Source organism: Nicotiana sylvestris, chromosome 7 (genome assembly GCF_000393655.2).
Source record: "Nicotiana sylvestris chromosome 7, ASM39365v2, whole genome shotgun sequence".
In the NCBI taxonomy this organism is placed as follows: domain Eukaryota; kingdom Viridiplantae; phylum Streptophyta; class Magnoliopsida; order Solanales; family Solanaceae; genus Nicotiana; species Nicotiana sylvestris.
The window spans coordinates 19,059,874-19,131,962 of NC_091063.1; the positions used below are offsets into that span (position 1 = coordinate 19,059,874).

The following is a 72,089-nucleotide window of genomic DNA, read 5'->3' on the forward strand; positions in this document are numbered from 1 at the left end:
AGAAGCAGATGCTTCAGCACTTCTCTAAATTCAATTTTCGTTTCGTAAACCACCCGGAATCCACCCGAGGCCCCCGGGACCCCAACTAATCATACCAACCAGTGCCAAAACACATTACAGGCTTGCTCGAGGCCTCAAATCATATCAAACCACGCTAAAACCACGAATCGACCCCCAATCCAAACTTTATGAACTTTAGAATTTCAAACTTCTACTTTCGATGTTTAAACCTATCAGATCACGTCCGATTGACTTCAAATTTTGCACACAAGTCGTATTTGCCATTACGGACCTACCCCAAGTTTCAGAATCGGAATCCGACCCCGATATCAAAAAGTCCACTTCCGGTCAAACTTGTCAAAAACCTTCAAATTTCTATCTTTAGTCAAATGACTCCAAATGACCCACAGACCTCCAAATTCACTTTCGATCGCGCTCCCAATACCAGAATCACCATACGGAGCTACTCCTAGACTCAGAATCCCAAACGGACATCGATAACATTGAAATGCACTTCAACCCAAACTTATGAAATTTCTTCCAAAATGCTAACTTCCACAATAGGCGCCAAAACACTCCCGGGTCATCCAAAACCCTATCCGGGCATACGCCCAAGTTTGAAATCATCGTACAAACCTACTGGAACCCTTAGATCCTGATTCCGAGGTTGTTTACTCTGAAATCCAATCTTAGTCAATTCTTTCAACTTAAACCTTCCGAAATGAGAATTCCCTTTCCAAATCAACTCCGATTTCCTCGGAATTCAATTCCAACCATGCCTACAAGCCATAATACTTGAAGTGAAGCTGCTCATGGCCCCCAAACTATTAAACGACGCGCTAGAGCTAAAAACGAGCGGTCGGGTCGTTACACGCACTTTGCATCTTTCTCTGCTGAACTTTCCCTCATACTTTGTGGCCATAGATGATATCCTACGGTCCACATTTCTGATCTTTTATGCCTTTTATGTCCTTGAGTTCAGATTACTCCTTCTTGAGTTGGATTTTATCTCGAGAGTTCATCTTCTAATATTCCTGCAATTAAGCACATTTTATCAGTTTTCAGGAACACAATTAAATATTTTTAGACTAAAAAAAGAGTAAAAGGTGCTAATAAGTAGTCAAAATCCTCACTTATCAACTCCCCAAACTTAAGTCTTTACTTGTCCTCAAGCAAATAAAATAGTTCCCACCTCCAAAAGTTAAAGGACATTATAGCCAACCACGGGTGAATCATTCACACCTCAGTTGGGACCAACAATTACCCACACCACCCATGCATTATTGAAAAGGCAACAAGTTAAACATTATGCACATATATAGTTCTAATGTGACATTCGAGCATCAAAGGTTGACTTAGCTCATCAAGAACTTTCGCTCTATCTTGTAGGTAATGGTGGATCCCAAATTCCTTTTCCTCTACTCTCAATTTTCTAAGCTCACTTAAGGATTTAGCACTCAATTCAAACATTTACGAAAGGTTCACTCATCTCTCTCAAGAGAATGTCACAAATACGACTTCCGGTACCATAAGCTTGCCCCTCATATAAATCACTATTAATGTAGCTCGCTCGGCTGGAAATCAAGTAGGAATTCTTTCGGGATGTAATGAAGGCTTTTGGATTAGGGATTGATACAATATGGGTAAGTGGTTACACCTTCCTTAATCACCCTGGTTACACCTTCCTTAAGCACTCCATCTTTCAATTCTCGGCTCACACTTTACCGATTCCTTGAGGCATTTTCTTTTCTTCGGGGACCAGAGAGACTTAACATCACTCTTTATTGATCATTTCATTCATATTTATCCATGTTTGGGATCATTGCCTTATTTGAATCCCTTCAACTCTTACATTTATTCACTTTTTGCATTCTTCTTTTTGTTCTTTTCTTTTCTTTGCCTTTCCTTCTCGTTATTTCTTTTTCTCTTTTTTGTGCCTTAATACCTTCTTTCAATTTCCTCGTATCTCCCCCAAACTTGTGTTTTTAGCCAATTGTTTCACTTGAGTGTTAAGGAGAGCTCGGGTTCCAAGAGAGGGTCACTATAGAACGGGTAAAGACTTGTAACATAGTTTTCAAATGAGAAAGGCTAAAGGCTCGACGGGGTTGACTAGGGATGAAATCGTTGGTAGACAATAGAAAACTCAAACGGGTCGAGGAAATCCTACAACCACTTCTCAATCCAAGCAAAACTTATGATTTCGACTTAAAATACATTCGAAGCAAGTTCTAGACCTTCCGCACAAGTACTTGGACTAGCAACAGAGCATCTGGACCCTCATGCAAGTTGATTGTTAAAAAGGATAGAGTTGAGGGCCCACAACGACCACATTCAAAATTGAAGATCACTATGATCCAATTAGACCACTCGATGGTATCAAATTCAACACAAGAGTCGCAAAGTCACCAACTAGAGCTATTTCCTTTTAAAAATCCCTGTCTCTAACCATAAGCATATAGTTAAATGTGTTGGTGCCAACTGAAGCATGTTTGACTCTTCGAGTTTGACTCAATTAGGTCTTCTTATTCATTATTATTACTATTACTACCTAGACACCAAAGACGGACTCAATCCCTTAAGAAGGTTTTCATGCCATCCACCGTTGGGAAGAGTCACCCGGTTCACACAGAAACTACCTTTAGAAAGAACCATACATTAAGAAAATCAAAGGCTTATTCTCCACTAAAACATAAAATGAAACTACTAAATAAAAAAGAAGCTATTAAATTAAACACTAACTAATAAGAAAATAAAATAAAGAAGCTACAAAGCAAACTACTGAAAGTGTAACGAATATACATAATGAGAGAGTAAAAGAGAGAATATATACATCATGAGAGAAAGGAGAGGATATATACAGAATAAGGAGAAAGAGAAAAATATTGTCAGTTATTACATTCTCAAAATCATCATCCAAATAGATCAAATAAACTCCCCCCCCCTAATAAAAATAAGCAATGTCTCCAACACTTAACAAAATATGAGTAAGGAAGGGTAAGAGTGAAGAAGATTCCATATGTCACCTTGGACACCTGTGTGTCCACAGTGATGCCATCGCCCTCAGTCTTCTCTAGCTGAATCTCATCATCCTCGAATCTGGGAGTAGCTAGGTTGGTGAACATCCGGTGCACCACCTTGACAATGTTGGCAGTTAGGTCTGGCTACTTAGACTGGCTAGCTGGTGTCACTGGATTTGATGGTGCTGCTGGATCTGACTCTATCAGCATGTCAAATGGAAGATCTTCATATGTTGCGATCTTAGTCACCTCTCTCCTTAGCATGTCAACTGAACGCCTGTGATTTCCTCATTTTCCTAACTTGCTTTCCCAGCTCCTCAGTCACCGATCCATGCTTTTCCAAGGTGATCATCATGGTGGTGTGGTTCTCCAAGAGCTTCTTCAATGTCTCCTCCACTATCCGAGGAATCTGGGGTGCCAGAATGGATGAATGCAATGCAACAATACTGGACAACTTTGTAGTGGATGTCTACATCTTGTTGTTGAGGCTCGCCAGTATCTGGGAGGCTCACAGCACAGATAGTGGAGCAGTAGGCATAGGCACCGGCTTCAAAGCCGAGGTGGAAGGCACTTAGGCTGAAGGTAGGGGTAGGGTAGCTGCACTGGCTAAAGGCTTTACTGAAGTGGATGACATATCAGCTATCTGTGCAGGTACTACCGATGGCTCCTTATACTGGCCAATGGTGGTAGTAGGCTGACCCTTCCTTTTATGGTTGTGTGTATCCATCAAAGAATACCATGAGAAGGGCTTCTTCGCCCGCACCTTCGTATCAAAAGCTTTCAGCTCCACCCGTGCATCTATAAGGTACTTAGTAATGGTGTTGGGATACGGGTAGGAGGTGTTAACTTGCTTGGAGACCATAGACATGTTGGCCGACATCACGACACCCACATTGATCGGGTACCCGACCATAATAGAAGCGATTAGAACTGCTCGTTGAATAGGAAGGTTTGTTTCATTCTGGCACGGGTCTAGTCCAATGCATACAAAAGTCTACCATCCCCTTACCTTGAAATTTAGGGTGTTCCAGTGAATAGGAATCCCTACTATGATCCATGGTGGTGGCGGCTCTCCCATTGCCAACTTTTCCAAGTACTACACAAGCTCAACATCCTCAAACCCTAAGTATATGTTCAGTGTGTTTTGGTCAAATCTCACCTTCAAATTCCTTACTTTGGTCACTTTTTCCCCTTCCTTTATGTGCGCCACATTAGCGTAGAATTCACGGACCAGATACTCCTTTGTATCCACTACACTCTAGGTGGACCAGATCCACTCCTTTTGCTCTCGGAGCTGTCTCACGATTGCTGGATTGTACTTGTCAAGGTCCTTCAGTTAGAACTATTGCTCAAGCGTGAGCGATATTACTGACCACCACTCACGGAAGCTAGTGAAGGCAGCTAGACTGACGTACCGATCCACCAGACCTCGTTCTTCTTCAACCTCTAAAGGACAACAACTATAGTATCTCCCCCTCGGCCATCATCCAAAATATCATCAACTACTGATGCCTCAGGGTCAGGTGTAGAGGAAGGCTTCGAAGCCTGACTGACACTCTCTGAACCCTCGGAGGTGCTCTGAGATATGGAAGGCTCGTCCCTAAGTAGATACCTTCCTGAGGGCTTTAATTGGATAGATGGCTGCTCTTCAACCGAGTTACCCTCCGATGCTTCCCTATATGTGACATAAGAACTGGATTCAGCGGGCTCTACATTCCTTCCTCAGCCGGCTGTTGCATTTTTTGATATAATATTTTGTAGGGCGAGGGGTAATGCACTTTTTGCCTCGGCCTTTGGAAGGTTCACCCCTCCCCTTTGAAGTATCTTCGCAGCCTCGAGATCTAACCATGTTCTGCAACAAGCAGCAGAAAGAGTTAGTTGTAATTCAAATTCAAACAGACATGGCCTCGAGTTCTAACCATGCTTGTAGGGTGAGGAAGTGTGGTCCGCACAATTATATGTATGGCCTGATCTTGCCCAAACTCACACCATAATTATAGGTAGTGAGGCAGTCGAAGCAATAATAAAACCCAACGTAAGTCGGGGTCGATTCCTTAGAGAGTTAGTACTAGGATTAGGTATACACCTAGTGTAATTGTATAAAGTGCCTCAATTTGCACTTCCACATTCTCGTTGGTTGTTTCTATTTCTACTTTAATCTATTGATTGCAACTAATAAAGTAGAAGATAATGTTTTTGGTTTTGATTGTTTTTCAAATAATAAAGGATCTATGGTCATGACTTCCACCTATGTGGTTACCTAATGGGTTATAAACTCTAGGGCAAGTTTGATTAATCGGGATCGTAATATAGCAATCACACGCAATTGCTCATTCTATACCTCTCGGTAGTTTGAGTGCTTTTGCTCAATTTGGCTTTCTAAAGGCCAAATGGGTATTCCTCAAATCAAGTGATATATGCTCAAGTCGGGTCATACTATCTCTAGATTTGACCCTTTAATTGGGGCTATCAATTTCTTGAGTTTACCCCAATTCCTTCTTAGCCAAATTTTCCTAGACTTAATCTCTCTTTCTCAAGTAGAGACTAAGTCAAATATGCATGAATCAATGTTTGCAACTATTAATTCTAGAATTCAAGCATAAACAAGGCTAAATATCCCTAACCCAATCACAAACAAGCCCTAAAATTAAATAACCATTAAGTACTCATACTAGGATTGAGCCACAACCCTAGCTAAAGATTTAGCTACTCATGAAAAATAAAGAAATACAAGATAAAATTAAGATAGAATGCATAATAATTGATTAATAAAGAAAATCTAATGCTTAGAAGTTAGTCTAGTACAAAATTACTCAAAGAAGTAAAGAAAACAGCTCAGGTGCACCTCTACAAACTAAACTTAATCTAAAAATGACAAAAAGTTTTACTTATACTGAGCTAAAAATATCTGACAAAAATGCCCTTAAGAAGGTTGTGCGGCCGCATAATTCTAGTGCGGCGCGCATAATGGGCTTCTGCAGCCGCACAATTATTGCGCAGTCCGCATGAAAATGAGTGCAACCACACTTCTGATTATGTGGCCGCACAAAAGTGATGTGGTCCGCACTCTCTGCTTTTGGACTTGAAATAGCTATTTGATTCTTTAAACCTGCGGACCTCATTACAATGATTGCGGCTGCACTTGACCTCCTGCGGCCGCACAATTTCGATGTGGTCCGTATTCCATTAGTTGGCCCAAACATTACTCTTTAAATATCCCCTTTGCGGCCGCACCAGAATTGTGCGGTCTGCACTGCTGGCCTTTTTGCATTGTTTTGGTTTATGAGTTGATTTTGACTTCTTTGGCTCATTTCTCAATATTCCTACATACAAGCACATTTCATTAGTTTTCGAAAATACCTTTAAGTATTTTTGAGCTAAAGTGCAAGTAAAAGAGAGCAAATAAACGGTCAAAGTCCCTATCTATCATGGCTGCAGGTTGGGATGTGCGGGCCGCACAATTTGATCTTGCATCCGTAGAACTGGAATAGCGGTCTGCACAATTTCAAGTGCAATCGCAGAACTGGAGTGTGGTCTGCACATTTTCTATCGCGGCCGCAAATCAGAGTCCCAAAAGTTCCAACTCTCTAAAGACAGAGATTGGGCTGGTTTGCGGTCGCACTCACTTTTTTGCGGTCACGATGGGGTTTCTGCAGCGTGCATAATTTTAAGTGCGGTCCGCAGATTTATGTTTGACCAATTCCTCTCATCTTAACTTCTGTGGACCGCTCAATTTTTTGTGCGGCCGCAAAATACAAAACATTTATGCACAAATGTCTAGGGTTTTCAATTTTTGCATAAAATTTGACATGGTTTTAATGATTAAGCATGAAAATCAAGTTACCCATTCCCTATAATGCAATTAACAGTCTACCCAGAACATATTCATCCCACAACATTGTTCAATTAGATTCATAGACAAATGGTCCAAATTTTACTAAAAATCTAAATTTTAAAGAAGTTAATCAAGATGATGATGCATACCGAAGATGAATGAATTCAAGAGATGAGTGATCAATAGATGGTAGGCTTGTGAGCAACTACTTTAACAAGAAATTTCAATTTTTAGAACTTTCTGAGCTTAGAGAGGGAAAAAGGAGAACAATAGCCTAAGTCTACTATTTATACTTGACGGTCTGACTTGAGGGACAAGAAGACGAGCGCGGCCGCAAAATTCCTCATGCGGTTCACACTCTGTTACCTGGGGCTCAAAAGCCCTTGCCAATTTACGGTTCACACAATTTGTGGTGCGGCCGCTGATTTCTGATGCGGACCGCAGATTTTGATGTGCGGCCGCACTTTGGTCATTTCTCTAACAAACCAAACTTCAGAGAGTTTGCAATTTCCTTTCTCAATTTGTGTTGTCCGCACTGCAATTGTGAAGCTGCAGTTCCCTTTTGTTGTAGCAATCACAATTGTGCAGACCGCACAATATACATATGGTCCGCACTTCTTTCCACTTTTAGCCAATTTTCTAAGCACAATTCATGCAAAACACACTCATCCCTACAACACACTTCAAATCTAGTTAGCACAAAAATAACACCTATCTACAAAAGAAGAAAAGAAAAAGAAAAAGAAACATGAGTTGCCTCCCAAGAAGCACCTTATTTAATGTCGTGGCATGACACAGATTACCATCACTTGAAATGAATCACCTCCATAACGTCGCCATCACCAACTTTTCCCAAATAATGCTTCACCCGGTGACCATTAACTCGAAATACCTTATCATTTTTATTCTTCAAGTCCAATGTGCCAAAGAGTGTCACGCCCACAACATCAAATGGGCCACTCCATTTAAACTTTAATTTCCCGAGAAACATCCTCAACCGTGAATTGAACAACAACACATGATCACCCTCTATGAACTCTTTGTTCCAAATGTACTTGTCATGAAGATAATTTATCTTCTCTTTGATAAGGACGAACTTGTGTATGCATGGTACTGGAACTCATCCAACTCATTCAAATGTGCCACACTCAAGTTGATGGCAAATCTCACTCAAGATTTAACTTCTTTAAAGCCCACATGGTTTGTGCTCAAGTTCCACCGGAAGATGACAAGCTTTTCCGAACACTAACCGATATGGAGACATTTCGATGGGCGTTTTATAAGCCGCTCTATAAGCCCATAAAGCATCATCAAGTTTCTTGAACCAATCCGTTTGGTTAGCATTCACTGTTTTGGACAAAATACTCTTTATTTCCCGGTTGGAGACTTCCACTTGATCGCTTGCTTGTGAATGATAGGGAGTCATGACTTTATGAGTGACACCATACTTGGTGAGTAAGGTGTTGAAGGATTTCTTGCAAAAATGCGACCCACCATCACTTATGATAGCCCGCGGAGTACCAAACCTTGTGAAAATATTCTTCTTCAAGAACGTTACCACACTTCTCGCTTCATTGTTGGGTAGAGAAACGACCTCAATCCATTTGGACACATAATAAACCACAACCAAAATGTAGGTGTTTCCACAAAAACTCACAAAAGGACCCATGAAGTCAATACCCCATACATCAAAAATATCAATCTCCAAAATGGTGGTGAGGGGCATTTCATTTTTCTTTGAGATTCCACCGTCCCTTTGACATTCATCACATCGCTTCACTAGATCACTTGCATCCTTGTAAAGAGTGGGCCAATAGAAACCGTAACTTAGCACTTTGGCCACCGTTCTCGCTTCACCGTGGTGACCACCATATGGCGAAGAATGACAAGCCTCAAGAATTTTACATTGTTCCTCCTTCGATACACATATTCTAATCACTCCAGCCGTACAAATCCGGACATGTATTATTCATCCCAATAATAGTCTTGACAATCTCGTTTGAGCTTCTTCCTTTGGTTTGAAGATAACTCATCTGGGATGATACCACTCACAAGAAAATTTGCTAGATCCGCGAACCGTCGCACCTCTTTCATTGAAATAGCCAAAAGTTGCTCATTGGGGAAGGAGTCATTGATTTCAAGACCATCATGCGGCCTCCCCTCCTCCTCCAAACGAGACAAGTGGTCCGCCATATGGTTTTCACTTCCTTTTCAATCTTGGATGTCAATATCAAACTCTTAAAACAAAATCACCCATCTTATTAACTTGGATTTGGAATCTTTCTTTCTCATAAGATAACAAAGTGTCGCATGATCCGTGTGGACAATCACTTTTGCACCCATCAAGTACCAGTGAAATTTCTCAATAGCAAACACAATGAAAAGGAGATTTTTCTCCGTAACAGTATAGTTGACTTAGGCATTATTCATAGTTTTACTAGCATAGTAGATCGGATAAAAAACCTTGTTGATGCATTGCCCCAAAACATCCCCAACCGCTACATCATTTGCATCGCGCATGAACTCAAACAGAACACTCCAATTTGGAGCAGTGATAATGGAAGTAGTAGTCAACTTGAACTTTAACAATTCAAAGGCTCTCATGCAATCATCATTGAAGTGGAACTTAGCATCTTTCTCCAAAATCTTGCACAACGAGTTTACCATTTTAGATAAATCCTTGATGAAACGACGGTAAAATCACGCATGTCCTAAGATACTCCGCACGCCTTTCACCGAAGTTGGAGGTGGAAGTTTAGACATTACCTCAATATTTGCCTTGTCGAGTTAAATGCCGTTCTTTGAGATCTTGTGGCCAAGGACAATATCTCCCTCGACCGTGAAATGACATTTCTCCCAATTGATCACCGAATGTTTTTCTTCACATCTTGCCAACACTTTATCCAAGTTTGCGAGACAATCATAAAAAGAATTCCCGACCACCAAGAAGTCATCCATGAAGACTTCAAGGTAATCCTCCACCATGTTCGTGAGGATAACCATCATACACCTTTAAAAAGCCATTAGTGCATTGCACAACCCAAATGGCATCCGCTTGAAAGCGAAAGTACCATAAAGATATGTAAAAGTAGTTTTCTGTTGATCCTCCGGAACAATAAGAATTTGGTTATAGCCGGAATACCCATCAAGGAAACAATAGAAAATACATCTGGCCAATCAATCAAGCATTTGATCTAGGAAGGGAAGTGGAAAATGGTCCTTCCTTGTGACTTTGTTGAGCTTAAGATAGTCCATACACACTCTCCGACTAGTCACCGTTCTTGTAGGAATCGAATCATTCTTGTCATTGGTGACCACCATCATGCCCCTTTCTTTTGTACACATTGAATCGGGGAAGTCCATGAACTAACAGAAATAGGGTAGACGAACCCGACATTCAACCAATTGATGATCTCCTTTTTGACAACATCTCGCATGGCTTCATTGAGTCTCCTTTTGATATTCAATAGATGGTTTGGCACCTTCCTCCAAGTTAATCATGTGCATGCAAAATGCGGGGCTTATCCCCTAAATATCTGCCAATGTCTAACCAATAGCCTTTTTCCTCTTTTGTAGCACCGCCAATGTAGAGTCTACCTGCACGTTAGTCAAATAAGAAAAAAAAATAACTGGTAAAGTAAAAGAAGGGTCAAGAAATTCATACCGAAGATGTGGAGGCAATGGCTTCAACTCCAAGAAAAGAGGCTCTTCAATTGAAGGCTTTCTAGGAGGAGTTGTACTATTTTCAAGATCCAAGGACAATTTGCGAGGTTGAAAAGTGTACGACCCCATTCCTTGTAAAGAGTTCACACATTCTACGAAGCCATACATCTCGTCATCATCAAAGTTGAGCAAGATGGCCTCAAATGTATCACCAACATTCATCATAGTACTTGTTTCATCCACAATCACATCGGTCACCAGATCCACGAAAGAGAACACCTTATTGCTATTGGGTTGCCTCATGGAATTACACATGTGGAAAACCACTTTTTCATCACCAACCTGGAAGATAAGTTCTCCGGCTTCTACATCAACAAGAGCATTCCTTGTAGCAAGGAAAGGTCTACCAAGAATAATTGGCACCTCATAGCCAACCTCACAATCAAGAATGACAAAATCCGCCGGAAGAATGAATTTATCAACACGAACTAATACATCTTCAATTACTCCCAATGGTCTCTTCATGGTACGATCAGCCATTTATAATCTCATAGGTGGGTCTTGGCTGCCCAATTTTGAAAGTCTTGAAAACCGAATATGGCATCAAATTGATACTTGCCCTGAGATCACAAAAAGCTTTAGCAAACTCGGGACTTCCAATGGTTCAAGGGATTGTGAAAGCATCGAGATCTTCCAATTTAGGAGCCATTAAATGCACAATTGCAATCACTTTATAAGTGACTTTGATAGTTTCAAAACTCATCGACCTCTTCTTTGTCACCAAATCCTCCATGAACTTTGTATAACCGGGCATTTGCTCCAAAGCTTCAACCAATGGCACATTGATCGATAAACTCTTCATCATGTCAATGAACTTTTTGAATTGATTCTCGCCATTTTTCTTGGCAAGCCTTTGAGGATATAGAGAAGGAGGCTTAGGAAATGGTGTCTTAGCCTTTTTCACTACCGGTACCGGTATACCAATACGTGATCCCTAGACGGGTTCACTTCCTCTTGAGTTTCTTCCACATTGTCATCAATATCAATCCACACTTCATTATTTGCTTGTACCACATTGTTCGGGGTTTCATATTCTTGTACCACTTGTTCATCATCTACAAGTTTCCTTTGACTTGAGGTGGGTGCATTCCCACCTTTTCTACTCCTTGTAGTAACATCCATGACATGTCCCGTATTGTTCTCACCCATTCGGTTCACCACGACATCACTTGGTGAGTATTTAAAGCTTGAGAGATTTGCCCCATTTGATCTTCCAAATTGCGAATTGATGTGGTGTGTGAGGTGAGTGGGGCATCAGAATCGGCATCCTTCTCCATTATTTGTTTGAACATATTCTCAGGTCACCCCATTTCATTGTTGAAAGAACTTGGACCTTGGTAAGGATAAAGAGGTGGGTTGCTTGGTTGTTGATACATCGGGGGCCTTTGAAAATCCGACCCCCGATTGACTTGATTATTGTTCCATCCCTCTTGATTATTGCGTCCCCAATATCCTTGATTGTAGCCACTCCAATTACCTTAGTTGTTTTCACTACTCCAATTTCCTTGATTGTTGTTATTATGCCAATTCCCTTGATTGTTGCCACCACTCCAATTACCTTGGTTGCTATAATTCCAATTACCTTGGTTGCTAGAATTCCAATTACCTTGATTACCTTGAGGTCGCCATTGTTGTTGATTCGGGTCTTCAGAGTTGTTTCTTTTCCCTTGAAAGTTGTTTACTTATTGCATTTCCTCCTTTTTCTCATTGTAAGATTCATCTTGATCAAACCTACTATCTTCTTACACATAATTCTCCATTCGGTTTTGCATATGTGGACCCTTGGTCCTTCTTTGGTTCACCATCATGCTTACTCCCTCGATGGCATTGACTTGCTTAAGACCTTGCACTTGTTAAAGTTGAGCGTTTGCTAATTATTTCATTGTGGTGGTCAATTCGGCAATGGCTTGCCCATGATCAGGCAACTCTTTATGGAGGTAAATCACATTCGGATCACCTTGAGGAACATTAGCCCGACTTTGTCACATCGATAATGTGTCTGCCATTTTATTTAAAATCTCACAAGCTTCCACATACTGCGTTATCATAAAATTTTCACCGGAAAGTTGATTTACCACACACTAATTGGTCTTATTGATCCCTCGATAGAAAGTTTGTTGAATTATAGCTTCCATCATGTCGTTATTGGGGTACCCTTTGGCCATTGTTATGTACTGCTCCCATATCTCATGTAACGGCTCATTGAGATCTTGTTTGAATGCTAGAATCTTGTCTCTAAGAGTATCCATATGCCTGGGAGAAAAGAACTTGACAATAAATTTCTCTGCCAACACATCCTATGTATAGATGGTATGGTTTTGCAATCTCTCCAACCAATCTAAGGCTTTTCCCCATAGAGAGAAAGGAAATAGCCTCAACCTTAAAGCATCCTCGGAGACAATTGTCTGTTTACTTCCCCAAAAAATGTCCACGAACCCCTTCAAGTGTTTTTATGCATTTTGACTCGGAGCCCCAATGAAGAATCCTCGTTTCTCTAGTAGTGTAAGCATTACATTTGTAATTTGAAAGTTGCTCGCCCTAATACGAGGCAGGACTATGGCACTTGCATACCCTTTATTCAGCAACACCTGGTGTGGAGTCGCTCTTGGTGGAGGTGGAGTGGTGGTGGAATAGGGACGTTGTCTTGAGGCGCCCGACCTCATCTATTTGCTTAAGGTTCAAGAGGAACCTCATTAACTTGATCATCATCAACGTCCATATCCCCCAAAGGCATCTTTCTGAGTTCGTTAGATGCCATAATTGTACCTACAATTGATTCACAAGGAAAAGAAGACAATCCACACACAAAATCAAATATATAGCTAAATTCGTTTTTATCTCCCCGACAACGACGTCAAAAACTGATCTCGTCCAAGTCACACCTCAAATTAAGGTTATGAAATGGTTGATTGCAATAGCAATACTCAACAAGGAGTCGAGGTCGAATTCCACAGGGAGCTATGTGTGAGAGTTAGTAGTATATATTGTAGTGTATGAGTTTGAACAATCTCAATTTACACTTTTACAAAATGGTGTTTGTTCTATGTCTAATTTAAACTAAGATTTCAAAGTTAAGAAATGAAACTAAAAACTTTTTTTGTTGTTTTTCAAGTTTTGTAAAAAGCCTAGGGCTATGACCATCACCTAGGTGTTTGCCTAATGGGATATAAACCTTAATGCTTGTTCTGTTGGTCGGGGTGTATTATAGATATCAACACTCAATTACCCACTCAATACCTCTCGGTCAGAGAGTGATTTTGCCCAATTTGGCTTTCTTAAGTCCAAATGGGTATTGCACAAGACGGTTGATAAAAGCTCAAGTCGTGTTATTATTATCTCTAGGTTGAACCCTTTAATTGGGATTATTAATCTCTCGATTGACTCAATGTCTTGTTAGCCAAATTTTTCTAGACTGAGTCTCTCTTTCTCAAGTAGAGACTAAGTCAAATAGGCATAAACTAATATTTGTAACTATTAATTCCATAAATTAAAGCATAAACAAGGCTAAATAATAAACGCCCAATCATAAACAAGCACTAAATCCAATACCCATAAGGTTTACACACTGGGTTGGGTCACAACTCTAGTAAAATCTAGCTACTCATGCTTGAAATTGAAGAAATAGAAGAACATATGCTAATTAAACTCATATTGCAAAATCAAAATGACAAAATCTATGTTAAAATAACCCAAAAGATAAAAAACTACTAAAAGAAGTAAAGAGAAATGACTACTGTAGTTGTTGATGTCAAAAGTTAACCTAAAAATATGAAACTCGTCTATTTATACATGGCTGGAAATTTCGGACAAAAATGACCTTCGGGAGGTTCTTCGGCCGCACAATTTCATGTGCGGTCCACATAATTCTTCAACTTTGTCAGGACTAGAAGTTTGCAGCCGCATAATTCTGATCTGCGGCCGCATGGCACTCTTTTTGCGGTCCGCAAATTTGTAGTTGCGGCCGCATCTTGCTCTTATGTGGTCTGCACTTTTACATATGCGGCCGCATAGCACTTCTTCTACGGCCGCACAATTATTGTGTGGTCAGCACTCTTGGTTGTTTGGGAATGCATATTCTCTGAACTTTGCTCCTAGCCTAACTTTTGCAGACACACAATTCATATGCAGACTGCACTTTGCACCTTTTTCTATTGACCTTTCCTTCATATTTTGCGGCCGCAGATGATATTTGACCGCACTACTGAACTTCTGTGCCTTTCGTATCCTTGAGTTTAGATAACTCCTTCTTGAGTTGGATTTCATCTTGGGAGTTCATCTTTCAATATTCTTGCAATTAAGCACATTTTATCAGTTTTCGGGAAAACAATTAAATGTTTTTAGACTAAAACAAACGCTAAAAGGCGCTAATAAGTAGTCAAAATCTCCACTTATCAGGATGAAATGTTGTGCTCAACTCAACCTGCATGCCCAACTCACGATGTACTGCCCTTCAGAAGTGCAAGGTGAACTGCGTACCTCGATCAGAAATGGTACACGAGCTCATCGTGAAGACGGACTATCTCACGACTGTAGATCTAAGCCAACCGCTCTGAAGAATAGGTAACTGCCACATGAATGAAATGCACTGACTTGGTCAGCCTGTCTATAATAACCCATACCGCGTCGAACTTCCTTTGAGTCAGTGGGAGTCCAACAACAAAATCTGTAATGATACGCTCCCACTTCCACTCAGGAATCTCTAACTTCTGAAACAAACCACCAGGTCTCTGATGTTCGTACTTTACTTGCTGACAATTTAGACACTGAGCTACATATGCAAATATATCCTTCTTCGTTCCTCTCTACCAATAATGCTGCTAAAAATCCTGCTACATCTTAGTGGCACCCGAATGAATAGAATACCAGGAACTGTAGGCTTTCTCAAAACCAACTCACGAAGCCCATCTACACTGGTAACATAAATATGACCCTGCATCCTCAAAACTCCATTGTCTCCAACAGTAACTTGCTTGGCACCACCATTCCACATTGTGTCCCTAATGACAAGCAAATGAGGGTCATCATACTGTCACTCTCTGATGTGCTCATACAAGGAAGACCGAGCGACTGCACAATCCAGAACACGACTGGGATATGAAAAATCCAACCTCACGAACTGATTGGCCAAAGCCTGAACATCTGGTACAAACGGTTTCTCACCGACTGGAATGTACGTAAGGTTGCCATACTTGCTGCCTTTCTACTCGAGGCATCGGCCACCACATTGGCCTTCCCGGGGTGATACAAGATAGTGATATCATAGTCTTTCAATAGCTCCAACCACCTCATCTACCTCAAATTGATATCCTTTCGTTTGAACAAATACTGTAAGTTCCAATGATTCGTGAATATCTCGCACGACACGCCATTAAGATAGTGCCTCCAAATCTTCAGCGCATGAACAATGGTAGCCAACTCTAAGTCATGAACATGGTAATTCTTCTTATGCATCTTCAACTTTCGTGACGCATATGCAATCACCCTGCCATCCTGCATCAATATTGCACCAAGCCTAATACGAGATGCATCACAATACACCATGTAAGATCCTAAACCTATGGGAAACACCACTACTGGCGCCGTAGTCAAAGCAGTCTTGAGCTTCTGAAAGCTCACCTCATACTTGTCTGACCATCTGAACGGGGCACCCTTCTGGGTCAACCTGGTCAATGGGGCTTCTATAGATGAAAACCCCTCCACGAACCAACGGTAATAACCTGCCAAACCCAAGAAACTCCAAATCTCCGTAGCTAAAGTGGGTCTAGGCCAGTTCTAAATTGCCTCAATCTTCTTAGGATCCACATGTATGCCCTCTACCGATACGACGTGCCCCAAAAAGGCGGCTGAGTCCAACCAAAACTCGCACTTTGAAAACTTGGCATATAATTGGTTGTCTCTCAGAGTCTGAAGTATGATCCGAAGATGCTGCTAGTGCTCCTCCCGACTGCAGGAGTAAATCAAGATATCATCAATAAACACAATCATAAAGGAATTCAATAGGGTTTGAACACCCGACATCAAATCTATAAATGCTGCTAGGGCATTTGTCAAACCAAGTGACATTACTAGGATCTCATAATGCCCATACCGAGTTCGAAAAGCTATCTTAGGGACATCAGATGACCTATCTTCAACTGATGGTAGCCAGACCTCAAATCAATCTTCGAAAATACCTTGGTACCCTAAAGCTGATCAAATAAGTCATCAATCCTTGGCAATAGATACTTGTTCTTGATGATGACTTTGTTCAACTGCCGGTAATCTATCCACATCCTCATCGATCCATCTTTTTTCTTCACAAACAACACAGGCGCACCCCAGGGCGAGACACTAGGTCTAATGAAGCCCTTATCAAGTAAATCTTGCAACTGCTCCTTCAATTCTTTCAACTCTAGTGGGGCCATAAAAAATGGTAGAATAGAAATGGGGTGAGTGCCCCGAGCCAAATCAATACAGAAGTCAATATCTTTGTCGGGTGGCATCCCCGACAGATCTGCAGAAAACTGGAAACTCACAAACAACTGGTACTGAAACCATGAAAGGAACCTACGCACTAGAATTGCGAACATAAGCCAAATAAGCTAGACACCCCTTCTCGTCCATACACCGAGCCTTCACATAAGAGATAACCCTGCTGGTAGAATAGTTAAAAGTCCCTCTCCACTCTAATCGAGGCAACCCCGGCAAGACTAAGGTCACCGTCTTGGCGTGACAATCCAATATAGCATGATAAGGTGACAACTAGTCCATACCCAAAGATGACATACAAATCTACCATATCGAGAAGTAGGAGATCTACGCTGGTCTAGTGACTCCCAAATAGTAACCACACACGAACGATAGACATATCTACAACAATATAATCTCATACAGGTATGGACATGTGCACAACAGCACTCAAAGAATCATGAGGCATAACCAGATATGAAGAAAAATATGATAAAACATAGGAGTAAGTAGAGCCCGTATCAAATAAAATTGAAGCATATCTATGGCAAACTGGAAAAATACCTGTGATAACAGCGTTAGATGACTCAGCCTCAAGCTTGGCTGAGAAAGAATAACATCGGGGTTGGGCCCCACCACTCTGAACTACATCTTTAGGATGGGATCTAGCTGGCTGGCCTCCACCTCTAACTCCCTGACCTCTACCTCCAGCGGCCTCCTCCACCTCTTACGGTCTGACCTTCACCTATGGATGCCTGACCCCTACCTTTAGCTAGCTGAGCAGGCAGTGGTGTAACCGGTACCAGAATCATGGCACGGGAACTCTACTGTGGCATGTCGCCCAATAATCTTGGACAGGTCCTCCTGATATGCCCAAAACCACCACCCTTAAAATATCTATCCTGCTTTTGTGGCTGCTGAAACTGAGGCTGACCCGAACGGGCTAGATAACCACGGTGATAACTCTGAATCAGAGGCGCATTGATAGGATCTGATGGTGAACTGTAGGCTAGCTACCCGGGATAAGGCACATAAGGACCACGACTCCCTAAAGTACTGTGGGATACCTGAAGCACCGACTGGAATGGCCTGGGAGGGTGGCCCTTACCAAAAGTACCCCTGCCTCCAGATGAGGCACCACTAAAACCACTGGAATGATGAGGCCTCTTATCATACCCCTGCCCTCTCTCCTGTGCAAGAACCATCTCGATCTGACTAGCAACATTAGCATCCGTTTGAAAGGAAATCTCACCCCCAGTCTCCTAGGCCATTTGTAGATTGATAGGATGAATGAGTCCATTAATAAACCTCATCACTCTCTCCCTATCAGTAGGAACTAGGAAGCAAGATAAGGGCATGACGAGCTAGATCCACAAAATGAGACTCGTACTGAGTGACAGCCATACTGTCCTGCTGAAGACACTCAAACTGCCTGCGGTAATCCTCTCTCAGTATGATAGGAAGGAACTTCTCTAGAAATAGTTGAGAGAGTTGGTCCCAAGTAAGAGTAGGCAACCCGGCTAGTCTGGTAGATACATAATCCTTCCATCACCTCTTGGTGGAACCCGTCATCTAAAACACAACAAAATCAATCCTGTTGGTCTCTACTATACCCATGTTCTGCAGCACCTCATGACAACGGTCAAGATAGTCATGTGGGTCCTTAGAAGTTGCACCACTGAAGTGAACTAGAAAGAGCTTAGTAAAATTGTTCAATCTTAATAAACCCTCAGAAGACATGGCGAGCCTATCATCGGTTTATGCTGCAATAACCGGCTAAACTACCCCAGCTGGCGGGGCTGCTAGTGTCTGATACTAGGGAGCCATCTACTCCGGAGTGTTAGTAACGGGAGTCTATGCTCCTTCCTTAGTCTGAGAGATGGCTGGTTCCATGGGAAATGCACCGGCCTGGGCCGCACTCTCCATAAGGCCCACCAAACGGACTAGAGCGTCCTGAAGCACTAGGGTGTCGATGAACCCCTCCGAGACCTGAGCTGGTCCAACATGTACAGTCTGAGCTGGAACCTCCTCATCAAAATCTACCTGAGGCTCCAGTATTGCTACTGCTCGAGCTCTAGGTTGAGCTCTGCCTCTACCTCGGCCTTTGGCGTGACCTCGGCCTTGGCCTCGACCTTTGCCCCACGTAGGAGCTACCACTGGGGCCTCCGACTGCTGTCTAGTTGAGGATGCAGTATGTGTTCTCACCATCTGTGTGAGAACAAGAATAGAAGAGTTCAATTATTAATGATAGAATAAAATCACATGACAGAGAAGAATAAAAGTGAAATTGCTCCTAAACTCCATAGCCTTCGGAAGATAAGTACAGACACCTCTGTACCAATCCTCCAGACTCTACTAAGCTTGCTCGTGACTCGTGAGACCTAAGTAACATAGTGCTCTGATATCAACTTATCACGTCCCGGAATTCTCACCTTCGAGATCGTGATGGCATCTAACATTTCACTTTCTAGGCAAGCCAACATTAAAATAATTTATCCATTTTCAACAGTTAAAATTAAATGATAAGAAAGAAACTGAAATAACTGTAATAATCTAAAGCAAAGTGTGAAAGCCATAACAACTAAAATATCTGATACTACCATGGACCCGGTGTCACAAGTGCACGAGCTACTAGAGTAGTACAAGTAAAGATCTGAATAAAACATAAAATTGTCTGTGGGAATATACATATGTAATAAAAAGGAAAAGGGACTCTAGGGGTTGCGAACGCCGGACAGCTATACCTCAAGTCTCCACACTGCTAGCCAACCGCAGCACGCTAATAAGCACCATTGGGACTAACTCCAAAATCTGCATAAGAAGTGCAGAGTGCAGTATGAGTACAACCGACCCCATGTACTCTGTAAGTGTCAAGCCTAACTTCGATGAAGTAGTGACGAAGCTAAGACGGGTCACTTACACTATAACCTGTACGCAATATAAAATAAAAATAGGAAAGAAAAATACGTAACAAAATAAGGTAGTTAACTGAAGATAATAGCTAAATCCTCGAAGAAAACCAGTAACAACCAGACTTACCAATGCTTAGAGTTTTGTATGAAAACTTATCGAAAACCAACACAGCACAAGGAAATAAAAACATACAGGTTGCGGCATGCAACCTGATCCTACCGTACAATACAGTTCTCCCTTATTCCACCATAATAATATCAACAATTATAAATAAATATATGTTGCGGCACACAACCCGATCCCACCATATAACAAAATCAGTATCATAATTCACCCTTATTCTACCATATCAATCAACTCTTATTTTACCTGTTGCGGTGTGCAACCCGATCCAACCATATCAATATCAAATATTCAATGAGTACAATCAAATCAATAACTCAAATCATAAGAACCTCTACGATTGATGAATATGAAGCTGAATCAGAAAGGAAGCCTTGTACCAACTTGAGAACTCACATATGTAATATTACACGACAAGACAAGTCCAATAAATGATAATTAAAATGTGCAAGTAAGTCAATTAAGGCAAATAACAGCGAGTCATGGAAGCATGAAAAGGTCTAACATTTTTAACACGAGAAACAATGATTAACAAGTAGCAAATAAAGCATGGGAGCATTTAAAGCACATAGCAACTAAGGCATGGAATGAGATAATTAAGGAAAAACGAAAAATCAGGGAAACAAGTAGTTCATCGGCGTAGAAGCACTCGTCACCTTGCATATACACCATAACACATAAAATTCACATAGCACATAGTCCGAGGGTTCCTAGTTTCCTCAAATCAAGGTTAAACTCAACACTTACCTCGCTCCAAAATCGACTCAAAGCTCAACCACGATTTTGCCTTTTGAACAAGCCTCCGAACCAACCAAATCTAGCAAATTAACAATCAAATAATTCAAAATAAACCTTAGGAACTACCCACGAATGAAAGAGATTCAATTTAGGTCATTATTGAAAAAATCAACAAAAGTCAACTCCCGGGTCCGCTTGATCCAAACTCGAAATTTGAACCAAAACCCGATTACCCATTCACCCCCGAGCCCCGTTATGTAATGTATTTTGAAATTCGATCTCAATTTGAGGTTTAAATTTTAATTTTACAAAAATCCCTAATTCTACCCAAATTCTCAATTTCTATCATGGAAGAACAAAAATTAGAGCTAGAAATTAATGAGTGATGTTAGAAATGGAAGAAAATAAGTTAAAGTGCACAAACCTATAAATTGGTGTTGAGTTTTCTCTTCAAAATGCCCTAGGTCGAGCTCTAATGTAAAGTTTATGAAAAATGGGAGAAATCCCGTTTTTGAAACATTTAAGTCACTGGGCGTCAGGCCTTCTTCGCATTCATGAAGGGCCTGACGCGATTGCGAAGCAGCAACTCAATTAGCCTATGCGTTCGTGAAGGCTTACACCCACCTGCCTACGCGTTCGCGGACTTGTGTCGTGTTAGCGAAGAGTAACAGTCAGTTCCCCCCAGGTCCCAAGCCTACGCATTCGTGAGTAGCTGGTCGCGTTTGCAGAGAGTAAGGCCCCATTACTCCGCTTTCGCGACCTAGCTATCGCATTCGCAGTGAAGGAATTTCCACCCCAGCCCAGTTTATTCTTCGCGATCACGAGAGTACCTTCGCGATCAAATTGTATAAAATTACAAAGATTGCCTTAGTAAAGGATTTAGATCACTAGTGAGTAATGACCCATATAAGGGAAAAAAAGTTAGCCGCTTAAAGTAACTTCTGAAAATGTATATATATAGATGGTAGTAAAAATTTGATTGGGTCTGTTACAACATAATATAATGTAAATATAAAACACCATTTGTTAGGTCGTTCTATCGCTTTTGGTTAGGTTATATAGGTATGTGACATATGGTAAAATAATGTAAGATAAGAAGTGAGGATTACATCAAATAATATTTTGATAGTCATTTTGCATGTTTCTTTGGTCTGCACCTCTCGTTCACCATGTAGTGTTTATGTAAAAAGAACATTAGTGGTTGAACCTTGACGACAGGCTTGAGCATCGATGTCTCATATTGGAGAGCTATGTCGATACAACGGTCGCTTTTTAAAAATATAGACGCTAAATTGTTGACGTACAATATTGATGTTCAAACATCAACCCTTACTTATTTACTGGCCACAAAGTTAAGGCGATGAGCTTATCTTATTCGTATAACAACTACTCTAGGAGGAATGATTTTGTCCATCTTTTTTATTTATATCAGACATTGCATTTTTTAGATAATTCAAATCTAAGCAATTGAATCGAACCGTATATTTATAGTGACGAAAGTCGATTTCTCATTTTTTTTTTGTATATATGTGCTTACATAAAATAATGTTCAATAATTTTAGCCAATCAACAATAAAAGATACTTTTACAAGGGAACATCATATGTTATTACTCATAATGTTTATTTTTTTGGGGGGGGGGTCAATTTCAATGTTTTATGTCAAACTTACATACAATAGAGTGCAATCGAACTGAATCAATCAGCACCATTGATCAAACCATTATCTTGCGATCCTTTGAATTTGAAACAAGTTGCATAAAATCAATGGTTGATTTTATCTTATAAGATGAGATGTGGTGGGGCCAAAGCATAGGCGTGCATGCACACAACACAAACATTAGCAATCTGAACCATTTCTAAGGATTTTTCCAGCAAGTATATAAAGTATATATTTCACAAAGCAATCTCTTCCAAATTTATCAGATCAAATCACACCAAAATTTTCTTTTGTTTTCCTTTCTTCTTTACTACCACATATTCTTCTTACCAAAAAGATAAAAAAGATAAAAATTTATATATTAAAAAAAATTAAAGGCTAGAAACAATCTTTTTTCTTAGCTGAACATAATATTCAAAATTGTTACTACTACATATATTGATTGGAAAGATTGGAAAGAGAAGAGAAAAGAGTGGGGGACACAAAGTTGGAGGGGCAAAAAAAATTATAGAACAACGCCCTACTTTCCCCCTTCTCATCTCTTAGATCTTACTGTTTTCTCATCTGGGTCGTCTGATTCTTGATTTGGGTATTCATTTTTTCTCCTCAATTATATTTTTACAATTATATTGCTGTTGTTTTGATTAAATGAAACCAACCATTTTCATTGTTGGGTTGTTGTGTTTTGATTCTAAATTTTGATTGATCGTCTAAAGATCCGATTTTTATTTATTGAATCTGATAATGTCCGATTGGTTTAAGGTTCTTATAGTACTTTATTCATTGTAAAGGTGTGAGCTTTACTAGTTTTATCAATCTGCATTTCATCTAATCTAATGGGAATTGAAAAAGTGAATCTTGATGTGTGTATTAATATGAGAAAATGGAAGTTTTTTTATAGCTTTAATTGGAATATTGTAGTATGATGATTGTGCAATTTGGAGATGAGTTTTTCAGGAATTTGATTTCTGGTTTTGTTAGGACAATGCAATCTGATCTTGGCAAGTTATTCATTGGTGGAATTTCATGGGACACGAATGAAGAGCGTCTCAAGGAGTATTTTAGTACTTATGGGGAGGTTTTAGAGGCTGTAATTATGAAGGATAGGACTACTGGTCGTGCCCGTGGTTTTGGTTTTATTGTCTTTGCTGATCCTGCTGTTGCTGATCGGGTTATCAAGGAGAAACACAACATTGATGGCAGGATGGTAAATTCTTCTAGTTTGCAAATTTGGTTTTACTGTTAGTTCTTTTCCATTTATTCAACAAGGAGCGTAATGTTGTTGTTTGAACCTTCTGATAAGAATATACTTTTGTATGACACCTAAAATCAAGGGAAGCATATCATTGCAACGAGATTTAGGCATTTAGCATTGTATATCTTAGCCTTCTTGGAATCCATGTCGTTTTACGTTGCACTAAAACTGGCACATTGTACCCATTTTATGGCATATCACATCTGCAATCAACTTTGCTACCCTCTACTTTGATTTGAACTTAGACTTGAATAGCAGTTAAAGTTAACAGTCTAATTACTTTTTTCTACTCAAATTTCTCATGGTCCACTTATTTCAGGTTGAAGCGAAGAAAGCTGTTCCAAGGGATGACCAGAGCACAATAAGTAGAAGCAGTACTAGCATTCAGGGTTCTCCTGGTCCAGGACGTACAAGAAAAATCTTTGTCGGAGGTTTAGCATCCACTGTAACTGAGAGTGACTTCAAGACCTACTTTGAGCAATTCGGAACAATCACAGATGTAGTGGTTATGTACGACCATAACACTCAGAGACCAAGAGGCTTTGGGTTCATAACTTATGATTCGGAGGATGCAGTGGATAAAGTATTGCTTAAGACCTTCCATGAGCTGAATGGTAAAATGGTTGAGGTCAAGCGTGCTGTCCCCAAAGAGTTATCGCCAGGTCCAAGACTTGGTGGCTACAATAACTTTCCATTAAGTAGGATCAATAACTTCCTTAATGGTTATACACAAGGATACTCTCCGAATACAGTTGGAGGATATGGAGTCAGAATGGATGGTAGATTTAGCCCCATTGCTGCTGGAGGTAGGAGTGGTTTTGCTCAATTTGGTTCTGGTTATGGAATGGGTCTTAACTTTGAACCAGGGCTAAGCCCAGGATATGGGGGAAATGCAAACTTCAACAGCAGCTTGAGCTACGGGCGAGGACTGAGCCCTTATTACGTTAATAGTTCGAATAGATTTGGTGGTCCTATTGGTTTTGATGGAGGAAATGGAGGAAGTAGTTCATTCTTCAGCTCAGCAACTCGGAATTTGTGGGGAAATGGCGGACTGGGGTATGGAACTAATTCCACAAGCTCTAGCAACTTTGCGGTATCTGGCAGTGGGAACATGGGGGCTGGAAATTTTAGCAACACTGGAGTTTGGGGTTCATCTTCAATTTCCTCCCAAGGTGGAGGAAATGTTTCTAACCAAAGTGGTAATCTTGGTTATGGGGGTGATGATAGTTTATATGGTTTGTCTGGAGGCTATGGAAGAAATGTTACAACAAGCGTGGCTCCTGCATCATCATATCCTGCATCTAATGGTAGCTATGATGGGGCTCTTGCTGATCTTTACAGTGGTGGTTTGGGATATAGTGATTCCGCTTGGCGCTCTGCAAATTCTGAGCGAGATGGATCTGGTTCAATTGGTTATGGACTCGGTACTGCATCCTCGGATATGCCACCTAAAAGTTCAGCTAGTTATGTTAGCAGTTATGGTGTTGGTAAACGACAGACAAACAGAGGTAATCTTCTCAATAACCTTTTGTAGCTAGCAGTTGCTTCACCTTGCTCAATCTTCCTTTAATTTTCTGATGATCATCGATCCAGATGTTTTGATCGTAGGTTTTGTTGAATTGATTTTGTTGATACATGATTTGCCATTAGGAGCAGGTGATTTAATGTTTTCCCCCATCTTGACTTGCTATCTTGGTCCTTTACATTTTTCTGATCTAGTTGAGTTTGTTATCAAGGTTTTTCTTTTCGAAACTAACTGGGGAAGTCATTATAGGGATTCTCTCTCAGTAGAGAAGCATCTTTCATACTTGCAAATGCGGTGTGATATCTAGCTATTTTACCTCCGCATCAATCTTTAATCTAGACCTAGAGCATGCTTATGCTTCAGATTTTTGTTTACTCATTTTGAAACCTGCATTTTGAAGTAGAAGCAACATTGCGAGTCAATTTACATAATTCCATTTACCTAAAGGAAAGAGAGTCTTATTTCGCTTTCAAGTTATGGTCAATTAAAGCAAGAAAGGAACTCTGAGAATTAGTTCGACAATTGATAGAAGGAAGAGTAAAAGGAGCTACAAGTTGACCATTTCTGGTTTATTTTAGCTTTGGTTCGGTTGCTTATTTCTTTTTAATTTTAAAATTGTATCCAGGTATTACTAAAAGCGTTTGCTTCACTGATTAAAGTGACAAAGTAATCTAACGCGAGTTATGTGACTTTGAAGGAGCTTACCATTGAACTTTAGGCACAAAACAATCTTGAGTGAGAAACAATTGCTTCTTTCAACCTGGCTTTAAAAGATGAAAAAAAGAGAGAAAGACAGAACAAAAAATATGCCTCTATCCTCGTGGGTGCGCAAAAAAAGAAACTAAAAACACTAGGCTATTCCTCAGGTCTTGACATTTTTGGCCTCTTCTAACACTTTTCTATTCCTATATTTCCCAATCGCGTATATAAGGTCTAGAGGGGCAACATCCCATTCCTTGGGCCTTCTCTTCATTTTCCTGAAAGCCAACTATACAATGCTCCCTTTACTGTGCTTGACATCACCCATTGTACTCCGAACCAATTCAAGACCTTCCATTCCACCACAAAGTACACCACCTAACATGTGTAATCCTCCTTTTTCTCCGGTTATCGGCTATCAAGATGGCTTCCCTAGTTGCTAACCACTTAGAAAAACACTTTGTTTTAGGCGTCTTGGGTATCCATACTGACAAATGCGATAAAATTAATTCCTCCACACCAACAGTATCTGGTAGTAAGCTTTAACTGATAACATCCCGCATTTCCTTGTGCCCCATCCCATAAGTGTGAGATACGCTCTTCTTGTGAAGTAGTTCCACTGGACTTTGGATGCACCCATTTCCCAATCTTGTAAGTTCCGCTAAATGTTAGATCCTATAGAACTACTAGTTCTTGTAATTAGTGTAAGGTTCGTAGCATTGACAGATTGTGGTGAAATGAGTAAGTTTGGCAATCTTGTCTGGAAGCTATTTTTGAGTTCTACTGCCACAGAGATTTCTTTGCATTATGGTTCTTGGACATAGGTTTATTTATTTTTCGAAAAGAAAATTCACTTTTTTCGAATGTAGGTGGAAGTACTATAAATTGTGATGTTTTCCATGTCAAAATGGCAAAAGAATACATTTAAAAGTAATAGTCAAAGATTACTTTCTTAGCTCCACCGAAGCGAAATTTGCCACCATTTTCTCCTAAAGGAGTAGTGTCCTTGCGCATTTAAATCCTATGGACTCTAACCCAATGCTGTCTTTGAGTGGCTTGAGTTGAATTGCTCCTTTCATGCTGTTGGAAAAATCTTTGAGATACTGCATTGTCTTTTCAAGCAAGTTATGATCTTTATTAGGGTGAAGGTTAAATCTCTAGTGTGGGAGATGTTTCTTAAAAGGCTTTCTGAGGCCCATTGGTGATTGGGCCAAAGCCAGTAACAACACTTTTATGTTCATGTAGATTGAGCATAATCACTGATCGAGCACCCACCTTTTCAAGTTGTGGTCCGCTCTGAATTTTAAAAGTAGTTTTTCCTTAATGAAATTTAGTACGCAATTTCAAATGCCCATGTACTTAATTTATGTCAGAGACCTCTACTATTGATTTAACTTATGCTCCGTTAGAAACCTCTTTGGCTTCGCTTTTAAGTTATGATCTTTTGATGTCAATATATTTTATATGATTTTTGTTACATGATCTTCTGATCCTAGAAGCTGCAAATATTGGTATATTTTATCATGTGTGAGCTTTTGGAATTCTTCAAATTCTAATATAGCTTAATGTTAGTCTGCCAAATGTTTGTTTGTTGTGTTTGAAGATAACTGGTTGATGTTGTTGCATCGTACAAACCTTAACCCCAATAGGAAAGAAAAGAATAGAGGAAAAAAGCTGCCAAATCAATTTATATATACTCAAATTACTGACACATACTATTTCCTAATTTACTAAGCTAAAACTAGTAACATCGGTGTTACTTTGATGTACTAAACTTTGTGATGCTATGTGGTGAAGTGATATTCGTGGACAGAGCTTGTGATGCATTCATTACCTTTGTAATTGCAAAGGATTTTAGGTTGACAAATAAACCTTCATTTTGTCTCACTCAACATCACAGTCTTTCTAGTTACCTCCACCTTTGTCCTCTTCGTTGTGATCATCTTTTCTATAAGTTGATGAACAAATAGTTTTTATGAAGCCTAATTGCTCAGTGAAAGCTAGAAGCAATTTTTTTGAATTGTCGTGATCATCTTTTTTTAAAGCTAGAAGCATTTAGTTGATTTAATTTATATAGCGTAGAGATTTTTTTACACTATCAGTTTAGTTTAACATGTTATAGCGGGTTAGCTGCTATCTGTACCTGATGCTAGTTAATGCTTATCATAGAAATTTACATGTAGTTACCTTGTAAATGACCTAATTATGTAAATGTTCATAGAACTTAAAGTCTAGTGTTGTTAAAGGCTCGCTTAAAGCACATGTAAGCCCTGAAGCTCGGTGAAGCCCAGTGTGTGCGCTTTGCCTCACATAAGTGGCGCTCTAGTGTAGGCGTCAAGGTGCTAAGGTGTGTGCACCTTCCCCGATGGGTTATGTCTTTAAGGGAACAACAATATATACGTAGCTAAATTATAGTTTTATCATTTTTTTTGCCCAAATAATTATTGTTTGTGTTATAGTTACGTTTTCTTGCATTAACATTTCCATTTTATTTTTTCTTCGTTTGTCCTTTCTTCGCTAATGCCCACGCTTTAATTACGCTTTGCACTTAAAGCTCTAACATAGATGGCACTTTATTGAGCTCTTCGCTTTTGACTACTGTGACTTAAACTCTTATGTAATATGTTTTGTCTTCTACTCTCCTAAACTTGTCAAAATGAAAAATCCAATAGATTTCTTTTCTTCCTCACAGTAGTTAGTTCCCTCATGTGGTGTTGTATGATACTTCAAAGGTGGTGTTTTTGTCTCTTGACCAATAATCCTACTTCCTCTGTCCGGATTTATGTGATGTACTTACCTTTTTAGTCGAACAATACCTTTATGTATTTAGAAATAATTTTACTTTAAATTTCTCATTTTACACCTAATGAGATGATTTATAGCCACACAAATATTTATGGCTTGTTTTAGACCACAAGTTTCAAAGTTTTTTTTAAATTCTATGCCTAGTCAAAGAACATCACATCGAATGGGACGGAGGGACTGCTTATTTGTGGACATCTTCATGAATTAATAATGACCTGTGTATATATGGATATGGGAACAACTTGAAAGAATATTTGTTTGTGCCTTCCCTACCAAATAATTTTTTTGACTAGAGGAAAAGATTTTATTAGTAGCAAGAGCCAGCACTAAGTATTACTGGGTGGGTATAAAAATTATATAGTCCCTCCTGTAGTGATGTTAAGAATTCTATCAACATGACTGCTTCATATATATTCCTGAGGTTGTACCACCTAACTAACTAAACACTTGACTTCTCTCTTTCCATGTAACTCATAAAACATCGGCAGTACAGTGATCCATATCTTATTTCACATTCTGAAGATGTGTAGAAAAACCTTTATTTCTTATTGATTTCTTTTATAACTTAGAAATCCATTGTTTCTAGCTTTGAATGGGCTCCTTACTCTACACTTGTCCACTCAAATACCAGGGCTTGGTGCACTGGTCAATATTTAAGCTCGTGACATGCGCCTACCCCTCATCCTGCTCTATAATACCTTCGCTGTAACATAACCTTTATAACTGTGAGATGATAGGCGATGCAAAAATAGTTGATCAGGTGCTTCACTTAGATCTCGAATAGCGATCCTCCATCAAGCAAATCACTTTTTTGATAAATACGCTGTCAAAGCTTCTTTCACTCAGGTTGCATTTGCTGCAAAGTGCAATCTTTCTTCTCAGCAAATTCTTGTTTCAAAAGGCATCATGAGCAACCACCAATATGAAACAAGCAAGCAACCTTAGTTGGGGCTATAGTTTCCTGATCAACTTCCACGATTCTGTTTGGTACTTGGAGAGGTAATGAGGAACTTATAACATGACTTGACTGAGAGAATTCTATCCTTCTGCTCAGACCATACCAGTAGGCTGTCTATTTCCCAGTCTAAACAGTCTCCTAAACAGAGTTCCCAGCCATTAGCAGTAAAGCAATGAGCTACAGCTGTCTCTATGTTTGCGCCAAACGTGAATAAATCAGGGAATTCTTTTTCTATTTCCTACTCTGAAGCAAGTCTTTTCAGAGAATTTATATCCTCATAGATTTCTAAGAAACTTCCATATTCCAACCCGATAAGAGCCATTGTCAGTCACATCAAGCACAATGATTCTGAGAGCTAACCTTTGCTTGAATTGCTTCCCAGAATCATCTCTTCTTCTCTGCTGTATCCCAAAAACAAGTTGAATAACATGTTTTTATTGTGAGCCCTCAAAATTTTGACCCTGAGTCCTCCTTCCATCTTGCTTAATGTGATAGAATATCGTCAGATTAGCTCGAGAGATATGTTCTCCTCAATCTGTCCAGCCCTTTTCCACTGTTGCTGGAATGGCTACAGGGACATAATGTATGTGCGTAGGGAGTCTAGAACGCTGTTAGTAAGTGTCTGCCATCTAAAGATACATATTTCTTTTTCCAGTTTGAAAGATTCTTTCCACTTTCTCATACTTTTTTTTATTTTATGGCTTTCCCAGATAAGTATTTGTGTGGGTGGGGTGGGGGTGGGTGGGGGTGGGCTAACCTGAAGCCTGATATGGCTACCATCTCTAGCAGCTTCAACCTGTATGACTGGGCAATGTACTTAAGTGGGCTCTATTTTCTGTGACTACTGCTTTTTGTTTGTTGCGCACTCATCCGACTAGAAAAAACTAGTACTTGCGTCATGCTTTCTTTTCTCAAACTATATACCATGTTCGAGAGAAAGAGAATAAAGATACTGTCTGGAAGCAATAATGCTTCATGATACATGGCTGCAAGATCATTGGACATTCTATATTAGCGAACTATCACTTTTTAAAGATCTAGGGAAGTGTTAATACACAACAATTTAGAAGACATAATATAAATTCAAAAACTAACACTGGTTGCGGTGGAGCGGTAAATACTACTTCATCCTTAATCAGGTCTTTAGTTCAAGCCCCTGGGTATGAAATTGTCTTTGTCAGGGAGCGCTTTACCCTCCTAATGTGGGATTTCCTGGCATGAATCCGGATTTAGTCGGGGGCCCAATGGGTTACCAAACACCGAGTGGTAAACCAAAAAAAAATAAAAAATCAAAGAGTTGATTTGAATACTTCTAACCTTGTTGATAGTTACTGGAGTAAATAGAAGTTCTTTTGCTTAACATTGTTTGTTTTTCTACATTATTTAGATGCTAGTTCTTTCTTGATATTTTTCTCTGAATGAAATTATTCCGTGTGAATAGGTTAATGGTATATCCAACAAAGCTTTTCAAAGTAGAATTCTGGTAGTTATTTTCTCAATTTTTGGGTAGTACTTTTCTGCTTGGTGCCTAATACTGTTTGATCTAAAAGATTTCGTTAGTTCCCTCTCTCCGCTTGTTGCATATGTATCTCCCCCTCTTCTTTCTTGTATATACTTTCACTATTTGATACTTATGATGTCAAATCATGCTATTTTTAATCCGCTGATTTTGTATTGATGCAGGGATTGGTGGCTAGGAGAATATTGCCAAACAAGGGTGTTACATTAGGTGAAAAATTTGGTGTAGAATCTGAATCAATGAATTTTGCATACTTCTATAATTATATGAAGTTGAGAGAGGTTAAAGAATTGGATATCCTTTTGTAGGGCTAACTGGAGTGCCTGTTTTGAAGGTCTAGAGATAGAAGTTTACAAGATTTTGTGCTAAAGGTTTTTTTGTTTTTTGTTTTTTGTTTTGAGTTTATGTCTTTAGAAATTCCCTTTCTTTTTCCCTTGAGTGAGGTGTAAAATCAGATTGCGGCGTATAGTCAGAAATGTATCATGCATCTCTGGTGGGGCAGCGATACATACACAACAAAAATAGACAGAAAGTTTTGCGTAAAATGTTTAGATTTAATGTTTTTTTCCTGCAGTAATGTTGCTGCAAAGTTGCAGATTCTTGTCTGGTAATTTGTTTTGCTTTGTAGTTTTCCCTTAAATGGGATTTTTCCTTTATCATTTGAATGTAAGGGAGGTTGTTGATTTAGTGTGATACATTTTAGGGATACCCATCTAGGGTCCCCCTAATGAATAAATTACTATATACTTTGATGCTCATTTACTTATTATCATTTGAATTAATAATCTTGCACATATTGATGTACAATATATATCATTCTGCTACAAATGAACCAAAAAATGCAACTTCTTTCTTTGTATGAAAAAGTCAAGAAATTTAGGAAATGCCAAATTAATGTGTTAATACTTTAAAAGTTATTGATTTTCATTGCCTTTTTCACACTTTTGAAACATAATAATAACATCAAATTGAAATCAAGATCCATTTCGAGCACTTCAGTTTCAAGTCTGTCGTGGGCAGACATTAAATCCGTGTATATATATGGTTCACTCAAAAGTTCAAACTTCGACACGATGAGATTCGTCTAAGAACGGGCAGCCGATGCACGAAGCATCCTGCATTCACGCAGGGTCCAGGAAAGGGCTGCACCCCAAGAGGTGTGATTTAGGCAGCCTACCCTGATGCAAGCATCGATGGTTGGTTCCATAGCTCGAACCCGTAACGTATAGGTCAGAAGGTCACAGGGAGATAATTTTACTGTTCCTCCAAGGTTTCCCTTCTTGAATTAACAAAGTGAAAATGCAAAAAGTTGGAACTTCAAAGACGATAAGATTAAACAAAACATGAACACTTTAAGCAGGTAATGAAATTCTACCTTTTTAGTCATACAACAAAAAAACATGCACAATTTCAGTGTTATCACCAAGTCTTGAACTAAGTGTTAGGAAATGAAAGATTCATAACTTCTTGAAATCAGTGTTAGAAAATGAAAGATGTAAAGACAGTGGATTGTTAATTGACAGGAACCAAGGAGAGGGTCACATTAAGTAACACAATTCATAATACAGAAAAGGCAGAAGTTCAAGGAAACCTCTTCCTGATTATACTAATTAAACTGGAAATATTTCAGTCTATGCTCAACTACAAGCTAGTAAATTCAGGCAGATTAAAAATACAAGCAATTTCTTTTTGTGAACCATTTCAATTGGAACTACAGATCAGAAAAAGGCCCTGCTACCATAAAACACTCTTGGGCTTTGGCCGCTTGGGCGCGCCTGTGGTTTCTCACTTGATCCGGAACTCTCTGTGTTGTCATTTCCATTTTGGATTACTGATCCACTTTCCATGTCCAGAGGAAGTTTCATCTTTGCTAGAGCTTCTGTGAATTGCTGCATGCTTTTCATATACATATCGACTATCTCTTGCTGCACGACCTTTTGCTCTGGTACAATGCTCACGTTGACAACTGGCGGTGTGAACGTACTAGCAGCAACAGCAGGCGTGGTGCTATCGACCTCTTTGGCACTGTCCTTACTACCATCTTTCAGAGGCAACACAGACTCCTCGCTCGGAGAGTTTGATGTTTGTTTGGTGTCACAAACAGATGATGAGTTTATTGGGATTGAGTTTAATCTCTCTAACTTCTTGATTTCAATGGCAACTTGACCTTCACCAACCGCGCTTTCTGGTGTAAGCTCAACATTCTCGGGAGAGATGAGATCACCATTTTCCGTGGAGTCAATATGCTCAGAGCTTTGACTATCCAATTCAGTGCTGGGAATTGAATAATACTCAGTAACCATTCTTTCATTTTCATTCACAATTTTGGGGTCCGGGAACTCAATGTTAACCAATTCACAGGGAATACTGTCAGCTATTCCACGACCTTCGCCACAGTCATTTGCTGCAGCCAAAGAATGGCCTGGTGTGGAAATCTCTAAGACTTCTGGGGTTGCACCAGTATATGTTAGTGTCAATTGCACAAAACCAGATGGCGAATGGAAGAGATCACTGGACGACAAGGAGAATTCCTGTTCTAGCTTTCCATTCTCAGCAAGAACATCACAAAGAGGCACTAAGGTAAATCCCAACAACTGATCTTGCAAATAATTCTTAACCCTACTCATCATCCAAATCTCACATCTCACTGATGTTTCAACACTCTTAACATTGAGTCGAAGACTCTGATTAAAAACTGGATTCTTTCCCCCACCATTAATAGTATCGGTCGAAACAGCTTCTTCTGGATAACTAATTAAGTAAATCTGGGCATAAACATCTTGTTTATGATATATGCATATGTTATGAATATCTCTAGCTTGATGTACATAAACATCAAGAACCCCAATAAAATCAGATTTTGGTTTCAAAGGGTCATAAACAACAGGGAATTTTGCCATAGTAACTACTTTTTGAGGTTCCATTATAAAAAATGTTCACTTTTTTTGACCTCACAAAATCAAGGTGCCAACTACAATTGAAGGTGACCTCAAGTATTCAAAGTGAAATCAACAGAATACTATTCAAAGGTACAACAACAAACTGTTTCCTAAAAACCCCAGATGAAAAAGAGAATTTCAAGACATACAAAAAACAGAAACACAAACCTTAAAAAAAATCACCTCCCCTTATACCATAAGCTGAAATTGGAAATTGGAAATTGGCAGAGTTCGTTAGCACTTACCTACATAAGAGCCAGAGCTGAACTTTGTCCCAGCTTCCAACTTCAGATTCACTGTTAAAGTCAAAAATTAGACTGATTTTGTGCAACAATTGTAGCACAACTAGCAGACCAAATCAAGAATTAAATATTAGGTGACTGTTTCTAAACTTTCTCTAGAGCCCCTAAAAAAATCAAAGGCAGCATACCCAAGAAAGCAGCCAACTTTATAGTGGACACCAAAATTCAAGAATTCAAAGCAAAAATTCAAGAAAAAGGGAGAATAAAAAGGGACCAATAATCACAAGTATCTTGAAGATTACAGAAAAGGTGAGGACAGAGAGAGAAAAGGGTATTAGGTATTTTTCTGATTTAGTACACTCCTTAAGGAGTATAAAGACAAAAAACTTTTTTTCTTTTTTCTTGTTTTTTTGTGTACTTTTCTGCACAGAAGTCAATCTTTGAGTTTTGTGTGGAGCCTTGTGGCTGCTGCTACCTATAATTTAGGTGGAGAGTGATGGCTAATAAAATTCATAGAATTGTCTGACTTCTGAACTGAAACTGTAGAGAGAATCCAGTTCTTGAAATAAAAGTCATAGGTTTTGATTAATTATTAGTACTTGGAGCTGTTACTTTTATACTGCTTTTGCAATAATGTTATGTACTAGAATGTAGATTTTAATAATGGACCTTATTCTTTTTTTCTTTTTCTTTTTTTTATCTTTTTTTTTGTCAAAATAATAATGGACCTCTATTATTGAAATCGTTGAACTGTTACCTTACTTTGACCTGACTGTTAACAATTTGACTACTACTTCCAATGTGTGCGAAAATAACAACGTAATTTGCAAATTACTTCTCTTTTGTCTGGTTATAACTGTTAGGAATATTTGAAAAACATAATATATATATTAGCTTTAATATTACTAATATCTTGTTTGGCAGTATTTTTTAATCACTTTATTTAGTATTATTTTTATACATAGCATTAGCAATACAATGATTTTTAATACATAGATAAGCATGCAGGGACGAATCCAGGATTTAAACTTTATGGGTTCAACTTTAAATTTTTTAACATTGAACCCATTATATTTTTAAAGTTATATATTCATAGCTATTATTTTTATAATTTTAATAAATTTTTATTACGCGTCGAAATTTATGGTTCTATTGAACCCGTAACTGCCACATTGCATCCGCCCCTGTAAGCATGTATAAAGACAGAACTGTCATTTTAAAATCTATAACACAACAAAATAAATAATCGATAAGAAAATATTTCCAACATAACTAATCTCAGCATTACTAAGCTATATTACTAATACACAATATTTAGTGCAACAACAATAACATACCCAGTATATCTCATACCGTGAGGTCTGGGAAGGGTAGTGTGTACACATGTCTTACCCTTACCTTGTGAGTTGTGAGGATAGAGAGGTTGTTTCCAATGGACCCTCGGCTCAGAAAAGCATAAGCATCAAGAAAGCATAATACACAATATTTAGTACTATTCTTATACTATTACACCCCATATTTTCGTACGTGAGAATACATCGTAAGTCAATTAATGTAAGTTCCTAAAGGAGATTATATTTGAAAGTACATAAAGTAAGTTAATCATGTTACCTTAGAGGTTACAAATCTTTAAGATCACGGATAACAAGTACCAAGAGGGTTGAAAGGCTTAGAAGCTAAACAAATTCAAAAAAAATAAGTTTCGTCGAATGTCAACAAGTTGGGAATGTTATAACATATACTTTTGGGGTGAGAATAGGGTGCTTAACATTATAAGAAGATGAAGTTATGAGTTATTTTAGTCGTATGATAGTCGTGTGTTATGTTTTGAAGTCAAGCGAGATGTGGAACAAAAGTTGGAAAAGGTCATCACAAGTTACATTCATAAATGTGTTGAAACTTAGGTCAATTGTAGCTGAGCTTTTCTCCCAATATACTTGAAATTAGGGGATGATCTACCTATCAAATTGAAGATCTATGAGTCTAGTTTCTAATACATTAAACCGTTTATCAATACGATATTGGAGTAGAGAGATATGTGCATTTTTGCGAGACTGCGCAGACTGCTAGGTGACCAGTAAGTGTGTCACTTACTTGCTTAAATGAGAGTCCAAAAAAGGGCTATTTCGGGTCGGCCAAAGAGCCCATTTGAGTGCTTATCTTCTGAAATATAACACTCATTTTATAACAAAATAACCTGACCTAAAACCCTGCAAACATCCTCCGAAAAATTACCCACAAACCCTAATTGATTTTCTCTCCTTTTCAAGTTTTAGTTGGAGGTAAAACCTAGAGTTTGAATAACCAAGATAGGAGCTGAGTTATTCAAAAAATAAGGTAAGTTTACTGCTCTCTTTCATCCATTTTTTATGTTGGAGATGTATGGAAAGTTGTTCTATAATTGTAAGAATTTACGGGACGGTGATCAGAAACCGTGAGTTCGAGTTATTCACTTGTAGCGGACTATTTTGTGTTGGATTGCGTGCTTTACTACTATTTTATGGAGTTTTGGAGGAGGAAAGGTGTGGAGAAACACCACGTAAATGCAGGGTGGTGGGCTGATCGTTCGTCGTAACATTTTTGGACTGTTTGACACTATAATGATCGTTTTGTGTATGAAGAGATTGGGGTGTGTTGGGCTGTTTTGCAGTATATTGTGGTGTATATAAGGTTGAAAAATAATGTATATATGTTGATATTGTTGTGTTCTTATTGTTGTTGGTATATGATATTGGAGGAGGGCCTTATTACATGGGAGATGCTGCCCAAATTTATGTAAACGAGTTACTAGTTTAAGTTGCGGACTTAGCCTTTACTCAGCAGTGATTTTGAATCTCCTTATGCTTTGGTAGATTGAGCTGAGTTGTTTGAAGAATTGCTTGGAAGGTATTAAGGACTCAACAGAGTTAAGGTATGTTAAGGAAAAATCTTTCCTTCATTTTGGCATGATCCAGTAACTACATGTGTTTGATAACGAGGCATAAAGAGAAGTTCATATTCCTGAATTTATGTACATTGACCTAGTCTCATAAGTTACAACATTCTCCTTTATCGGGACTTCATATTTAGTTTAGTTTTGTCTTCTTTCAGCCAAGAGAGTAGAGAGTCCATATATATACAGTATTACAGTATTTTTACTACTATCGAGCTATAATCGATGGGCAGACCCCTATTGGACAACCTCTGCTCAAATGATAAGTTATATACCGAGCCTATTGTGGTCGAGCGCCTATGAGAGAGCCTAGAATGGCCGAGATACAGAGCCTAGTATGGCCGAGCGCCTATGAGCGAGCCTACTACGGCAGAGCAGTTACACATACCAAGCCTTATAGGGCCGGACAACTATTTTACTTACTATATTGAGAGAGATGGGTCAGTATCAGCAGGTAAGCATACTTTCAAATTATATTTGACTCCCAGGTAATTTCAGTTATTATATTATCAGTTCAGTTTCAGCTTTTAGTTATTCTGTTGCCTTACATACTCGGTACATTATTTCGTACTGACGTCCCTTTTGCTGGGGACACTGCATTTCATGCCTGCAAGTCCTGATAGGCAACTGGATAGACCTTCCTAGTAGACAAAGTCAAACATCAGCTTGGTTGGTAAGCTCCACTTCCTCGGAGTTACCAAGTCTATACCTTGGAGTCCTTTTTGTATATACAGGTTCGATTGATAGGTCGAGGCCCTGTCCTGACCATGATACAGTTAAGTTATCCTTAGAGGCTTGTAGACGAGTCCTGTACATTTTTTATATCAGTATTGTGGCTTTACCAACCATATGTAGATGTTTAGTTTGGTACTGCTGATTGTAGATGTTATTTTCAGATGATTCGGAATATGGCCTCATCAGCCTAAGTTGAGGGTTACCTCTCTAGAGTTCACAGTTACAGAGTTGTACGCTCGGGCCGAGTATGGCACCGGGTGACAACCATGCCTCTTCAGGTTTGGGGCATGACATATACACCCTACTAGACGATTCCTTAGAGGTTATACCTATCTATATTATATTAAAGTACGAAGGCCTTTAGCAAAATGTCGTTCGTCTTTTTTACCCTTTTAAAATAGAGTTCACATTGGACAAAATAATCATTTGAGTATTTTTCTAATATTTAGGATTTTAAAAATAGATAAAGTATTTTTCATGAATTATTCCTTATTTAAACTAGCTATAAAATCTCCTAATATTTAGGACTTTAAAATCACGTAAACTTTTACCTTATATAAATTATAAGATAGAAAGAAAAAACAATCAACAACCCAAAATGAGCAACTAAACCCCAAAATCTATACCACTTTAATTTTCCCCATTCTTTCATTAATCAAGATACTGTACTCATTATTTTTTTCAATTTTAACAGAATCCAATAGAATATTATTAATGAGTTAATGTTTTAGCTATAATTAATAGAAGACTAGAATAAACTTTGGAAAATATTATTTGAAAACAGAAATATATTCTAACAAAAGAAAATGCAAACTGAGACTTAACGTTCTGAATTCTAATATCTTACCCGTTAATCTATATCCCTATGCAAATCCCATTAAATTGTAAAATTAGAAATATATGCATTTGTTTTTAGATTCTTGTTTGCTTCTTTCGCGCATAGAAAATAATTCACAAGGAAGTTAATAGCAGATTATGATTGGCAGAACACTGTTTATGAATTGAAATTATGCAATTTTATACGTGAAAAAATAGGCAAAAAAGTCTAAGAGTATGATTGACAGAAATTTGTATATAATTATTTTATGAAAGTAATAAATAAATATGATAAATAAAAAAAATCATAAAATAATTTTAGAAAAATAAACAAGCAAAGTATTTTTGTAAATTTTGTTATCATAAAAATGTTTTAGAGAGTATAAATAATTAAAATATTATTTTTTTTATCAAACCAGATTTACTTTTAAAAAGTCCAAATTTAAATGAGAAGTGATTATATATGTTGAGAATTTTAAGATGGAAAAGTCTTAAAAAGAGGGTGAATGGGAATAGGAGGGAAAATGAAATTTTTGAGTAACATTTTAAGTTTCCCTCTCTTGAAACATTATCCCATATTGGAAGAGGAAAAGGATTTTGGTGGGTATATATACACTTGCTCTTCTTGTAGCTCTTAAAGAGTTAAGAACAAGGCAAGCCTCGCGCCGTCGTCGTTGTCGCTCGCACGACTATGGCTTCGGCTTCGGCTTCGGATTTGGTCAAATGATTGATTGATTAAGTTTTTTTTGGACCAAATTTATTTGTTAATAGTAAATATTAACGTAATATTATCTGTGTTTGTAACAGATATGTTCCAATCTGTGGATTTGTTCCAGCAGCCTAGTGCGTCTCCCACCATGGACAAATGCTTGCTCCATAATAGCAAGTGATTGCTCCATTAATTAGCAGCCTGGTGCTCCGCCCACCATGGCCAAGTGCTCCACTAAATGAGCGGCAGTGGGTCCGTGTTTAGCAGCTGACTGCACTATAAATAGATGGTGCAAGCAGCTTGTTGAAGATACACAGACAGAAATCGAAAGTGAAGTTACTGATTTCCTCTTCGGTTTACACATCTACTGATTTCCTCTTCAGTTTACACTCAAAGTTTGGCTATACATTGCAGTCATTCCTCTCAGAATTTCCATTCGACTTCTGAGTTCTCCTCCTTTATTCTGCATTGTTTTAAACTACAAACAAAGCAATCATAAGTGTGATTTGCTGCCGAACTTTGTGTTCACTGAAATACTGGGGTTTGAAGTACCGCTACACCAATGTGTAATTCGTTCTATCCTGGGAGGAAATAATTCATAACCTTGGGTACTAGGAGGGGATTAAATTCCTTAAGGAAATACTGTGAATTCAGTTGGCTCGAATTAATTACTGTTTCATTTATATATTTACGTTTATACGCTAACGTTCTTTTCTCCAGAATTATTATTTACAAATACATCAAGTAAGAAGATAGCAACCAACAAGCTTAAGGAATTTAATCTTTATTTCTGTATTTGTGTTATACTTACTGTTTTGGAGATTAAAGCCTTCGTGGCGTTTTGTTGGAGAACTTACAGTTCTGAAGACTAAAACCTTTGTGAAATTGTCTACTCCCGTTTTGGAGATTAAAGCCTTCGTGGCGTTTTGTTGGAAATTAAAATCTACGTGATTTTTTACTCCAGTTTTAAAGCCTTTGTGGCAGTTTGTTGGAGATTAAAATGTACGTGATTTTTTTCTCCAAGTTTAAACGTTTATTAAATGTTTGTTTGTGTCATTATTTTACAGAAAAAATGGCAAATGACAACGAAAACCGAGTTGTTCCAATGATGACTGCCAACGTATCGACAAGTCGAACACCGGCGTTGGCACTGGCAGAAAAATCTGGAAAATTTTCCGGGATTGATTTCAAGCATTGATAGCAGAAGATGTTCTTCTATTTGACTACGTTATGTCTACAGAAGTTCATCAAGGAAGATGTTCCTGATCTGCCCGATGAAACTCCAGAGAATGAACGCTTTCTCGTGATTGAGGCGTGGAAGCATTCTGACTTTTTGTGCAAGAATTATATTCTTAGCGGACTGGAGGATAATCTGTATAACGTCTACAGTAATATGGAGACGTCAAAAGAACTGTGTATTGCGCTTGAAAGAAAATACAAAACTGAAGATGACGGGATGAAGAAATTCGTTGCCGCAAAATTTTTGGACTACAAAATGGTAGATAGCAAGTCTGTTATTACCCAAGTCCAAGAATTGCAAGTGATTATTCATGATCTACTTGCTGAAGGTATATATAAAATGAATACTGATGTTGAAAGTAAAATTTTTAGTATTTTTACTAACGGAATTTTCATTGAAGGTCTTGTCATCAATGAATCATTTCAAGTTGCAACAATTATTGAGAAGTTGCCTCCTTTGTAGAAGGATTTCAAGAACTACTTGAAACACAAACGAAATGAGATGTCCCTTGAAGATCTCATTATTCGGTTGAGAATCGAATAGGACAACAAAGCAGCTGAAAAGAAAGGTCGTGGAAACTCAACAATAATGGGAGCAAATATTGTTGAGGCTACTTCTCAAATTAAGATAAAGAGGAAGCAAGCTTCCGGGCCAAGAAATAACCCAAGCAAGAAGCGGTTCAATGGAAATTGCTACAACTGTGGAAAAGCTGGACACAGATCTGTAGAGTCTCGTGCTCCAAAGAAAGACAAGAAGAAGGGTCAAGCAAACATGGTTGAAAAGCACGAAGATATTGATGACTTGTGTGCTATGCTTTCTGAAGGCAACCTGGTAGGAAATCCTAAGCAGTGGTGGATTGATTCTGGAGCCACTCGCCATGTTTGTGCTGTGAGGGAAGCATTTTCTACATATGCTTCTGCTGGACCCGAAGAGACGCTTTCTATGGGAAATGCTACAACAACAAAAATTGAAGGATATGGGAAGATATTTCTCAAGATGACTTCTGGCAAGGTCATGACTTTGAACAACGTCTTTCATGTTCCCGAAATTAGGAAAAACTTAGTCTCTACTGGACTTCTTGTAAAACATGATTTCAAGTGCGTTTTTGTATCTAACAAGGTAGTGATAAGTAAGAATGAAATGTTTGTAGGAAAATGTTACCTTACTGAGGGCCTTTTCAATCTAAATGTAATAATTGTCGAAAATAATAATAAAGCTTCAGCTTTTTCTTACTTACTTGAGTCAAATGATTTATGACATGTACATTTGGGTCATGTCAATTATAAAACCTTGCAGAAAATGATTAACTTGGAAATATTGCCTAAATTTGAATGCGAAAAATCAAAATGTCAAATATGTGTGGAATCTAAGTATGTTAAACATCCTTATAAGTCGGTTGAAAGAAATTCAAATCCTTTAGACTTAATTCACACAGATATTTGTGACAAGAAGTCAATACCATCTCGCGGTGGAAAGAAGTATTTCATAACTTTTATTAACGACAGTACTCGATATTGCTATGTTTACTTACTTAATAGTAAAGATGAAGCAATAGACGCATTCATGCAATATAAAAATGAAGTTGAAACACAACTTAACAAGAAAGTCAAAATGATAAGAAGTGATAGGGGTGGTGAATATGAATCTCCTTTTGAAGAGATATATCTAGAATATTGAATTATTCATCAAACAACAGTCCCTTACACGCCCCAATCCAATGGGATTGCGGAAAGAAAGAATCGTTCATTAAAGGAGATGATGAACACATTGTTGATAAGTTCTGGTTTGCCGCCGAACTTGTGGGGGGAAGTCATTCTTACGGCTAACCGAATACTAAATCGAGTACCCCATAGCAAAACACAATCCATTCCACATGAAAATGGAAAGGAAGGAAGCCCAACTTGAATTATTTGAAAGTGTGGGGGTATTTGGCAAAAGTGCAAGTTCTTAAACCCAAAAGGCTATAAATAGGACCGAAAACAGTTGATTGTGTTTTCATAGGATATGCGACTAATAGTAAAGCATATCGATTTCTGGTTCATAAATCAGAAAATCCCGACATTCATAATAATACGGTTATAGAATCAGATAATGCAGAGTTCTTTGAAAATATATATCCATATAAAAAGGAATACGAATCGATTGGTGAAGGATCTAAACGATCTAGCGAAGAAACAAAAGAAAGTACATTTAATCAGGAGGATCCAAGACGTAGTAAACGTCAAAGAACGTCTACTTTGTTTGGACTAGATTTTGTGACTTTCTTATTGGAAAATGAGCCTCGAACATTTAAAGAAGCTATGTCTTCTTCGGAATCATTGTTCTGGAAAGAGGTAGTCAATAGTGAAATACAATCCATATTGAACAACCATACATGGGAAATGGTTGACCTTCCTCCTGGAAATAAACCTTTGGGTTGTAAATGGATTTTTAAAAGAAAAATGAAAGATGATGGCACTATTGATAAATTTAAGGCAAGACTTGTTGTCAAAGGGTATAGACAACGAGAAGGTCTTGACTACTTTGATACATATTCTCCAGTGACGAGAATTACATCCATATGAATGCTAGTAGCTATAGCTGCAGTCTATGGTCTTGAAATTCATCAAATGGACGTAAAAACAACCTTCTTAAATGGAGAATCGGAGGAAGAAATCTACATGGAACAACCTGAAGGGTTTGTGGTTCCAAGTAAAGAAAAAAAGGTATGTACACTTGTTAAGTCCCTCTACGGACTAAGACAAGCACCCAAACAATGGCATGCAAAATTTGGCCAAACAATGTTGTCAAATGGTTTTAAGATAAATAAATGTGATAAATGTGTGTACATTAAAAATATTCCAAATCACATAGTCATTGTTTGCCTATATGTGGATGATATGCTGATAATGAGTAATGACATTGCCAACATAAATGCGACTAAGTGTATGCTAACTAGCAAGTTTGGAAAGACTTGGGAGTTGTGGATTTAATTCTGTGGATTAAGATCCAAAAGACTCCTCAAGTTCTAGCATTGTCACAATCTCATTATATTAAGACAGTACTTGAAAAATTCAAGCACTTAGGGTTTAAAACTGCAAAGACTCCAATTGACGTGAATCTTGCATTAGCAAAGAACAAATGCCAAAGCATATCACAATTGGATTATGCTTGTGTGTTGGGATGCTTAATGTACATCATGAATTGTACATGGCCAGATATAGCTTGTGCTATAAGTAAACTGAGTCGATACACGAGCAATCCAGGTCAATCTCATTGAATGACAATGAAATGAGTTTTGGGATATTTAGAACATACCCAAAACTTTGATTTGCACTACAGTAAATATCCTGTAGTGATTAAAGGATATTGTGATGCAAATTGGATCACTAGTTCAACTGATTCGAAGTCTACAAGTGGATATGTATTCATTATTGGTGGAGGAGCGGTATCTTGGAAGTCGTCCAAACAAACTTGTATTGCCCGCTCTACAATGGAGGCTGAGTTCATAGCTTAGATAAATTCGGTGAAGAAGCTGAATGGCTCCGGAACTTCTTGGAAGACATTCCATTTTGGCTCAAACCGTTGGCACCAATATGCATACATTGCGACAGCCAAGCAGCAATTGGAAGGGCTAGAAGCGTTATGTATAATGGTAAATTTCATCATATACGACGAAGACATAAAACCGTTAGGCAACTACTCTCTAGAGGAATTATCATGATTGACTATGTAAAGTCAAGTGATAATGTGTCGGATCCACTTACAAAAGGCTTAACTAGAGAGGTAGTTAAGAAATCATCTAGGGGAATGAGACTATGGCCGAGAACAAGTCATTGTGGTGGTAACTCTACCTAGAAGACTGGAGATCCCAAAATCTAGGTTCAAGGAGATCAAACAAAGTCATTAATGACGGTTCAACATTGTCAACAAAAATTTTGGTCCATTCTCGTGATGAGACAATGTTCAGTACCAAGGATAAAACATTAAGGCTTTTTAATGATTTCTAAATTTGATACGGGGTATATCAACTAGTGTATCTATAGGATGACACGTTTAGGAATCACCTATGTAAGTGTGAAGTGCTAACCGCTTCAAGGAGAATTTTGCAAGGCCAATTCTCTACGCACTTATGAAACCAAGCGGTGTTCATGGCTGAAACGAACACAACAATGAGAACCAAAGACGGTTAAGGGTTGATTGTGTGAATTATGGTTGTCTAGGTATACACTAAAGTTCGATGGTTGAAAGATATCAAATCTACCAATTGACCGAATATATCCGACATAAGTTCACTATGGAAAGTTCAAAGGGAAACCTACTTATCCAGATGTAATTAATCCTTGCTTGCGAATCACACAAGTTCATGCATACTTCCGTGATATAGCCATTCCCCATTCATGTGGGGGATTGTTGAGAATTTTAAGATGGAAAAGTCTTAAAAAGAGGGTGAATGGGAAATGGAGGAAAAATAAAATTTTTGAGTAAAATTTTAAGTTTCCCTCTCTTGAAACATTGTCCCATATTGGAAGAGGAAAATGATTTTGGTGGGTATATATACAATTGCTCTTCTTGTAGCTATTAAAGAGTTAAGAAGAAGGCAAGCCTCACACCGTCGTCGTCGTCGTCGCTCGCTCGGCTCGGCTTCGGCTACGGCTACGACTACGGCTTCGGCTTCGGATTTGGATTTGGATTTGGTCAAATGATCGATTGATTGATTAATTTTTTTGGACCAAATTTATTTGTTAATAGTAAATATTAACGTAATATTATCCGTGTTTGTAATGGATATGTTCCAATTTGGAAGTTTTTGGAATTCTTAGGCTTGAATCCGATAATGATTTGATATTTTGATGTTGTTTTGAGCGTTCCGAGGATTGGAACAAGTTTGAATGATATTATGGGATATTTTGGCATGTTTGTTTGAGGTCCCGAGGGCCTCGGATGAGTTTCAGATGGTTGAATGGATCATTTCATGTTGGAAAAGTTGCAAATTTTGCTGGTTTTTGTTGCAGAGATTTTTGTTCATCGTGTTTGCGGAGGGTACATCGCGTTCGCAAATGGTGTTTTCTGTGATGATGATTTTGTTCTACACGTTCACGATGGGGAGGACGCGAACGCGAAGGTGAAGGCAACATGTGCATCGTGGACACGTGATTAGATTCGCGTTCGCGAAGATGAGTGAGGTCGTTGGGCATCCCAGGCCCTTGTTCTATGCGATCACGTGATTAGTATCGCTTTCGCGAAAGCCTGGACTGGCGAAGCATTGCGTTTGCGTGGCAGCGTTCGCGTTCACGAAGGGAAAAGTGGAGAGGCAGTGTAATTTGGTCAACGTGAACGCGAGGGGAAGGTCGCATTCGCGAAGAAGGAAATTTTACCTGGGGCAGAATGTTTAAAAGTGGGTTTCGCGATTTATGGTCTATTTTCTCCATTGTTGAGCGATATTTGGAGCTTTTGAGAAGGATTGAAGAGGGAATCGAAGGGAAACACTTGGAGGTAAGATTTTTGAACTCAATACTCGATCCTATGTTGATTCTTACTTGTTTAAACATGAACTTTGTGGAATTTAAAGCCTAAAATTGGGGAATTAGGGCTTGAAATTGGAGAGTGTAATTTGGGGATTTGAGGGGCCATTTGAGGTTTGATTTTGATGTTCTTGGTATGTATGGACTCGTAGGAGGATAAGGATTCTATTGATGTAGTTTTTATCGGATTTCGAGACGTGGGCCTGGGGGCCGAGTTTGGCCAGTTTCAGAATTTTTGATGTAAATTGGTTATTTTCGAGTGGGCTTTGTTCCCTTAGCGTATTTTGATGGTATAAATATGTTTTTGGATAGATTTGAAACATTCGGAGGCCGAGTCGAGAGGCAAAGGCATCGCAGGCTAGAGTTTGGATCGGGTTGAGGTAAGTAATAATTGTAAATGTCTGTCCTGAGGGTATGAAATCCCGGATTTCACATTGTTGTGCTACTTTGAGGTGATGCACACTCCAGATGACGAGCGTGGGGTTGTGCACCGTTGGGGATTGTGACTTAGTCCGTACCGTATGACTTTTTAACCACGTATTTGATTGAAAACTGTTTGCTATCATCATGTTTTGGACTGAATGCCATATTTGGGCCTCGCGCCAACTGTTTTGGACTTTTAGGGGATTTTTACTACTATTCCTTACTGTTTTGACTTCATATTGTACTCAGTCATACTGTATTCTACTGTTTTCATGACTCAGCCATGTTTACTCCATTTTTTGACATTTTTAAACGATATTGTGGGCTGAGAATCATGTTTTACTATGCCTGAGTGGCTTTTTAGAGATTTCTGACTGAGTGAGGCTGAGGGCCTGTGTTGTGAGGTTATTATGGGATCGGGCTGCGCGCCGCAACGGTATTGTACTGATTCATGATTATGAGGCCGAGGGCCTGATTTGTTATGCCACGAGGTGGCTTGTTATAAGGCCGTGTGCCTGTTTGATTATGCCACGAGATGACTTGATATTGCATTTGGGTTATAAGGAGCCCCTCCCGGAGTCTGCACACCCCCAGTGAGAGCGGGTACCTAGTGTGAGTGATATGATGTAGCCCAAGGGCTGTTGTTGTTTCATATTGTTGCCAGATGGGCTGTTCTTGATCCATGTTTTGCCTGAGGGGCGGTTCTTGATTCATGTTATGCCCGAGGGGCTGATTACGAGTGATTGTGAGGTAGCCCGAGGGGCTGGTTCTGTTGATATTATGCCCGAGGGGCGGTTTATGGTACATGTTTTGCCCGAGGGTCTGTCTACGTTTTCTATCATTTTTACTTACTGTTTTATCACTCGTTTGAAACTATTGAAAGTTGTTTTCAAAGGTTTTTACTGAAATTGAGCTTGATTTACGAAGTAAATAATTTCTGCATTGTGTTGGAAATGTCCTGCATTTGTTGTAGCGTGTTGACGTGGCTTACATGTTTTCTTACTGCTCAACTTTCATTTACTTTTATTACTTACTGAGTTGGTGTACTCACATTACTCCTTGCACCTTGTGTGCAGATTCAGGTATTTCTGAACCCGGTAGTGGGTGTTGATTGCTCAGTGACAGAGTTATTGGAGTTAGCAAGGAAGCTGCCCGACGTTCGCAGCCCTGCTCTTCTCCCTATTGTATTCCTTAGATTGTTTTAGTATATTTTCAGACCTTAGTAGATGCTCGTGACTTGTGACACCCCGATGTCGGGCTTATGTATTTATTCCGCACTGTTCAATTAGACTTACATTATGAGATATTTGGATTAATTAAAAGCTTAAAAATGATTTATATTGATTAATGATTAATTTGAAGTTGTGTCGGCTGGCCTAGTTTCACGATAGGCGCTATCACGACCGGGTCGGTTTTAGGGTCGTGACAATTTGTATGACTTAAGATAGCTCTAACAATTCTTAATTTAATTAATACTTCCTCGGATCTCTTTTACTTGTCATATTTGATTTTTGTATGTTCCTTAAAAGAATATTATTTTTTTTACTAATGTATTGCACTAAAAATGTCCGTGGAGAACCCAAGTCCCTAAAGTTCAACTATTCTGAGTCAAAATATGTGTGAAATTATTGATTTGGTCAAAGAATGTGAATTGCAGTAATAGGATTTGGTATCCATTTTATGTGGTTTATATGACTTGGTTTTCAACAACATTATTTGAAGGCAATAAAACCACTACTCAACAGTGTAATAATGGGAACGGAATTGTAAATCCTATTACTTTTGAACCATATCATATTACAATATAATGCCAAATGAAGAGATCAGATTATAAACGTTTCCACAATAAATTCTAGATTTCATATTTTTATAACGAAATATATTAAACCTCTTATCAACTCTGATTTCATTTCAAGCCCACAACTACTGAGCTAGGAAATGCTTTAAGCATTACCACAGAAAAAGTTATATAGATAAGAGTAGAAAAATATTTGCCATATGGTAAATAGAATAAAATATATCTTTTGATAAAAGCGATCACAGATGTCAAGATGGCCGAGTTGGTCTAAGGCGCCAGTTTCAGGTACTGGTCCGAAAGGGCATGGGTTCGAATCCCATTCTTGACAAAAACCATTTTTCCTAGAGTGTGACATTTAAGAACAAATACCATTGTTCTTTTTAGTATGACATTTAACGGGAAATCGAAAATGAAGCTGGTTTAGAATTTTTCTTTTCTCTTTTTGGAAGATAATGATAGGTGGCATATAGTGATGAATATCTTAAATAAATAGAATTCGAGCAAAAATTACTGAATTCATGTGAACTGATAACCCAACACAGTAAATCAGCCCGTACCTTATTTCTATACACAAAAAAGTCAAAACTTTGAGGGATATAGTCCTCAACAACTAACTGGGCCTATAAACATGGGTGTTTGGCCCAGGCTAATGGGCCTATGGTAGTTAAGTTTGTTTGGGCTTGAACCCCATTCTTGACAAATACTCAATCGTAAAAATTGCATGGGGCGCCTTATTTGGTCACCCCCATTTAACATATACCTATTTTTTTAAAAAACTTTTAACTTGTATTCACTTTTTAAATAACTTCAGCCCCCTTTCTCCTCCTCCTTCTCCTCCTTCGTTTTCTTCTTCAAGTTACAAAACAAACTGGTATTTATCTCCAGAAGCAACGCTGCTTTAGTTATAAGGTCAACTTTTTTTTTAATTGAACAGTTCGGCAGTTGTACTTCTGCTCCAAATTTACAGCAAATTAGTCTTAGGAAAAAGTTTAAGTTACCAGTAGGATGAGTTGTAAAATTTTGGAGTTTTTATATGTTTATTCGTGTTTGAGCTAAGAAGATGTACACTATTTTTCTTAAAAATCACTGCTAATTGTGGTGCTTTAGCTCTAGAGCTGAAGTTCGCCAGTTACAAAACAAAAACTTCACCAGTTACAAAACAAAAACTTCAGCTCTAGAGCTGAAGTTCGCCAGTTACAAAAACTAGAGCTGAAGTTCGCCAGTTACAAAACAAAAACTTCAGTTCTAGAGCTGAAGTTCGCCAGTTAAAAAACAAAATCTTCAGCTCTAGAGCTGAACTTGAGGCCCGACTACTAGAATGCTGAAGTTTTGCGTGATTGCCTTTGCTACTTCAGTCCCGTATGCTGAAGTTATGCGAAAAAACGGGTACGCTTGTAATTTTTTTTGCAAAGCGGGCACAAGTTAAAATATGACACAAAAAGCAGGTATAGATGCAAATGCCCCTACTCCATCTGTTTCAATTTAGACGAGTTAGTTTGACTCGGCACAGACTTTAAGTAAAAAGAAGAAGATTTTTGAAACTTGTGATCTTAAAAGCTTAAGGGGTAAAAGCTTTGTGGGGTCATGATATTTGTGTGGTTATAAAAGATTCTCATTAAGGATAAAATGAAGAGTTTAAAGTTGAATTATTTTCAAATTTAGACATGTATCATTTATTTTGGGCAGATAAAAAAGGAAAGTACCATTTTTCCTTTAGTATCTTTGTGACATTGATTAGAAGTTTCAACGATATTTTATTTTTTCTTCTTTAAATTTATTGTAGTGCACATATCTATAATGTATGTCTTAAAATTTTTGCTTGAGCTGGTTAGAAGACCATGTTAGAGCATTTTTGTTGTTTTTAGTATGACAATTAACGGGAAAATATGATACGAAAATGGAGCTGGTTTAGAATTTTTCTTTTCTCTTTTTGGAAGATAACGATAGGTGTCATATAGACGAATGTCTTCAATATATAGAATTCGAGCAAAAATTACTGAATTCATGTGAACTATAACCAACACAGTAAATCAGCCCCGTACCTTATTTCTTTACACAAACAAGTCAAGACTTTTGAGGGATATAGTCCTCAACAGCTAACTGAGCCTATAAACATGGGTGTTTGGCCCAGGCGAATGGGCCTATAGTAGTTAAGTTTGTTTGGGCTTCTCATGCAGACTTCAGCCCAAATGAAATGAGAGATAGAAAAGTAACAAAAAGAAAGAGAGGAAAAATTACACCATATAATCGTTTCCAAATATAATATTCATCAAAATATATATTTTTTGTATATTAACTTTTAATATACATATTTCATACATATTCTATGTATATTTTGCTAGCAAATGTAATTATTTTTTGCCCACCAGCCAAATGTGTAACTTGCCCTAAAAATATCCAAGATCCCAGATGTGGGTTGCAAAATCAATTTTTAGAATACAATAAAAGGATTTGTTTAAGGGACAAGCAATGATCATCTATATGAAAATTACATTAGAAAATCCAAAATCTTAGTTCAAATATTTTGAACCATAAAAAAAATAATGACAATTTGTAACATAAATTTTCCATAATTGAATGAATCAACCATGACTTGATCCACTAAATTTCCCAGAACTTCCAATTAATCCTTCTCTTCTCAACTTGTCTTCCTTTGCTTTTCTACAAAAAACAACCCAAGAATTCACTTCTAAAGCCACAGAAATACCAATCAATGTTGACAAACACAAACAATAAGCCAATTTAGTATAAGACTTTCCTTCTCCCATTACTTCAAATCCTTGAAAAACATTCACAACTCCTAAAACCACACAAGCATAACCAACAAAATGGTGATAAGATTTCCAATATCTTCTAAATTTATTTGTCGTCTTAGGCCTAAAAAACAATGCCAATGTCTGTAACATGCCCAAACTAAACGTCGCAATCCCAAGTTTTCGATGTAGTCCATAAACTCTCCCAGGTGAAAGTTGACCTAATCGAATTCCAAATCCAAATCCAACAGTTCCAAGTAAAATTCCCGATAATTGTATCCCTGCATGTGCATAAAACCATGCAGGTCCTAGTGATTCTACGTGCCTTAAGTAACGCGCTGTGACCGCGCCTATAGGAAGAATAATTCCCCAAGAAATTGCATTTATAGCCCCATGAATATATTTTAGTGTCATGAAATTGTTATGATATTTTGCTTCTGAACCAGAAAGGACATCAATTGTGGCTATTGAAGAAAGATCATTGGTTGTAGTAGGATGAATTGTAGGTGAATAGCCTTGGACATATAATCCACGGTTCCAAACAAAGTGTATATTTTTGGTCTTGTTTGTAACAAGTTTTAACGTGGCATAAATTTGAATTGTAGCACCATTATGTATAGTAGCCATTTTGCCACCATATAAAGTAGATGAAGAAGTAAGGAGATGAATATCTAAAGGACGTGAAAGAAGTGGATTTTTTTGCAATTTGACTGATGGATCAATTATATAAGGTAAAAGAACAAGTTGGCCTGAATTTGGATCAGGAAAAGCTATTAATGCACGAGTTCCAGTCATTTCAGGAGAAGTAGGGTTAATTCCAAAACCAACCCAACCAGAAGGAGAAATAAAAGAACCAAAAAAGACAATATCAAGAGTGGCATTATGGGGATGAAAAGTCCAAGAAATAGAGGCATCTTGAGAAGGGAGTGGCATACATTTTTCAAATGTTTTGGTTGAAGTTGAAGTTGTGCAATGGGAGGAAAAGACTAGTGTAAATGGGAAAGAAGAGAGGAAAAGGAGAAAAAAGAAGAAGGGAAACATGGTAGTGAATTGGGAGTGTGATGAAAATGGTTGGATGAAAGGAATTAAAGGAGGGATAGATCTTTTGGTACTCACTTTGCCATAGAGGTTTTGTTAATTTGATATGATGCTTGTTGATGAAGAATTATTTGAGTTCTTTATCATGCTTGAACACTAGTCCTAAATGAATCATGAGGGAATTAACTTTATTAATTTAAGCTTAGCTTTGAAGCAAAGAAACTTGAATATACAACAAGCCCAATATAATCTTACAAGTGAGGTCTAGGGAAAGTAGTATGTATCAGGGGCGACGCTACATTATCCGAAGGGCGGTCAATTGATTACGTCGAAAAATTACACTGTGTATGTAGATAAAATATTAGATTTTAGAGGTATATAATATATACTAAACACCATTTTTTGGGGAATTTATTTCACTTTTTTCAAGTTTAAACACCTTTGCTGAAATTCCTGGCTTCGCCACTTGTATGTACGCAGACCTTACCTCTACCTTGTGAAGGTAGAGAGGCTTAGTTAATTATTATAAGCGATGCGTACTGTTCACTTTGAAAAATTTAGTATAACATGAGTTTAATTTTTATGTAGTAACGGGTAAAAGAATTTTTATAACAAGATTGGATATTCTAGTTGGGGAACGCTTAGCTTTAAAGTCAAGGGAAAACTGAACTAACATGGTATACATTTTAAACAGATCAGATTTTGGACCCATAGACCATGATGTTGTGATGATAATGATAAGAAAGCTACTATTCTACTATATGTCTTTTATTTGAATCAAGAAAGCAAATGTAACTCATTTAAAGGGTTTGTCTCACCTTATATGTAGCTTTAATCATTTCTACTAGCTTTCCTTCCAGCTGTTAGAAGTCAATTTCTAGTAGAGCAGTGCGTTTGGTGCGGTGCCAACCACAAATGTAACAAAAAAATGGGACGATAATTTAATTAGAAAATCAGATTATACTTACGATTTACCTAAATGATCAAGTAAATAAAGCTAGTTATAACGGGATTGGAGAACACATTATGTATTTTTGCACATTCGAGTAAAATAATTAGGATAAACAAAATAAGTATCTGTTTTCCATTATGATATTTTACCCAACATAAATATAAAGGGAAAAAAAGGCAAGTACTACTTATGTTGATAAATTCTTGGTCCCATATTCACCAGTAGATCAAAAATTTGTGTCAGTACAAGGATAAGTGAGAAGGCTAAGTATGTATTGAAATGAGTATATAATTTTTTTACATGTATTTTCTTATTATGATCAATTAAACTTTTACTATAATCTTTAGGCGAAATGGCTTCCTGACCACTTAAATTTGCATAAGTTTGTAAAGCCGATATATGAACTCTTGGGGTTTCCCATTTGAACACCTTTACTTGAAAAAAAGGCTACGAATAAACACTTGTAATGGTGCGTGTTGTTCAATTGCTACTGACATGGATTTAGTTTAATAATTTGTATAGCCACATCATCCATTCATTCATATTTTGTTGACACCTGTATATTCAAGGTTATCTAGGGATTTAATTAGTCAGCCGCAATTATAGCAAAGACAAATATATACAACTAGTGACACTTGCATTTTCCGATTAAAAACCATCTCAGTGTCCCGTCGTCGGTGACTGACCAAAAGAGCAGCTGCTAATAGGGAAGATGAACACAGACATAACAACATCGGCAAAGCCAGAATACCCAATTATAGATCGAAACCCACCTTCTACTAAGACTGTTGCCAATTTCAATACCCTCGATTACATCCGTCTCACCACCATCTTCGACATCTCCATCACTATCGGCTACCTCTCCGGTAAACTCCTTTCTCTGCTTTACTTTTTATCAATTAAATCTTATTAATCAACTCTTAAACCAACCAAAACCCTAAGAAAAAACCCGTTAACGAATCATTGACCCAGATCAAATATCTGGGAGCCTGATCCATCAAACACCACCCTCTTTCTTCTTTACTTTTTTTCATCTTCCAAACCTAAATAAAAAGTGCCAGTATATAGAGAGCAAAGGTTATAGAAATTTGAAGTATTATTTAGCTTGATTGCATTGAATTGAAGCTGGACCAAAACGAATTACAGTAAGAAATCTAAAATAAAGAGATAAAAATTGAGGAACCCTAGACCGAACGTGAAAGAAAAGAGAGTATGTGACTGAAGTCGATCGAGGATATAAGGATATCTTAATTATATGTGTGGCAGTTATGTACAGAGGTGGGAGGGAGGGGAAAAGAAAAGGGGAAAGGGAAAGGTTTTTTTTTGTCTCATTTATATTTTATTTTGATCTCATATTTTTTTTAATAAAAACAATACATTCCACCCGCCTTTGCAGTGTGATTTGCACATAATTTAGCCATGTCAGCTGCGCTGCTTTCATATAGGCATAGTCAATGGTCAAGTATGTTTATTAGTATCCATTGCATCAAGTTGGAGTGTTCAAATGGGAAAAGTGCAAGTTCATGTATCGGCTTTTAAAAACCCTACACGTTTAAGTGGCCAGGAAGCCATTACGCCTAATCTTTAATCCATCTTTATTAATGAAATAATTATGCTCCTGGATTGTTTTAAGATAACTAACTTGAGGCTAAATTAAAGAACTTTTACCCTTTGTACGTGTTGACAATACTGGGCCACTTGACAGCAGCCAAGAGAATTAACTATTGGGCCTTATTATTTCATACTTGGTTTGGGCCTTTATGTATACCCGGCCCATTTTCATTTAGTTATTCATTTTTGTATATACACGAACATTTTGGACAGAACACAATAATAAGAAATTCATTTCTCTTCTCAGATATTTTGCTCTTCTCTTTCTCTTTCTCTTCTCATTATTAGGGTTTCAATTCCAAATCAAATCTTCCGATTACACTAAGAATCGATGAATTAACATGGTATCAGAGCCTATTATCGACCGTTTATGGCTCCACATGTCCACTGACGGTGTTTGTTTCTCAAGTCCCTTCCTTATTGAAGTTTTCGTTGCCGAAAAATCTCTGGATTTTTCTTCGATTTTGATCGATTTGGTCATAACTGATGAATGTTAGAGGATTTCAGAGATTGTGAGCTATTTCTCTGGTAAATTTGTGACTCGATTCTGCGGAGTTTGTTCATCCCTAATTTCCGACTCTACCAGTGGTATCAAAGGTCATGGTGTTTTTTCTTCTGATAAATTGAAGGCCTTTCTTCTTTAGGTTGCAAAGAAGGACGATAATATCCTTTCATCACTCAAATTTGGGTTAAAGTATTGGTAGACACCAATTTTATGTTTTTCTGTACAAAATTGACTTAACTAGGGCTTAGAAATGAGTAGTCCTGAAGTGAGTTCGTCAACTACAACTGATGGTTTTGATGATTTTACTATACCTCCATCTCATCCTTTCTACATACATCCCTCGGACAGTCCAGGTGCTCACCCGGTGTCCCCTCCCTTTGATGGCAATGACTTTGTCATTTGGTGCAAAAACATGCTTACTACCATCTCTGCTAAAAACAAGTTAGATCTCATCACTGGTAGGATATCCAAACCACAATTTAGCTCTCCTTATTATCATTTTTGGAAAAGGTGCAATGACATGATCATTGCATGGATAACAAACTCTTTGTCTAAGGATATAACCAACAATGTAGTGTATTTTGACACTGCTAAGGATATATGGACTGACATTAATGAGAGATTTGGTATTTCCAATGATTCTAAATATATTCAACTTCAAAGAGAAATTAGTCTTACTTCCCAAGGTCATTTAGATATTGCTACCTATTCTACCAAACTAAGAGGTCTTTGGGATGAACTTAGTACTGCTTATGTTGGTCCTGTTTGTTCATGTGGTGCTCTCCCCAAATTCATTGAAGATCAGAAAATCTATCAATTCCTCAGTGGTCTGAATGAGTCTTATTCTACTTGCAAAAACAACATCCTTATGATGCCTTCCCTTCCTTCCCTGAGTAAGGCATACTCCATACTACAACATGATGAGAAACAGAAAGAGACCTCTGCTCCTGTCCCTGGTTTCTCCCATGATTCTGCCTCCTTTAATGCTTCAGCTGGTCATATGAACACTTTTACGATTTTTCATCAGAGTGTCCAATTTGATGCAAAGGGAGGTTATAGTTCATCTTCCAACCTTTCATGCAGATATTGTAAGAAGCCTGAGCACACCATTGATAAATGTTATATGCTACATGGTTTCCCTTCAGATTTTAAGTTTACCAAGAATAGGAAGTCTGCAGCTTGTGTTCAGTATGATGGACATCTTCTGGACTTTGCTTTTACCAAACCAAGTTCCTCTGATAACAATGGACATGGATTCAGTAAAGAACATTATCAACATCTCATGACTCTGCTTCAACAAGTCTAGACATCTCTGACTCTTCATTCTGAAAATTTTGTCATTGAAAATGCAGGATTTGCCAACTTTGTAGGTGAGTACAATCACCCTGAGGTGCATTCAGCTTCTTTTCATGCATGTGCAGTCTCACACTTAGGTTTAAACCATTGGATTGTCACCAACCACATGACATAACATAAATACTTACTTCACAATCTTAAGCCTTTAGTAACACCTTTTCTAATTACTCTACCTAATGGATATAAAGTAAACGTCATATCTACTGGTTCTTTGACTCTCAGGGCAGATATAATTTTGCATAATGTCTTATTAGTTCCCTCATTCTATTTCAATTTGATCTCTGTACATAATTTACTTCTTCAGTTCAAATGTCTTGCAATCTTCACCATTTATAGCTGTATTTTATAGGGCCTTTCTCTGAAGAGGCCTCTGGAAATTGGTAAGGCTGCAAATGGACTATACTTCCTGTATTCAGCTGATTCTCGTTTTCCTTTGTTTGTTCCTAGTTCCGTTTCCTCTTCTGCTCAATTTAGTGTTTCTGTTTCTGTCCCTAGCACTAATGTTGTTTCAAATTCTGTTGCTCATTCTATATCTCATAGTTCATCTTGTAATCCATCTCTTGTTGGTAATAAATCATGATTTGTTTTGGCATCAAAGATTAGGCCACATTTTGTCACACCCCGAACCTGGGGGAGAGACTGGCACCCTCACCTATCCTTGCATACCAACTTGCAACTAAGAGACTCTGAACATATGATGTCATACTTTGGCCATGGGCCACATTGCAAGAAATGTGAATGCTGACTAGATGTCAATATACAACTGGGCCGACAAGGCCGTTAGCTGACAAACCAACCAAATATACATACAAGGCATGCAAGCCCAACATATTTTACTAACTAACAGGATATGTCTACAAGCCTTTACTGATGGATATACTGTGGTCGGAATAATTCCGACCTATTCATAACTTATATATATATATATAAAAGATGTACATAAGGCTCTAGACCCGGAAACTCTGAAAGGCATGGAGCTAACCCATCAAGCTGAACTCGGGCAATACTTATTGAGGAGGCCTACCCGTCTGTCTGTTTGACCTGCACACATGAAATGCAGCCCCCCCAAAAAATGACGTCAATACGAAATAATATACTGAGTATGTAAGGCAATATACTGAAAGCTGAAACTGAACTGATAGTATAATAACTACAAGTAGCTGGAAGTCAAAGATAATCTGAAGATATACTTATCTGTTGATACTGACTCAACTCTCTCAATATAGTAAATAATATAGTTGTCCGGCCCTATAAGGCTCGGTGTATATATAACTGCTCTGCCATAGTAGGCTCGCTCATAAGCGCTCGGCCATACTAGGCTCTGTATCTCGACCAACTGGGCTCGCTCATAAGCTCTCAGCCACAGTAGGCTCGGTATATAACTTACCATCTGATCAGAGGTTGTCCAATAGGGGGCTGCCCATCGATTATAGCTCGATGGTAATGAAAATACTTTTAATACTGTATATATGCAAACTCTCTGCTATTTTGACTGGAAGGAGGAAATACTCAACTGAATATGCAGTCCCGATAAGAAGAATATGGTAACTTACAAAACTAGGAAAATATATGTAATTTGTGAGACTAGCAAAATATACGCAAATTCTGGGATACGAATTTTTTTTATGCCTCGTTATCGAACTTGTGTAATTACGATATCATGCTAAAATGAAGGCAAAGCTTAGTCTTAATATACCTGGAGTAGGGAAGACTTTGTATAATATTCTTAGAGAAGATTGCACCATACTCCTTTAGACCCGTAAAATTTTACGTAGCTACGATTCTTAAAAATTCTTATTGGAACCTTGTAGGAGAATTTGATTGCAATTCCTGCTCCATATATTCTAACTTCCAGATGCTAATCCCTTGCTTATATATGCTTACACAATGATACAGATACGATATATATATTGTTACATTAGGTTGATATTATAGTTTTTCTTCTTTGGCCACAAAGCAAAAGTTGGGTTAATTTGTGAAATTGTCAATGGAAGATGCTATTTTCCTCTTTGGCTAATAGTTCTTTTGGAAAAAATGGAGTGTTCTCTGGTTCTCACGTTTTTTTGGTTCAAAATCAAATTGTAAAAATTGTTGTTTTATCTTCTTTTATTTCTATATAAGAATCTTTATAGATAAGGCTTTGTAATTTTGCCTTGACACATGTAAAGGTGATTTATGACTCACCTTAAAACTAAGAAGGGGGCTGCCATGTCCCTTGGTATGATCTTGTTAATTTTATCTACCTATTAGTTAATCGGGTAATGTCCCGTTACCTGGTAATTAATCAATTACCCGCATAATTTAAAAATTACCCCAAATTACTTAAAATTCTATTTATTACTAAAATACTTCATATATACTTTATATGTTATACTACCGTGGTCATATGGTACCTTGCATGTTACTAGTCCATAAATACTGGGTATTTTAGCTCGGGGCGCATTTTATCTCAAAATGGCAAACTTGGAAAAAATTTATTTCCTTTGACTTGCTCCCCCTTTCACCTTCATAAATTTACTAATCACTTGTGAAATAGCATAATCCTTATGATCTCCAAATAATCTTTTACTTGGACTGATGTCAATTACCTTATGACAAATTCAACGTACAATACTTCAGGGTGCAACATCGTCGTAACTTAATACCGCGAAGCGTAACATTACCGCAATAATATTACTGCAGAGCATAATATTGATGTAATACTGCGGGGCGTAACATTATTCCCCCCTTTGGAACATTCGTCCTTGAATGTTGACTGATGCACTTATCATTTTCATAACTTATATCTTTCGAATACTTTAGAACTTCTCTTGCCATCTAGGTGACTGTCCTGTGAATAAGTCTAAAGTTCAGGGCATTCCCACCTTAGGCCTCCTTCTCACACCATAACTTGTAGTCGGAATCCTTCCAATCTCGTAACTGTTACTACCTTTCATCATGCAGCCTGTACAATTTTGACCTTGTAAGTGTGCCAAATCTCTAGGATTCATATATAGAGCGTGATAAGATGTCCCTTTAGGCATATATGAGTATATTGAAGTTCTTCGCTCGGTACTTTGTTGAATTCACGAATATTGATCTACAATATACCACTGATAACTTGAAACTTCTTATGTAATACTTTGCCCCTAGGGCTTACGTTACCTCAAGGAATATTCGAAGTGATTCCCATAATTGTATTTCAAAGTGTCTCAATGTGATTCATCTTGTGAGGGTATTCTAATTTCGTGCCGCTAGCGAAATCTTTTCTCCTTTTTTTTTTTCAAATCATTATTCAAATGAAGGCCCAAACGTCATCTTGCATCTATCACAATTATACCCTCATTTTATTACCAGGTCAACATTCCATTCTTTCTAAATGCTATTAATCTTAGACTCCTTTGAGTTTATTAAAGCTATAGTGAGCTTTGTATAACATAGAGAAACTGTCTGCTCTTCTTGTTTTCATGGGCTTAATCCTAAAAACTTATCCATTCTCGTCACTTTTTTCACTTGCCTTTCCTCATCCTTACTCATGTTTCCTTAAAACTTTGTCGATCTACCATTAGTTTGAGACCTATACATATCCATTTATAAACTTTACTTCAACTTGCTTGCATAATAGATTTCCTTATGTTATTCTGGAATGTCAAGCGAGACATCACATCGTCTCCAACTTTTCTCTATTCTCTTAACTAGATCTCTTAGTACTTAGAAACCATAGGCTGGAAGACATGCCGTTGACGATGCCGCTATTATTCTCGGTTATTGGATCCCCATGCTTATAGCCTTCTATCTGAAGTATGGACTTTTCATGATCTTCTGCCTTTGAGTATCTCGTACGTTGTTCACCTTTACCTCACTTACCTTAAAATTTCGCATCGTATCTTCTATCTCTTTCGTGACCTCCCTTCCACCTAGGTGTAATTCACGTCCATAACTTGAATCTTTATTATAATACTCGCACCTCTGGTACATACACAATCCAGTGGCAGTTTCGTACTGACTTTTTATGAGGCTGATACTTCTCCTAACTGGCTTCTTTGTAGAGTCATTATAGATTATGGTTGTTGTGTTATTTCTCTTGAACATCTGATATTAAGAGTGATTCTGTCATGTTCTCAAGCACAACTTCTATAATTTTTCTAGGTCCAATAATCAAACTCCTGATTTACTTGGGTGATGTAATTCTTTAGTTTCCTCTTCCTTCTGATCAGCCTTTACGTAGGCTTAAGCTATCTTCCGATCTGTGGCTCATGATATTAGTTATTACCTTAGCCTTTCATGGGCGTTATGAAATATCCATGATACAATCTCCTAACAATTCAATCCTTTGTCTATGCTCTAGGCTCAATTTTTTCTTTTAACTTATATCAGAATCTTCTATGGCTGTATGATTATCAACAAATATGCTACCTGGATAATGCTCCAAAATCTTGAGTGTATCCATAACGTACTAACTCTGGATCATTGATCGAATAATTCCTTTCGTTCCATTTAAGCTTTCTTTAAACATGTGCAATTACCCTTCCTGGTCTTTCTACCCCTTGTTGCGTCCATACTTAGCTTATCTTAGTGCCCTCACTTGCCAGAGTTTTCATACAACTCATATGATCTCGAATATTACTTTTAATTCTTACTTCCCGTTCATTAGCCACGGTAGGTGCCACTTTCCTTTGGAGTGCTTACAATGTTGTTGCAAGATTGTTGTTACACGATTATTTCCTCTTTAGGTCGTTGTTCTTAGGTTGACGCCTTTTTTCTTATCTCCTCAGCTAGTATTTCGTTTTAGTACTTAGGGAGAACACTTGACTCTCGTAAAGTTATGAGCTTATTACTGACCTTTTTGATGTCCTTACTTGTCTATAATCATCCGCAATTGCTTACTTCCATGCCCTTGTGCTTGTATGGTTGCTTCTGAAATGATATTTTGACTGCCTTCCCAGTGGTACTTTCTTTTATTCCCGTAACACTTATACAATATCTTTAACTACCCTGACTCTTGTTTGAATATATCTCAAGTATTATAATGATATTCTTCGAGGCTGAACTCTCCATCTTGAGCTCTACTATGTTTATCTCACACGATCTGATGACTCGTCTGTAACCTCCTATTTAGCCATAACTGGAATCTTCCTGACCAATTACTAACTATATGTTGGCCCATTCTCATATCAATATTCCTCATAATCTTTTTTTGGGTTATTTCCTTTGTCTTAACTTACGTCTCGCACTGGCTCCTTATTTATTAATAACAGCTTGGGCAAGAACCTTTATTTTCTCTCATTGACGTCGTCCTTGCACAATATTCTTGAATCGTAGCATATCTATAAGATTTGGATAAGTGCCATCTCATTCCTCTTTCATTTATCGCATTCTTCCTTTACCATTCTATAGTCACTAGAACCACTTAATTCTGACTTAGTGCCATATCACTCCATATTCCCCCCTTTAGGGGTGTACTAAGAGCTGAAGCCACGAGGATCTACCTATAAATGTTTTACCTCTTCATCTTTGGTGTCGTTTCTCAACATTAATGATCCTTACTCGCCTTGTGGCAATCCATTCTGTACTAAGGATGACAAATTCCTTTACTCGCGATGGTGACACTTAATGTAACTGGTACATACAGTCCTTTAAGCTTAACTTTGCTAACATTGCTTGCTTTAGGAAAACGTCTTCCTGAATGACCATTCTCTGAATTTCTCATGAACCTTCTTTTGTTGTCCGTCCTATTGTTTCCGGAATGCAATATGAAATTCTCATGATGCTGACTATTACCAAACTCAGTCCCTAATTTATATTTAGTTTATCTTATTTACCAGCCCATACTGATTTTAATTACTCTGGGGTCTAACTTTTCCTCTTGGTAATCACGCTAGAGTTGCGGACTTATTTCTCGAAATGAGGACATGACTGTATGGCCTATACTCTTTTGTTGTCCTAAGGCCTGTCACCTCTCGTCTCTTTCTTCACTTGACTATAGATATTGTAATATTGTCATCTTTTGATCTACCGTTGTCATCCATGTACCACTTCTTACTCATAATGCTTCATTAACTCTTTTTTTGTTTCCCGCTAACATTTATGCCCATCATTTTATTCTGAAAACTCGAACAAGACATTCTTTTTCTTTTAGCTTCCCTTTGCTTCCTTCCGTGGCTCTTCAAGTTGCTTAACGTTCTCGCTTTACTAGGGACGCGAGCCACACTAAGGTAATATGTATCCCTTCAAGGCTTATAGTGCATGTCTTTGTAGTACTCATATCTGGCTGTACTATTTTAAAGTGTACCATCTGGGTGTCTCACAAAGAGATCTATTAGCACATTTGCAATATCCTTCAGAAATGTCAGCTGTCACAAACAATTCATCCATCATATCTTCTTATACTACTTCTATTAACCCACATAGGGCATATCTGGAATGGGTGAGACCAATTGTATATACCTCTGTTACTATTGAATATAACTCAAAAAGTTTATGTTCTTCTACCTCAATTATAAATGTTGTTAACCTTCATTAATTGGGTACCTCGTACCCTTTTTCACCTTGCTCCTTTTACTTACTGAAACTTGTACTTATCTTCTTAATCTCTCATTGTACTTCACCATAAAGATGGATAGACATTCTTGCCTTAAGACTTCTTATGAGGAAGCTTACACCTTTCAGTACACTCATGATCTGCTAAAGACCTCACATTTACTTATCGTAGGCATCATACAAAAATCCAATTCCTCTGACTCATCTCTTTCTCAACTATCTCTCTTTCAAAACTTCTTTTCAGATGTAGGCATCGTCTTATTACAAATAAAATAGAATTTCGAAATTTGAATTCTTATAAGTGAGCTCTACCACACGATCTAGAGTAAGAAGAAAGAGTGACAATCCTAAATGCCCTGTAGCCTCCTGCTTATAAGTGTGGTGCACGACACACCCATAAACAAGACTCTACTAGACACGACTTGTAGACTCCCTAGGACAAAACTGCTCTGGTACCACTTTTGTCACGCCCCGAACCTGGGGGTGAGACTGGTACCCAGTGCCTCACCTATCCTTGCGTACCAACTTGCAACTAAGGGACTTTGAACATATGATATCATACTTTGGCCATGGGCCACATTGAAAGAACTGTGAATGCTGACTAAATGTCAATATACAACTGGGCCGACAAGGCCGTCATAACTATTACAGTTGACAAACCAACCAAATATATATACAAGGTCTGCAAGCCCAACATATTTTACTAATGAACATGATATGTCTACAAGCCTCTACTGATGGATATACTGTGGTCGGAACAATTCCCCGACCTATTCATAACATATATACATATATATACAAGATATACATAAGGCTCTAGACCCGGAAACTCTGAAAGGCATGGAGCTTACGATCAAGCTGAACTTGGGCAACACTTATTGAAGAGGCCTACTCGTCTGTCTATCTGACCTGTACGCATGAAATGAAAGGGACGTCAGTACGAAATAATGTACTGAGTATGTAAGGCAATATACTGAAAGCTGAAACTGAACTGATAATATAATAACTGCAAGTAGCTGGAAGTCAAAAATAATTTGAAGATATACTTACCTACTGATACTGACTTAACTCTCTCAATATAGTAAATAAAATAGTTGTCCGGCCCTAAGGCTCAGTGTATATATAACTGCTCTGCCGTTGTAGGCTCGCTCATAAGTGCTCAGCCATACTAGGCTCTGTATCTCGACCAACTGGGCTCTCTCATAAGTGCTCGTCCACAGTAGGCTCGGTATATAACTTACCATCTGATTAGAGGTTGCCCAATAGGGGCCTGCCCATCGATTATAGCTCGATGGTAATGAAAATACTTTTAATACTGTATATATATAAACTCTCTGCTCTTTTGACTGGAAGAAGGAAATACTCAACTGAATATGCAGTTCCGATAAGAAGAATATGGTAACTTACAAAACTAGAAAAATATATGTAATTTGCGAGACTAGCAAAATATACGTAAATTCCGGGATATGAATTTTTCTTTATGCCTCGTTATCGAACTTGTGCAATTACGATATCATGCTAAAATGAAGTAAAAGCTTAACCTTAACATACCCGGAGTAGGGAAAACTTCGTATAATATTCTTGAAGAAGATTGCACCGTACTCCTTTAGACCCGCAAAATTTTACGTTGCTACGATTCTTAAAAATTCTCATTGGAACCTTGTAGGAGAATTTGATTGCAATTGCTGCTCCATATATTTAACTTCCAGATACTAATCCCTTGCTGATATATACTTACGCAATGATACAGATACGATATATATTGTTACATTACGTTGATATTATAGTGTTTTTCTTCTTTGGCCACAAAACAGACAATATTTTTAGTTGGGTTAATTTGTGAAATTGTCAATGGAAGATACTATTTTCCTCTTTGGCTAATAGTTCTTTTGGACAAAATGGAGTGTTCTCTGGTTCTCATGTCTTTTTGGTTCAAAATCAGATTGTAAAAATTGTTGTTTTATCTTCTTTTCTTTCTATATAAGAATCTTTATAGATAAGGCTTTGTAATTTAGCCTTGACACATGTAAAGGTGATTTATGGCTCACCTTAAAACTAAGAAGGGGGCTGCCACGTCCCTTGGTATAATCTTGTTATTTTTATCCACCTATTAGTTAACCGGGTAATATTCCGTTACCCGGTAATTAACCAATTACCCGCATAATTTAAAAATTATCCCAAATTATTTAAAATTCTATTTATTACTAAAATACTTCATATATACTTTATATGTTATATTACCGTGGTCATATGGTATCTTGCATGATACTAGTCCATAAATACTAGGTATTTTAGCTCGGGCCGCATTTTACCCCAAAATGCCAAACTTGGACAAATTTATTTCCTTTGAATTGCTCCCCCTTTCACCTTCATGAATTTACTAATCACTTGTGAAATAGCATAATCCTTATGATCTCCAAATAATCTTTTACTTGGACTGATGTCAATTACCTTATGACAAATTCAACGTACAATACTTCAGGATGAAACAACGTCATAACTTAATGCTGCGAAGCGTAACATCACTGCAATATATATATATATATAATACTGCAGAGCATAATATCGACGTAATACTACGGGGCGTAACACATTTCATTTGCCAAGATGAGATCTATTTCATTTCTGTCAAATAAGGTGTCATCTAAACAACCATTTTTATGCAATATATGTCCAATGGCTAGACAACATAGACTTCCATTTCTTGATAGTACTATACACTCTTCTCTTCCTTTTCAACTTGTTCACATTGATATTTGTGGCCCTTACAACACTCAAACTTATAATGGTTTTATTATCACTCTAGTTGATGACTTTACTAGAGTGACATGGACACATCTCCTCTCTTGCAAGAGCAATGCCATTTCAATTTTTAAAGCTTTCATTCAAGTGGCGAAAGTTCAATTTTACTCTTCTGTTAAATGCTTTAGGTCTGACAATGCCTATGAACGGGGGTAGTTCTCAACTCCAACAATTCTTTGCTGATAATGACATATTTCACCAGACCACTGTCCCTCACACTCCCCAATAAAATGGCATTGTTGAAAGAAAACACAAACATATCTTAGAAGTCTCTAGGGCACTTTTATTCCAATCCAAACTCCCTTTCAAGTACTAGGGTGAATGTGTTCTCACTGCTACATATATTATTAATAGAATTCCCTCTACAGTCCTACACAACATCTCACCTTTTGAGAAACTGAATGGTCACGCTCCCTCTTATGATCACTTGAAGTCCTTTAGTTGTCTCTGTCATGCAGCCAGTCCTAAGTCTACCAGGGATTGTCACACCTCCTTTTTACACACCCGAAGGTATATAAAGGGAGTTTTTCCAATTAAAGGATAATCGAAACGGGATTATTTACATTAAATTCAGAGTCGCCACTTAGGAGATTTATGGTGTCCCAAGTCACCGGTTTAAAATCCTGAATCGAGAAACGGTTGACTCTATAATACAGTCCGCGAATACAGAAATCCGGGTAAGGAATTCTGTTAACCCGGGAGAAGGTGTTAGGCATTCCCGAGTTCCGTGGTTTTAGCACGGTCGCTTTGATCATACTTGGCTTATTAAAATTATTTAATTACTGATTTTAAAACCTATGTGCATTTACCTTTCAACGCTTTTTAATCAAGAAAATTATCTTGAAATGGGTTACGCGCACGTATATCCATTTGTTTGGCGCGTCAAAAATCATATCACGCGAACGTGTCCACAATTAATAACGCTTTATTAATGTTAAGAAAATTGGGCCGAAGTTGCGCATACTCCGATTTTGCTTTTAGAATCGTAATTATGTCACGCGAACATGTACACAACCACGATAGTATTTTATTGAGATTAAGATTGTTTCGCCCGACGTTGCGCGAACGCATACGTTGGTCTTAATTCTGGAACCCGTAATCATGCCACACACAACAGAAAAAGTTATTAAAAGGTTTTACGCCTATCAAGCTCTTTCTCAACCTATTCATTCTAAGGGTTTAGCCCAATAGACCTCTCTTTATTTCAATATCTACCAGATTAACTCACAAAACAAACCAAATAATCATTCCAACAAGCACATCATGAGATATTGAATTTAGAAGCTCTTTGTGATCAAATCACTTCGAAACCGTCTAGGAGGAATTAACAACATATTGAGATTTGAGACCAAGAGAAGTCTGTATCGTTAAGCGCACGAAATCATTAGCCTGATTACTAAAGCTCAAGATTTTTTGCATCAATATGTTGTACTTTAGATATGAGCAAGAATCAAAATATATTTTCTTCCTACTAATTAGCAACCATCAAATTAAAGTGCCATAATTATTCGCCCAATTGGTATGGTAATCCCTTTTAAAGAAACTAAACACAATTGATTTGTAACATTGGGGAACTGGGCCAATCTTAAAACGAAATTGTACCAACCCCGACTTACAGTGAAGAACCCTGTTTTGAAGCAAATAAAAGAAAACTCATGCAGCAGGGCCTATCACTTTCATTTATCATTAATTTTAAAATTCTGAGCCCAAATTGAGCCCAAGCAGAAGGCCCAAATTCTTTAAAGCCTCAGAACCAACACCAATTAGACTCGACATCGAGTCTGTATCGTGCTCCATGTGATGGCTGAGCAACAAAAGTTCAGAATGAACCTAAATAGCTAGTCACAACATACAAACAACACCAAGATTTTGAAATAGAAAACAATTAAGGATCCAATTCTTGATAAACTATACAGCATATGATTCTAAATTTTCAAGGCCCTAAATTAACTTGAAATGCTGATATTTATACCTTAATTAATCCTCACGTTGACAAAACTTGTAGAATTTAAAACAACCAAATCTGCTCAATTGACATGCAAGCAACATTAGATAACCAGTGAATCATTTTCAACATAACTAAACTAACTTGAATTTTCCCTAACACTGATAGTCACCAAACCAGTACATTAGAATCTGGTTCTCTCATGAATTCCAGAAAATCATACTAAAGCTTTCAATATAATCCTTAGACATTTTAAACTCATTCAAGAGCAAATTTAAACACAGAACATGCTTGCAAAATACTTCGAACTATACTAATATCAAATAAGAATCATACGTATATGTCCAATTACCTATACATACAACTACTGAACATACACAGCAGAATCATACATACATGTCCAATTACCCATACATATAACTACTGAACATACACAACATTAAATGTGCAAATTATAACTTAGATAACATCTAAAACTACATATCTATTACAGAATATTAAAGCAGTATGAGAAACAGGGGAAACTAAGTTCAAATGCAGCCTGTATTCAATTAGTATTCCACTTGATTTACATGCTCAATAATCAATCATTATTCAGGGGCTAAGAAGGTACCTGAGATTGAAGGGACAAAGAAATAAAGAAGGATCAACAATTTTTTAACAGCAGAAATCGACAGCAGCAACAACACAGCCCAAATTCAGCAAATGAAACCAGAAAATTGATTTACAATCCAATGGAACAGTAGTCTTTAACACAATTTGATCAAAACCTTCCAAAAAACTAGTATCAAATCAACTCAAATCCCATCACTGAACATTATTGTTTTCAGAACTTAAAAGAATCAGGAATTACTAAGGCTCAATGGTACAGTAGAGAGTTTTCAGCTGATTTATTGGATTCTTATCTCTAAAAAATCTATATTTTTTAATACTTCCAGAATATCAGAATGTTCTTATCCTCTCTGTCTGTCCGTGTCCCTTAACACCTCTCAAGTTCAGCCTTTTTATAGGCATTCATTTTAGTGTATCCTCCATTATCTATTCACCTTTTCATTTTTAACTACCCAGTAGCTTAGTGCTTTCTTAATTTAAACAGCTATTGCAATCCCAACCCTACCACTATTAGAAGCTTCTTAAGTAGGTAAACACTTGAATTATACTTATATTAATCAGTTCTTATCGACATAATTAGACAAGAGGTTAAACCAAACTATTGAACTAATCCTAACTATTCTGACTAAGTGATTAAACGAAATGCGATTTCAAAGTCTACTGATATCCCAATTATACGAAACAAATCCACGAAACCAATCTTAAAGAAACAAACAGTGAACAGAATAATTTATACCAGAGTACTGATCGAATTTCAATTGAAATTGACCAAAGAAAAATGAGAAAAGAGAAATGACCATTGGAATAAAATTAATCAAACAAACACAGAAACATGCAAGAACTTACCGATTAAACTGGAAAAGCTTGGTACCCTGACTTTCCGATTCCATCGCCAAATAATGTTAGTCACTTGTTCTTTGTCAAAACAAGTGAGTAACACTATTTTGTAACGAACTCGACTCTAAAATTATCATCAATCTTGAGTTCAAGTTTGCCTCTTGGATTTAAGATTCGAGCAGATTGAGCCCCATTCGAAGAAAACTGGTTATGGATTAGGGAAGAGGGGAGTGAGGGGGTTCTACGGTGTGAATTTGGGGCCGGTTGGGTAGGCAAGGGTTCAGGGGTCGGAACTTCTATTGAATATTCGATGAGTTCTGAGACGATTCAAAGGTAACAGGTTGGGGATTCGGAATGGGGAGATGAAGGAGAATCGATGGTGTTAATTTGGGGTTGTTTGGGCCACCAGAACCATCGTGAGGTGATTTCCAGTGGGCAGAGGGCGGTGGTGTGAGACGGTGGGAGACAAGGGTGTCTCTAGGGTATGCGAGAGATGATGAGGGGGGATTTCTGAGGGGGTAGGGGTTTGGGTATATTAAAATGGGACGATTAATTTGAGCCATTGGATGATTGAAATCCAACGGTTGTGATCGAATCCTTAATCGGAACTTGGTCGTTTTGGTTACATGGGTGCTGGACTGGTTCACGGGTCGGGGTTTGGGAAATGGGTGAGAATCTGGACTGTTTGATCAAACTAATTCAACGGTCCAGATTAAAACACCTAAAACAGCGTCGTTTGGATTAAGCTGGAGATGGACCGGTTTTGGTTGGGTTTTGAGGATACTTCGGGCTTGTAGATTTGGGTTTGAAGAACAACCCAAACTCTGATTTCTCATTTCTTTCCTCTTTCTTTTCAAATTAATTCCCCCTTTTTCTTGTTTTATTTTTTCAAAAAATTAAAATCCTAAATTAATTTATAAAACCAAACTTAATCCTAAAAATACTAATTAACTCTAAATGATAATTATCATGAATAATTAAATACCAAATTAAAAGAAAATCACACAATTTGACTAAAATACAAAAAGATGTTATTTTTTGTGAATTTTCATTTTTGTAAAATACCTAATTATTAATTAATTCCAAAAAATATAAAAATCAAATCTTAAATGCAAATGCTATATTTTTTTGTATTTTTAATGCATTAATAAAATTAAACATGCACACAAACATATGCAAACAATCAGGAAAATCACACAATAATTCCTAAAATAATACATAATTAAAGAAAGACCTAATTTTGGGAATTATTTTGGAGTAATTCGTATGAGGAAAAAATCACGTGCTCACAGGGATAAGTTTCAATCAAGATCTATATCTGCTATCTTCTTGTTGTACCCTTGTGGGAAAAAAAGGGTACAAATTACCTAACTTGTCATCTTTTTCTATTTTTTTTCTCTAGAGATGTTATTTTTTATGAACACATTTTTCCTTATCACTCCCATTCTCCTTCTCCTACTTTCCCTCCTCCTTCTGATTATGTTGAGGTTTCCCCTTCTGTTCCTGTTGAGGTTTCTCCTTTTATTGCACCTTCTGCTTCCCTTGATTCTGTTTCCATCTCTCTTCCTCCTCTAGTTCTAGTTCCTGAACTTAGGAGGTCTGGCAAGCCTGTTCAGGTTCCTAAATACCTTAAAGACTTTGTTTGTTCTTCTGCTGTTCCTTCTTGTTTTTCTGCTTCTGTGTCCCCTCAGGTTCCTAGTGATGAAATACGCATACATAAGCCTCAATTTTACCAACAAGCTGTCTCTAATCCTGCTTGGTAAGAGGCCATGCTAAAGGAATTTCAAGCATTTAAAGCTAACCATACTTGGGACATTGTTCCCCTTCCTCCTCATAAGAAGGTTATTCCCCTAAATGGGTGTATAAGATTAAACAGAAATTTGATGGTTCTATTGAGAGGTACAAGTCCAGACTTGTCATAAGAGGGGACACATAAAGAGAAGGTGTTGATTATACTGAGACTTTTTTTTCTGTTGTTAAACTCACTATACCATCAGACGTCTTCTCATTCTAGCTGTGAAGAGAGGATTGTTTTCCAATTAGATGTCATCAATACTTTTTTTCATGGTGATCTCCATGAAGAGGTCTACATGAAGGTTCCTCCTGGTTTGGAAGTCTCTCCCTCTTCTTCTACCTCTCCTCTCTTGGTGTGCAAACTTTAAAAATCACTTTATGGCCTCAAACAAACATCCAGACAGTGGTTTGCCAAGATGTTTGAATCCCTGCTATCTAGGGGCAACATGTCCAACAAAAATAACTACTCTTTGTTTATCAAGTCTTCTGGTTCTTCTTTGGTGGTTTTGGCTGTCTATGTAGATGACATTTTATTAGCTGGTGATGACCTTGATGAGTTGAATGCTTTGAAAGCTTTCCTGGATGCTCAATTCATGATTAAGGACTTGGGGTCTGTCCATTACTTCTTGGGTTTGGAAGTTACCCCTCGTGACCATGGTTATTTTATGACTCGACACAAATATACTTCTGACTTACTTTCTGAATTTCATTATGACCACTTCACCCCTGTTACCACTCTTTTGGATCCTAGTGTGAAGATGGTTCTTGACATGCATGATCTCATGCCTGATCCTACCACCTTCAGGAGGTTA

General features: G+C 37.8%; 3 protein-coding genes and 1 non-coding gene across 5 annotated transcripts; 2 read left to right on the forward strand and 2 right to left on the reverse strand.

The window, feature by feature from the left end:
* Positions 1-22,897: 22,897 nt before the first annotated feature.
* Positions 22,898-31,973, forward strand: LOC104241957 (heterogeneous nuclear ribonucleoprotein 1). Of its 2 annotated transcripts, XM_009796932.2 has the most exons (5): positions 22,907-23,043; positions 23,436-23,661; positions 24,029-25,217; positions 31,380-31,425; positions 31,524-31,973. In XM_009796932.2, the coding sequence occupies exons 2-4, from the start codon at positions 23,440-23,442 to the stop codon at positions 31,391-31,393; spliced, it is 1,425 nt and encodes a 474-aa protein (XP_009795234.1). In that variant the 5' UTR covers positions 22,907-23,043; positions 23,436-23,439; the 3' UTR covers positions 31,394-31,425; positions 31,524-31,973. The 2 variants fall into 2 exon arrangements, with proteins under 2 accessions (XP_009795233.1, XP_009795234.1); XM_009796931.2 differs by having other exon boundaries at positions 22,898-23,043; positions 31,380-31,973.
* A 758-nt stretch (positions 31,974-32,731) lies between these two features.
* On the reverse strand, positions 32,732-34,698 carry LOC104241959 (uncharacterized). Its single transcript, XM_009796933.2, has 2 exons — positions 34,585-34,698; positions 32,732-34,450 (listed from the first exon to the last, which is right to left on the reverse strand). The coding sequence occupies exon 2, from the start codon at positions 34,137-34,139 to the stop codon at positions 32,934-32,936; it is 1,206 nt and encodes a 401-aa protein (XP_009795235.1). The 5' UTR covers positions 34,140-34,450; positions 34,585-34,698; the 3' UTR covers positions 32,732-32,933.
* Positions 34,699-48,800: 14,102 nt separating this feature from the next.
* Positions 48,801-48,881, forward strand: TRNAL-CAG (transfer RNA leucine (anticodon CAG)). The gene has a single exon. It is a non-coding gene; the product is annotated as a tRNA-Leu (tRNA).
* A 1,906-nt stretch (positions 48,882-50,787) lies between these two features.
* Positions 50,788-52,480, reverse strand: LOC104241960 (cytochrome b561 and DOMON domain-containing protein At2g04850). The gene has a single exon (XM_009796934.2). It carries the CDS (start codon positions 52,345-52,347, stop codon positions 51,136-51,138), a length of 1,212 nt encoding a protein of 403 aa, XP_009795236.1. The 5' UTR covers positions 52,348-52,480; the 3' UTR covers positions 50,788-51,135.
* Between the last annotated feature and the right edge of the window lie 19,609 nt (positions 52,481-72,089).

Excerpts from the sequence above, each read along its gene's own strand:
- LOC104241957 (XM_009796931.2), top strand. The coding sequence starts at position 23,440 with ATGCAATCTGATCTTGGCAAGTTATTCATTGGTGGAATTTCATGGGAC. Across the intron at positions 23,662-24,028 it reads ACAACATTGATGGCAGGATG|GTTGAAGCGAAGAAAGCTGT; the intron begins GTAAATTCTTCT and ends CACTTATTTCAG.
- LOC104241959 (XM_009796933.2), bottom strand. The coding sequence starts at position 34,139 with ATGGAACCTCAAAAAGTAGTTACTATGGCAAAATTCCCTGTTGTTTAT.
- LOC104241960 (XM_009796934.2), bottom strand. The coding sequence starts at position 52,347 with ATGTTTCCCTTCTTCTTTTTTCTCCTTTTCCTCTCTTCTTTCCCATTT.